This window comes from Pongo pygmaeus, chromosome 9 (assembly GCF_028885625.2).
Source record: "Pongo pygmaeus isolate AG05252 chromosome 9, NHGRI_mPonPyg2-v2.0_pri, whole genome shotgun sequence".
In the NCBI taxonomy this organism is placed as follows: domain Eukaryota; kingdom Metazoa; phylum Chordata; class Mammalia; order Primates; family Hominidae; genus Pongo; species Pongo pygmaeus.
In genome coordinates, this window is record NC_072382.2 from 130,012,360 (window position 1) to 130,084,448 (window position 72,089).

Here is a 72,089-nt window from a genome sequence, read left to right on the forward strand (position 1 = left end):
TGATGGGAATGCCTCAGTTTTATAATGTACTTTCCTTAAAGAGTTCAAAGGTCCTTACCAATAAAAGCCATTGGGGGCCAGGCACAGTGGCTCACGCCTGTAATCTCAGCACTTTGGGAGGACAAGGCAGGTGGATCACCTGAGGTCAGGAGTTCGAGACCAGCCTGACCAATATGGTGAAACCCCGTCTCTACTAAAAATACAAAAAAAAAAAAAAAAAAAAGTTAGCTGAGCGTGGTGGCGTGTGCCTGTAGTCCCAGCTATTCAGGAGGCTGAGACAGGAGAATTGCTTGAAGCCAGGAGGCGGAGGTTGCAGTGAGCCAAGATAGTGCCACTGCACACCTGCCTGGGCAACAGAGCAAGACTCCATCTCAGAAATAAATAAATAAATAAATAAATAAATGTCGTTGGGGAAAGTGTATACCACATCTTTTCTCATGTCCAGGCATCGTGGGTGACATGGCATGGCAGACTTCTATGACATCAATGTAAAAATGACTGGAATATGGTATCCTACACTTGATGAGTGATGAAATGTTAACAACTCTAACAGCTCATATATACTTAGTGTTTATTATATGTCAGGCACTTTATGTTATCTAATTTTCACAAAGTTCTATGATCTATTGTTATATTGAACTCATTTTACAGATAAGGACACTGGGGACACTTAAATTTTAAATAACCTACCAGAGGTTGTATAGTGAAGACCGTACCAGAGATTCACACTTAGGCCTAATCCTGAAACCTCTGTGCTCTTAACCACTTTGCAATATGAAGTCCTTTGTTCCTTACATTTTATTAGGATATGTTCAAGAGATATTGCAAACAATCAGAAAGTTGGAAGAGCAGAATGGCAGGTCCTTACATTGCTCAGTGTCAATATTAACATTCACTAGGCCAATAGACATTGCTGAGCATTTACTAAGTGCCAACTAGGGGTTCAGGATATGGATATAAGTGTTCAGAAAATAATATGACAAAGCTTAAACAAGGAATGCCCTATTATTTAGTCATTAAGAGAACAGAAGTAGATAGACAGGCAAGTTGCTAGGAAAACTCAGCTAAACCATACTAATTTTGCTTGAAACTGGAAGACAAAATTTGGTGAAGAATTGGTCTCTATGTGAAATACGCTAATCTGTGCCAAGAATCTGGTCTCTATCACGTAGTTACAAATGAGCCCACTGAAGAGAAACTCATGATGGACATTGGGGAAATTTCTCAGTGAAGACTTCTGTGTTCTCTGCCTCTTAAAAGTGAGTTGAAGGGAATGAGGATGATGACATTTTGCAGGGTGATTTTTTTGCTCTCTCACTGTCAATACTCATTCTCATATCATTCTCTTTTAAATTAAGTAGATAAAATTTAGGCCATTTTGCTGCACACTTGAATGCATGCAGTGAGCCGAGACTCCATCAAAATGAAATCAGCCAAACACAGCAACAACAGTGCATGAGAGTGGAAGGTTGGGATGGATCGATATGCTTAGGAAAGCCTAGGAGACCTGCCTGAGCCACTCCCATTTCTGCAACACCTCCTGAATCACTGGAGGACTTGGGACATTCAGTGAGATCAAAACCTGCCTTTTAGCCTTTGAGCAATGTCATGCTCACAGGCTTGAAAAGTAGACATAGATCTCCCTGCCAACAGCTGACAAGGGACTCAATCTTCCTCACAGCTGCTGTTGATCCATTGCATACAGTTTATGACAACATCTAGGGGCAGGGTGAGGCTTTCCAATACATCTCCCATTGTCCAGAGCTGCTCCTGAAATCCCGTGCATGCAGAGCTGGGACTCATCTCACCATATTGTCTACTCATGAAATTATTAACAACAACCTCCTGTGGTTGGTGTTTGGCAGGGAGATCTTGTTTCACACGTGGCTGGCATATATTCGGCCAACAAACCCACAGTTCACCCCACAAATAGACAAGTGATCTCAATTATCCACTGGCTGAAAGTACAATATGTCTCAGAGCCTCCTCTCTAGCCCATGGTTGGTTGATCCATGGACAAGGGTCTTGTTAAAAAAGAAAAAACATAGGTGTCAAGTCTTGGCAAGATTCCAAACTAAGGTCATCAATGGCAAGGTTTTCTGTGAGAATACAGCTCTAACCAGTGCAAGATAGTTCAATAAGCTTGTGAAAACGTTATGTTAGGTTTGGAAGATTGACGAACGGAAGGCCCCAGTGTTCGTTATGGCATTGGTCTCTCAAACTCTCTATTTCTTTTTCAACGTCTCATTAAAGTCTCTATTCAGGGACCACCTTGAATATGCAATGAAGAAACAAGCAGAAAGTGTTTATATTTTTTCCAGATATGTTAGAGACCACTAGACACAGCAGGTAAAGGACTTGTTTTTCAACTGTTTTCAAATCTGTGGTCTCATTTCGCCTTGCTCCTAACAGCACCAAGAGGGACTGCTACAGTTCTGTATTTTATCTCACAAGATGAATCAAACATCTCAGGCACGCGTCACCATTATTGTGGGGTTTTGAAAAGTGACACATTACTTTCCTAATTCAATTCATATGAAAACTTGCAGAGATAAAGTTTACCTAGTAGTCATATTAAATGAATGGAAAGCAGATAGTCCTGCGTACAAAATAGCATGCTGCCGCTGGTAAGAGTCAGCGGAAAGTTCTGACCCTCACTCACCACACACCTATCCCCAAGCTCCTCCTAATGTACATATTGCCAAATCCCAGCAACTTAATATAGTTAAATTCCCTGTAATAAAATAATTAAGTTCTTTGTAATGTATTTTTCTTTCTTTCTTCTTTAGTGCAAGTACCTAACCACCATTCTTTACACAATATAGTTAGGACAACCTGGGATAAACCTTGAAGGCCCCACTGAATTAAGCAAATGTAAAGCAAATTGATGCTCAATGTCCTGGAAGAACAATGCACAAAGGCCTTCCACCTAGTTAGTTTGTATATTACCTTGGATGCAGTCAGAAGACAGAAATCATATAGCAATTTGCACTGCGAATTTTAGCAAAGTATTAACTGTTAGTAGAAGATTAGCCACTAAGAAAGGAAGAAGGAAAATTCTGAAGAATATTCTAAGGCTGAGGTAGAGCCCCCCTCCCCAGGAAGCAACAAACTAGGAAGGAAAATCCCATCTCCGAAGCTGGGTTTCAGAGCCTGTTGTTGAGGGTGTGGCCAAAGCCTGCTGGATGGGGGGAAAGTTTGCCGGGTTGTTCCAGACCAGAGGTGATGCCAGTTGCCAGGCCAACTGTAGTGGGTAGAAAACAACAAGCAGGAAATAATCTCCTGAGTTGGCAGCTGGCTGGTGCTTGTGGTCAGGGAATCATTGGCCTGGGTCTGGCAGCTTGAACGTGCCCCACACGGCTGGCCATGGAGAAGGCTGACAACAGACACTCCTGCAACACTCTCCAGTGGAAAAGTAGAAACGTTGACACAATCCAGCTCCAGCATCACAAGCTGTCAATGAAGGTGGATTTGACAACTGTTGAGAAACAATAATCTGACAACTGGCATTGTTGGAGTTTTTTGTTTGTTTACTTGCCTGTTGTTTGCTTGTTTTGGGCGAGTTGGAAAATACTACCTGGCCCCTCCATACACACTGCTTAGATCTGGAGGATAAAATGAACTAGTTAGCAAAAAGAGGCTGAGGTTTTCTGGACAGAAAAGCATAGCATCATTTCTCATAATTACAGCCTAGGCAGACTGGTCACAACAGACCAGGTCACACCTGAGGGGCTGTGGCCAAAGCCCAGGGGCAGGCAGGACATTGAAGTTTGGGGATTAAATTTACATCAATAAAGGTGGGTGTTGAGTCTTTGTACCAGGCCGGGTCTAGACGTCTATGTCTTTGAGGGAGCTTTCAAGTTTCTTTGGTGTGGCTGATACTAGAAACGTTTCTAGTCCTTGCCTCAACATCAATAAATCCATCTTGAAAAATAAAGGCTGAGCATGGTGACTGTGAACTACAGAGAGCTATAACCCTGAGCACAAGTTTGAGCCCCACGAATGCCCTGCGATATATGTGAGTCAGTAAGTGCACCCTGGGGAAGGTGCCGTATCTTCAATGCATACACTAGGCATTGAGTGTAGAGGACGGAGCTGGCTTGACCGTTCTGTCTACAGCTGCCACTAGAAGCAGGTACCTACCCTCATCCCAACAGGCATGAACCCCGACTCCAGCCTTAGGGAAGAGTAAGCCTCTCGGGTTATTGAGACAGGAGAAGGCTTAAGAGAGAAGTAGTGGGATTTTTTAAATAAATACAACATATTTTTAATAAGAAATAAATTTACAGAGAGAAAAATTAAAGTATTTCAAAAGAACATATTATAATAGGTCTTAACTCTACCCCTTCTCCAACCCACCCAGGTTCACTCTCAAGAAACTATTGTATTATTAGAGTTTTGGTAGTGCTTCCAAAGATATGGTATGCATTATAACTACGCACACACACACACATATATATATTCTATATATAATCTATATATTATATACATATATATAATCTTATTCTGTTTCCACACAAACAGCATTCTACACACTGTTCTGTGCTTTGAGCTTTGAATTTTTTTTTAACTTTTCGAGTTATACTTTTACCGACAATGTATAAGCCATAGTTGCCTGTCTCCTCACACCTTATTAAATTTTGCTAGTCTAATAGATGAAAGATTGAATCCCTAGGTTTGAATTTTTACTTAATTTATTCAAAGTAACACTTCGTATTTTTGGTTAGGTTGAATATCCATTTATATTTTTTTTCTACTGTGACTTGTCTATTTAAATTACCTCCCATTTTCCCATTATGTTGCTTCTTGACTAAGAGATGCTATTCTTCTCTGAGTTTGGAGATCAAAATGTGTTTCTCTCATTTTTTCACTTGATTGGTAGGTTTATTTACTTATTTGTTTTGGTGATTTTTGTCATGCAGTGATTTTTAAAATGTATTTAAATGTATTAGTCTTTTTAGTTTTAATTCCCTAAAAAGGCCTTTGGAACCACAATATTACAATGTATTTCCATGGTTCATCTAATAATTTAGTATCTTACATTTAAATATTTAATACAGTTTTGGGTATAATTCATGAGGTAATATTCTAACTTTATTTTTCCCATACGAATACACAAGTCTTTTTATATAGTTGTACAAAAAAATTTCTCTTCCAGGCCGGGTGCAGTGGCTCACACTTGTAATCCCAGCACTTTGGGAGGCCGAGGTGGGCAGATCACCTGAGGTCAGGAGTTCGAGATCAGCCTGGTCAATATGTTGAAACGCCATCTCTACCAAAAATACAAAACTTAGCCAGGCATGGTGGTGGGTGCCTGTAATCCCAGCTACTGGGGAGGCTGAGGCAGGAGAATCACTTGAACCCCGGAGTCAGAGGTTGCAGTGAGCCAAGATCACATCACTGCACTCCAGCCTGGGTGACAGAGCGAGGCTATGTCTAGAAAGAAAAAAAAAAATCTCTTCCAAATCAAGTTTAATGATACTTCTCTCAATGTTGACAGTCCTGAAAAAAATTGTGCTTTTTAAACCTTTGTTTAGTTTTTAAAATATGCTAGACTTCATTTTGAACTTTTTCCTGAAACTAATTATTTGAACTTTTTCATGGACTCCTAATTACGTGTATGTTGAATCTGCTTTCTCTGCCTTCTCTAGATGTCATTTTTTATCATTCATACTAAGATTATGTTAGTTTCATTTTACTGTATTTACATCTACGATTCCTGTCTTCTGCCTTATTGGAAGCGACTTTTCTCCCCTGTGTGCCTTGTTTTTTCACGCTAATTTCTGTGATGTTTACATTTTTTAAATGTTTGTATTTTTAAAAAATTTTTAATACTCAAACTTCACTTCTTTCTAGTGTGTAGTCACCTGACTTTTGTGCATTACTTTGTATTCTTATTTTATAGATTCAATTGCTTCATTACAGTATTCATTTTTTAAAAAAAATTCATGAGAAATATTTGAAGATGATTTTGATCTATAGCCACGTATTTCTGTTGAACATTATAAATTCACCAGTTGCTCCATATTTTCTTTGTTTTATAATGGTATTTTATATATGTTGCGCTGGTTCTTCTTAATTATTCATCCCTGAATTAAATAAGCTTTTGCCAAAACAGTTATTTTGGGGAAAGTTTTATGGTAATAAGTCAGGATTACTTACGTACCAGGAAGAATTTGTGTCTTGACCATGGCATTGTGAGTGAGTTTTAATCCGTACTTCTCCCCAGCCAGTAAAATGTCCAGGCATAGGGCTGATTACAATGAGAGACTTCTCATTTACCTCTGTCCTGAAGATGATGCCAACTTCAACATTTTCAAATGAAAAGCCTCCTGGTGGTTTCTTGAGGAATTGATTGGAAATAAATAAAATAAATATAGTTGTAGCATGTCTTGTGTGAATGTATAAGTCAGACTATGACTGATTCACAGGGTTTTGAAACAGGAATTTTATGCTAAAATTGGCTAAAATATTCGTAACCAGCACAGTCACATTATCTCTGTAGACTATGAAATACAAATGTTATACCAGAACATTTAAGTGTTTCTTCTTTCCCTTACAGCATCCTAATTCACATAGCATTCTATCTTACAATAGGAATAGTCAAGTCTCAATTATCTAAGATATTCTTTAAAAAAAAAGTGTGCTATTTTCCTCTTGGAATATATTCTTCCATTAACAGTCAATAAACCCATAGATTAATGGAGAGACAAGAGAGATGCTGACAAAAATAATGAAAGGTAGGCCCTTTATATTTTTAATTCACAAGCAAATATTTTCCATAATAGCCAAAATCCATATCAAATAACTTTGATATCTAGGATTATTTTGTTTCTGGATGATACTAAACTAGACTTTGATCTGTATCATCCTTAATCACTACCATCACTATATCTGTCATCACTTTCTCTCTTATCCTTAAATCACTTAATTACTCTATTTCCACTAGTTTTTAATTAATAGATGAGAACCTCTAAAGTCATTATGATTGTATCTCAAATACACTACATATTGTATAAATATATCTTGTATTAGTCTGTTCTCACACTGTTATAAAGAAATACCTGAGACTGGGTAATTTATATGGAAAAGAGGTTTAATTGGCTCACACTTCTTCAGGCTGTACAGGAAGCATAGCAGCTTCTGCTTCTGGGGAGGCCTCAAGAAACTTAAGAAACTTACAATCATGGCAGAAGGCAAAGCTGGAGCAGGTGACTTACATGGCTGGAGGAGGAGCAAGAGAGGGAGGAAGGAGGTGCTACACACTTTTAAACAATCAGATCTCGTGAGCACTTACTATCATGAAAGGAGCACCAAGAGGATGGTGCTAACCCATTCATGAGAAACCACCCCCCTGATCCAATCACCTCCCTCCCACCAGGCCCTACCTTAACACTGGGTATTACAATTCAATGTGATATTTGGGCAGATACACAGATCCAAACCATATCACATGTATGTATTTAATTGGGCTTTCAGAAGAGAGTGGTGACACCTAAAGTAATGACCTCTGCAAAAGAAGATAGAGTAAATTTTGAGATTGATCTTTTTGGTGGACTAGGGGGGAAGGAAGGGCAGAAAGGATTATAGGGTAGTTCTCATTAAGCAACAGAATAACATGCAAGCAAAACAAGTCTTTACACTTAGAACCAATTTAAATTATCCAATTCTTCACCCACACACATTAAGCTAGCTGATCTCAGGATTGAAAATAAAACAAAACTTTCTGTAACTCATAATATGTAACCCATAAAGCTCCCAGAAAACAGATTCTAGTGTCTTAAGGCATACTTCTCCAATACAATCATTTGGACACCATCACATTTATGAAATCAAACTCAGAGGAATGGGGGTGCTAGGGTTTAGATATGGTTTGCTTGGCCCCACCAGGTCTCATGTTGAAATCTGATCCCCAGTGTTGGAGGTAGGGCCCAATTGGAGGTGTTTGTTCTTGGGGATGAATCAGTCATGAATGGATTGATCCTATCTGTGCAGTAATGAGTGAGTTCTCACTCTTATTTCCTGAAAGAGTTTGCTCAAGAGCTGGTTGTTAAGAAGAGCCTGGCACATTCTCCCCCTTTTGATTTTTCTCTTGCCATATAATCTGAACATGCCAGCCTCCCCTTGCCCTTCTGCCATGAGTGGAAGCAGCCTGAGTCCCTCACAAGAAGCAGATGCTGGCACCATGCTTCTTGTGCAACCTGCAGAACTATGAGCTAAATAAACCTCTTTTCTTTTTGAATTAACAAGCCTGAGATATTCCTTTATAGAAACACAAATAAACAAATACAGGAGGTACAAACATAAAGGGTTAGCATGAAGGAGTTATTCTGTGGTGATAGAAGAATTCTGTATTTTGATTGTGATAATGATTATATGAATCTGTATATCGGACAAATTGCATAGAACTACATACATACACACATGCATGAATACATGTAAAAGTACTGAAAACTAAATAAGATCTATAGTCCAGTTAACAACAATGTACCAATGTCAATTTCTTTGTTTGATGTTGTCCTACCATTATAATATGATGTCATGCTTGGGGGAAGCTGGGTGAATGGTGCAGGGGTTCCTACGTACTCTTTTGCACAACACTCTGAGTCTATAATTACTTTGAAAGTTTTTTTTTAAGCTAAGGAAAAGTTTCTTTCATTCAATAATCAACATCAACATTAACTTTCAACTGTTGACCTACATTACCACAGGGGTGAGCAGCTTGGGAGAAGAGGGCTCCTCAGTCTTGGTGCCAACGTGTTGTTTCTTGGCACCCCTACTGTTAATCTTAAGCAGACCTCCAGACCTACTCCAAATAAGCACACCAGTTGTGTAAAGCCAAGTATCCTGTTCAAGATCTTTTCTAGTCTTCATCCTTCCCTAGTTAGATTGCTACTTGAAACACTTTGGAAGCCACCATTAGATTGAGGGCTACTATTGGTAGTTCACAGACCCAGACGGAAGAAGACACAGAGGTCAGCTGGAGAATTATAAGGTCTTCTTAATCTTATCCAGTGTTTTTCAAGGATAGCAAATAAAATTCTGTCACTAACTTGGTTTTATTTATGTGACAAATATTTAGTCAGTGCCTTCCCTGAAAGTCCTGAAACTTGTGAAAATTATTCCTGGTTGCCCAGTGCCTACAGGATAAATTCCAAATCACTGAGTCGCTCACATAAACTCTTTCACAATATTTGCCCAACCTGCCTCTCTAGACCTATTTTTTTTTCTTACTCCTTTCACCATCATTCTTCTTCAGGTTACCCTTACCCCAGAGGATATGATGCATTCTATATTCATCCATGTACATTTACTTGCAGTTTCACAAATATTGCACCACCCATTGTTCCTGCTAATCACTAAGTTTAGAATGTTTCCTCTGCCATTCCTGGAATATCCCTTGTCCCAACACACACACACACACACACACACACACACACACACACTCAAGCACAGAAAACACATACAAATCTTTTAGGGCCCACTTCAAAAGTGTTTGCTTTGACATATTCCCTAACTAAGCCCTGTGATTTAGAATGGCCACTTCTTTTCAGCTCCTTGCATTAGGAGGTGGAGACAGTTTTCCCCATTCTTGATTCTGGAATGGTCCAGTTAATTGTTCTCACCAGTTGAATGCAGTAGAGGTGGCACTGTGTGACTGTCCAGTCTCACTCAAGAGGCCTTGCAGTTTTTGTTCTCACTCTCTTGGAAAGCTGCTGCCCCCATATTAAAAACCTGGGTCAATATGCTGGAAAAGCCACATGGAGGAGGGCCAAGACACTCAGCTGCAAATTCCATGTTACTGCCAAGTATGTGAAGGAAACTTTCTTGGATCCTCTGGCTGCAGCCAAAACACCATGAGTAATCCCAAGAGATGACAACAGAAGAGCTGTGTGGCTGAGCCCAGATCCCAGAGCAAAATCATGAACAATACCTTTTGTTTGAAGGTTCTTTTTTGGAATGATTTGTTACACAGTACTAGACAATTGATACAGCCTCGCCCCAACTCCAACCTCAAATAACTAGTCATTCTGAATTCTGAAAGACCACAGCACTCTATGTCTACTTCTATTATAGATTCATATTCGACCATAATTATTTATTTCAACATTTCTCTGCACTACCAGACTTTGGGTTCCCTGCAACTAAAAATATTGCTTGGACCTCACGCTGTACCTGAATACCTGGTAAGCACTAAAGTAATAATTGGTAAAACAATGAAAAGCTAAAGGACTGGCCTTACTCAGGTTGATCCTGTCTGAGTGTGTTCATCAAACTACAGGCAGAAGGAACTTTCACTTCGTACACTGGAAAGAATAGTGAAACTCATGCCTCAGTGGTGTGGCTCACCTGAGGTTAAGTTTAGCAGCAGTAGTAGACTGGAACTTTTTAGAATGCTAAGATTCAATAGCCTCAGATGAACAGTATTTTACTAGCTCTGCCAATCTAAAAGCCTAGGGAACTCTTTGCTTGCAAATAAAAGAATATAATTCCAAGCAAAATCCTGTAAGACTTGGCTTTGAGTCAAAATTATAAAAATAAAAACATTTGTTTTTTACAATTCCTCTCTAGAGTTTTGTTCAGCATTATCCAGATGAAGTTGAATTACTCACTATAACCTATAGTTATTTGCATATAACTGGTGACATGGCTGAAAAAAGGAGGATCTTATCAATTATCTTCAGATAATAATTTCTCCAGTTTAGAACCATATTTTGCATATATTTTAGCTGGACGAGTCCAACTATTGAATCATTAAGTAATCCATTTCTAAGCATGGATATTAAGTTACTTTTTTACATTTAGTTAAGGTTGCATTATTGCATTTAGTACTATTTTCATCTTATGTGTTACTGTTAATAGTATGTTATCTTTAATCACTAGATGAAGTTGGAAGGCAAAAAATGATTGAGTAAGGGGCTTGGAAGAAGAAATTTTCAATTCTTGTTTTGCTTTGTCAGTGACTTGCTCTTTGTCCCTTTTCATCTTAAATATTTGTCCCTAGTTTCTTTACTGGCAATGCCTTTTAATGAAAAAAGAAATGTTTTAATTAACCACAATAGTATTTGTTTATGTTAACTTAAAAATTACAGCATTTGCAAATTCTTAACTACAACCAAAATCAACAGCTAGCCTAATTTTAAAAAAGACTTTAGAATGCCTTGATATCTATTGGAACATTACATATTTGTGATCCATTTTACTTTCTACTGTTGAACAGCAGATCCTTCTGGTTCAAGAAAGGCTACAAATCCTTATTAAGTTGTTGTAGTATTGGCAAAATACAAACCAAACTCTATATTAGTGAGCCTGTATTTATTTGTAAGAAAATTTAATCCATATGATTTTGAGTCATTGTCACTTACAGTAATACAAGCAAATCATGCTGCGTAAGTGCTACTTGATTTCCAAGATGCCTTTTGAACCATCTTTTGAGGTAGTCTTTTTTATTTAGGACAAGAAGGTTTACTTTTACTGGTTGAAAAAAGACTCAAGTTTGAGTAAAAATATGGGCATTCATCACAGCAGAGGATGAAAAACAGACTTCTTCAGACAAGTAACAGCGTAAGTGTTGAGGAGTGTTCTAGACAGATAGACTGACTCAGCTGTGACGTGTACACTTTCTGGGCAAAGATTAACCCTCCTGCCAGCATAAGCCAACAGTAATAAGCAAGTCAACTTTTCTTTTCCACATTGTCCAATGTAGATAACTGGTGACTGAATTAAAAATGCAAATCAAATTATTGTAAAGTGAATGTTTGTTGATTTTGTAACATTTATGTAGGTGGGAGAGCCAGGGTTTGAATCAGTCTTGTGTTGTCTGTTGAACTGGGTGCTGAATGGAATCCACCTAAACTGGCTGGTCCTCAAACTTCATACCAGAGCAATGAATCACCTTCAAAGCTAACTCAGGGAGCATATTGGCTCCAAAGACCATTAACCCTGGGAACTCCCCAACTGAAAGGTGGGACTGGAGAGATTTAGAACTGCTGGCTTGGAGCTGTGAGTCATGGTTGAATGCCAACAACCTGGCATAAATCACAGAAGCACTTGAATTTCACATTCATTACTTACAACAGTGTGGAAATTGCTCAACATTTATGGCAGACATGCATTCCACAGATATAAAAATAAAAGTTCATTAGAAAACTTGATATTAAATTTAGACACTGAGAATTAAATTCCAGGAGAGCCAATCTTTATCAAATCATAAATAAGAAATAGAGTGGTTCCACTGTTTAACTTTTCTTTTTCATAATCTATATGGCCAAAAATCTTAATCAAAAGACATGACATTTAGAGACAAAAAAACATAGATTTAAGATCCTACTCTGCTGATCACTAGTTAATTGATGTTGGGAAATCACAAAACTCTCTATTGCAGCTTTAGTTTTTTCAGCCTAATGTGCATCATAGGGTTAACATCAAGATCCAATGAGGTACTATGTCTAGCAACCTTTTAGAGACATTAATTTAGAGTCATTCATTTATCCTTTGGATTATATGTGCAAAATTGAGAAAAAGGCATAAGCACAAAATTTCATGTGACTAAAACTCAGGAATCTCTGAATATTTTTAACTTCTGTAGGAAAATGTTGTAAGATCTATAACACTGTATTTCAATCTGTTTCTAGGCATTAAGAACTTATTTACCTCATAACCCAAATTAATGCTCCCCAATAAAAAATGAGTAACATCAGGGTATAAAATGCCAGCTGCAAGAGTATTCACAACCATATACAATGAAGAGTCACACTTCCAAGAAGAAAGCCGATGTCCCACTTCAGCATCAAATCTAAGACACTGCATTTCACTTTCTCTGTACAATATCATAATGTTTGTTAATCTCTTGATTTTATTTCAAAAATGAAACTATATTTAGAGAGGAAACAAATTCTACCAGTTGCTGTTGGAAGCAAAAGATCTTTTTCATTCTTGGATGCTTTATATTTGGACAGAGAAAGGTACATATTTGAACCATATGTGAATTCAAGTCTAATGTATTAGTTTGATTGTGCCAGAGTTCCTAGAGGGCTCCAGAAACCAAAGGATGTGGCTGGTCACCCTAATTTTGGAGACTTGAATGCCTTTGTTCATAGTAAGAATCCAGAACAGAACATAGCAACTTCTGTTCCTCATGATTTTGTATACTCCATCCATAATCATCTGTCCTCGTTCCAGACGCTAGTTTGGTTTACCCTATGGTAGCAAAATCAGTCAGTTTTCATTTTTTCGGGGGGAGAGGAGACTACTGGCAGGAGGCGGAGGAAGGCAGAGTAGAATGATAAAATTCTGTGTGAAACATGGCTGCTCAGCCCAGTACTAGCAATAGCAATCATTTTGCTATCTTTCTTCCATGTCTATTAAGTGAGAGTTTGGCCTGGTTGATTTCTAAGATCTTTTCTATGTCCGACAGTGAGTAATCTTATCAAGTTCTTGAATTAGGCCACCACAAATGACTACAATCATTTGGCTCATATAAAGATGAATTAATGCAAAAAAATGCTTGCATAAATGAAGGTATGCCACAAAAGAAATATAAATGGAGGTAAAGAGAGCTATACCATTTTAATGCAATCATGATTTTGACTTCAGTACACTCTGGAATATACCAGTCAAATTACAACATCTTCTCCCTAAGGCAGACATTTCAGTAGTGGACATAAGAGAACTAGTGTATCAGTCAGGATCCTCCATAGAAAAAGAACGAAGAGAATATGTAAATCCACCTTTGTTTGATTGATTGAGTAGTTGCCTCATCCCACAGTTGTGAGGACTGTCAAGTCTGAAACCCATATCTCAGGCTCACAGTGTAGAAACTCAGGTAGGATTTGATGCTACAGATTTGATGCTATGGCCTTGAGACAGAATTCCTCCTCCAGGATAGCCCTTAGGCTGTCCTTCAACAGATGAATGGTTCAGCTTACTGTGCTGTTCAGCTTTCAATTGATTGGATGACATTCATTCACATTATCATGGGTAATACCTTTTACTTAAAGACAACTGCATCAGCAAAATACCTTCACAGTAACACCCAGACTAGTGTTTGATTAAATAACCTGCTTTTTAGCTGAGTTAACTCAGAAGACTAACCATAACAACTAGTGTTGAGTTAAAGAATATTCTCTTTTCAATAAAACATTAGGGATTCCGCCAAATAGAGTTAATGCTCTGAAATTTGTCAGAGTTTGTAACAGATTTTACATTTCTGCCAGTCCATGTCAATATTTTCTTCATGCATCTAGTTGTCAGTTTATTTAGTTAAAGATGCCCAAACCACTTGGTGATTGAGTACATGACTTTGTTGCCAATGGCATTATGTATAGGAATATTTTAATAGGAACTTGTTCACAAGTCTACATTTATGCACATTTTTGAATGTTAAAATATTTACAGAATTTTTTAAATCAATGGGCATAACCATGTAGAATCTTAGAACTGCATGGGCCTTCAAGATTATGTCGCTCTACTTTTCACTCAATGCCACAATATCTTCTTCCTTAATGTTGAAATTTTTGGAATATTCCCAATGATGGGTAGATTATTACTTCAAATATCAGTGGATTCTCAGTTCTAAATAGCTCATTACTGGAAAGCTCTTTCACAAGATGGCCTGTGTCTATCAACCTGATAGTTCCATCCATTGACCATCTCTCTGCTCTGTAAAGACATGTATGATAATCTATCATTTCTATAAATCCAATCCTAGTTTCACATATGATCTCTAAAACATTTGTAAACAGCTCTCTGCTTTCTTCACCATGCCTCAGGTGGCACTATAAATTACTTTCACTATCTCCCTAATCCCCACTATACTCTAAAAATAAAAAAAATGGAGTATTAATTCACCAGATGTTTATTGAGTTGAATCTATATGTAAGTTGCTAGATGAAGTTTTGGCATTGTGCCATTTATCTAAAAAACTCAGACAAAGGCATTTTTAGTTAATGTAATAAAGCCTTAAAATGAATTTAAGGCCAAGATATAGGTATCCATACTTTCAGAATAACTAAATCTTGGTTATTCCTTCACAACTAAAAAGGCAAAAGCCATGTTAATAAATGGATAATACGTTTTTATGCAAACTAGATATGCATCATTGGAAGGAAATTAATAGCAATGTTGGTGAACTATGTTTGAGTTTAGGAATTTAGTAGGAAATCAGATAACTTGTGAAGTTAACCATTTTCTTTTCCTTTTCTTCTTCATCAATCCAAACAGAATCAGAATCCGTCCTTCTTTTTCCTAACTGGAATTTGAGAGACATGAGAAGGGACCTAAACACGCAGCCTTCAGTATCTGGTGGAAAGAGATAAGGTGTCTCAAGGAACGTTGGGTAAGGATGGGGTGTCAGGGACATCTGAACGAAGAAAGTTTAAAGGAGAGGCCTGTGGAAAAGCACAAGTGTGTCCAAAATTGGTGGGTTCTTGGTATCGCTGACTTCAAGAATGAAGCCATGGACCCTTGCCGTGAGTGTTACAGTTCTGAAAGATGGTGTGTCCGGAGTTTGTTCCTTCTGAAGTTCAGACGTGTTCAGAGTTTCTTCCTTCTGGTGGGTTCCTGGTCTCGCTGGCTTCAGGAGTGAAGCTGCAGACCTTCGCGGTGAGTGTTACAGTTTGTAAAAGCAGTGGGGACCCAAAGAGTGAGCAGCAACAAGATTTATCACAAAGAGTGAAAGAACAAACAGTGGGTTGCCTGCAGGCTAGGGCAGCCTGCTTTTATTGCCTTATCTGACTCCACCCACATCCTGCTGATTGGCCCATTTTACAGAGAGCTTATTGGTCCATTTTACAGAGAGCTGATTGGCCCATTTTGACAGGGAACTGATTGGTTCATTTACAATCCCTGAGCTAGACACAGAGTGCTGATTGGTGCATTTACAATCCTCCAGCTAGACATAAAAGTTCTCCAAGTCCCCACCAGATTAGCTAGACACAGAGCACTGATTGGTGTGTTTACAAACCTTTAGCTAGATACAGAGTGTTGATTGGTGCATTTACAAACCTTGAGCTAGACACAGTGCTGATTTGTGCATTTACAAACCTTGAGCTAGACACAGAGTGCTGATTGGTGTGTTTACAAACCTTGAGCTAGACAGAGAAGGCTGATTGGTGGATTTACAATCCTTTAGCTAGATATAAAAGTTCTCCAAGTCCCCACCAGATTGGCTAGATACAGAGTGCTGATTGGTACATCCACAAACCTGGAGCTAGACACAGAGTGCTGATTGGTGCATATACAATCCTCCAGCTAGACAAAAAAGTTCTCCATGTTCCCACCCAACTCAGGAACCTAGCTGGCTTCGCCTAGTGGATCCCTCGCCAGGGCCACGGATGGAGCTGCCTGGCAGTCCCCTGCCGTGCACCTGCACTTCTCAGCCCTTGGGCGATGGATGGGACCAGGAGCCGAGGAGGAGTGGGCGGCACCTGTCGGGGAGGCTCAGGCCGCGCTGGAGCACACCACAGGGGGACTCGGGCATGGCAGGCTGCAGGTCCCGAGCCCTGCCCCACGGGGAGGCAGCTGAGGCCTGGCGAGAATTCAAGCACCACATGGGCAGGCCAGCAGTGCTGGGGGGACTCGGCACCACCTCTGCAGCTGCTGCCCTGGGTGCTAAGCCCCTCATTGCCCAGGGCTGGCGGCGCCAGCCATTGGCTCTGAGCAGAACCTGCCGAGCCCACACCCACCTGGAACTCGCCCTGGCCTACAAGTGCCATGTGCAGCCCAGGATCCCACCCACGCCTCTCCCTCCACACCTCCCCACAAGAAGAGGGAGCAGCTCCAGCCTCGGCCAGCCCAGAGAGGGGCTCCCACAGTACAGCGGCGGGCTGAAGGGCTCCTCGAGCGTGGCCAGAGCGGACGCCCAGGCCGAGGAGGCGCTGAGAGCGAGTGCGGGCCGCCAGCATGTTGTCACCTCTCACAAGGACTAAAGAGAAGAGTGCTTACAGTCTTCTGGAACACCTTCCCTTCCCCGTAATTGCTTAAATATCTCAGTAATATTTTATAATTACTGAAGATATTTCCACAAATGGAAACATTTCCTTAGACGTGTTTGTTCAACCTAAATCAATATGGTGGTTAAAACCTGTATATGAATGTTTAGGGCAGCTTTATCCATAATGGCCAAGTACTAGAGCAAACCAGATGTCCTTCAACAGATGAATGGTTCAGCCAACTGTGCTGCATCCACAGCACGAAACACTCACTACCCAGTAATTAAAAAAAAAAAAAAATACCAAACTACCGATACATGCAAAAATTTGTATCCAAGGAATTAGGCTGAATAAAAGAAAAAAAAAAAGCCAGCCCTGAAGGCCTACATACTATTTGATTTCATTTATACAACATTCTTTAGGTGACATAATTAGAGAAATGGATAATGGATTGGTGATTTTTAAAGACTGAGGGAGGTGGTAGGAAACTGTGGCTACGAAAGAGCAATACAGGACCTTTGTGATGACAGAACTCTTCTATCTCTTGACCGTATCAATGTCAATATCCTGGTGTAATATTATACAATGGTTTTGCAAGATGTTACCATTGAGGAAGACTAGGTAAAGTTTACATGGGATCTTTCTCTATTATGTCTTACTGCTGCATGTGAATCTATAATTATCTCAAAATCAAAAGTTTAAATAATCATATGGGCATATTTAGGTCTGCATCTGCATTATCTATTCTGCTCTTTTTCTGTTGATCTATGTCTGTCTCTCCACCAATTCTACACTGTCTTGATTACTGCAGCCTTAGTAAGCCTTTGTATCAAGTGGAGTGCCTCTTCCCACTTTATTCTTTACTTTCTAGATTGCTTTCACATTTCTAGGCTATATGTGTTTTCATACTAATTTTCAAATACGCTTGTGTATGTCTACAAAATGTCTTGCTGAAATTTAGATAGGAATTATATTATACCTATAGATCAATTTGGGGGGAATTGAGAATTGTATTATTTTAAGTCTTTTCAATTAATAAAGACAGTATTCCCATTTAGCTCTTCTTTAAGTTTCATCATAGCATTTATAATTTTCAGCATAAAGAGATTGTACATATTCTGTTAAGTTTATAGCTAAGTATTTCATTTTCTTTAGAGTTATTTTGTAAAAGATTGTGTTTTGAACTGTGTGTCTAATTTTGACTTTCAGGTATTTGTTGTTAGTACACAGAAATGTGACTAATTTTTGTGTGTTGATCTTGTATTCTGAAAACTTGAGGACTTTTTGGGAGGCAGATTCCTTGAAATTTTCTATGTAAATAATTATGTCATCTGAAAATAGGGACAGTTTTATTTCTTACTTTACAAACTTCCAACCTTTTTGTTTGTTTGTTTCGTTTGCCTTATTGTAATGGCTGAAACTTTTAGTACTATGTTGATTAAGATTAGTGGATAGATATCCTTGCCTCGTTCCTAATCTTAGGGAGAAAATTTGGTGAGAAAGTCATCTACACTTAGGTGTGATGTTAGATAAAGGGTTTTCATAGATGCTCATTAGTAAGTTGAAGAAGTTCCCTTCTATTCCTATTTTTCTGAGTTATTTTTTTCAATCATGAATGGATGTTGAATTTTGTCAAATGCTTTGCTCTATATTGATTTATATGATCATGTGATTTTTCTTAACATGTTGATATGGCGAATTATACTGATTGATTTTGAATGTTAGATCGGCCCCACATAGTTGGAACAAAGCCTGCTTAGTCATGGTGTATAATTCATTTTATATATTGCTGTAGTTGATTTGCGAATATTTTGTGGAGGATTTTTGTTATTAGGAATAATTGCCTATAGTTTTATTTTTTTAAATTTGTATTTTCTTTTCAGTTTTTGATATCAGAGTAATTCTAGTCTCAAAAAATGAGATGAAAAATATTACCTAAAATTGGTGTCAATCCTTCTTAAAAGTTGGTAGCACTCTCCTGTGAAACCACCTGGACCTGGACATTTCTTCTTCGGGACATCTTAATTACAAATTGAATTTCCTTAATGGTTATAGAAATATTCAGATTGGCAAACTCATCTTGGCTGAGTTTGGGTGGCTGGTGGTTTTCAAGGAATTGGTCTGTTTTTCCTGTGTTATTGAATTCATGAGCATTCAAAGGGTTAAAACATATGAATAGTCTGCTGTGGTATAGTCAGCCTCCAAGATGAGCCTCAATGATTCTTGCCTCTTGCTATTCACACTCTTGTGTAGTCACCTTGCACATTATACTGGAGTTGGCCTGTGTGAAATATAGACTATGTCAGAAATGGCAATTATGTCTCTTCCAACACTGGGTTATAAAAGACATTGCAGCTTCTGGTATAGTCTCTGTCTCTGACTATGGCTCTGAGGAAATCCAGCTGCCACACTGTGTGTAGCTCTATGGAGAAGCCATGTGGTGGAGACATCAGCTCTGTGAGTGCACCATCTTGGATATGGATTCTCCAGTCCAGTCAAGGTTTCAGATGCCTGCAGCTCTGGCCAACATCTTGCCCACAATTTCATGAGGGACCACGATCCAGGTCATTCAGCTAAGCTCCTCTTAAATTCCTGTCTCTCACAAATTCTAAGATAATAAATGTTACTTTAAATTGCTCAGTTTTGGAGAAATTTATTAGGCAACAACAGATAACTAATAAGATTGCCATTAATATAATTTTAGGACCATTGAACCAGAATGATTTTCCTTTTTCTTCAGTTTTAATTATTTGATCTTTCTTTTATTCATTCACTTATTCATTCCTTCAGTAAATAAATATTGAATAGACCTCTACTATAAGCCATACGTTATATTGGGTCTGAGAATACAAGAATGTTAAACAGAATATTAAATAGAATTTTCCTTTTCTATCAGCTCCAAATTAAGGGGCAATAGATAATTGCCCCTTTCTCCTAAAGACAATATCTTGGAATTACAACACATACCTTCTAGGGCTTAATAAAAAATAGTAGGATTAGTCCTGTGCCCCTCAAGCCAGGTAGCTTCTGGAGAAGCAACCAGCTTCTACAAAGCAAGGCCAGAAATCTAAAAGGAATTCATAAATGAGAGTTGTTAGAGTAGGAAGAGCGTGAGAGAAACACTCTGGCCTTTCTCCTCTCCTTCCCATTGGGGGGATTTTTCAACAGGGTCTCCACAGAGATGGAGTTGAAGTGCCTCTAGAAGATTGGCAACTTATTCACCAGCCTAATGAAGCAGAGCTGCAGAATCACTTATGCTTAAATCAGTACTGCTGCTGAGCTGAGAAATTTCACCCAGGTATGACAAGCATGCACTAGGGTTTAAAGGTTATAGGCTAGAATGGAAACCAATAACTGCTTCTTTTATGGTGCATTCCTAAGGCAGGAGACTGTCTGGAGTAGCTACCATTGTAAAGGAGAGAGTGCAGCAGTAGCCAGCACAGCTTCTATGCACCTGTCTCCAAACCTTCATCCCTTTCCCTTCCTTCTCCCTGGGAAGTCGGAAGCAGCAGAGAGAGGAAGTAAAGGAATCATGGAAAATTAAACACTCCCTCCCTACACACACACACACACACACACACACACACACAAACGATCCCTGAACAATGAGTTAAATCTGAATTTGGATAGAGCAGATAAATAGTATTGCATATGAGATTTGAGGTTTCAATGGATTTAGCAATCCCAGAATGTGACCACAAATCTATGAAATATGCTTGAGCTGTGATGAGAAGTGGGAAAGGAAGATACAAAAGAACATGTCTGAAAATAGTTAATAGAGAAGAATAATTTCTTTTACTGCCAGAATTCAGGTCTTCAATGAACAAGTTTATCAACAATGAATTACAAGTAGAGCCCCTGTCTTCCTGGTGTCTGGAACCCTTTCATGTTGGTCTTTCAGTCCCTGGAATTCACAATAAGGAGAAAATGACTTATAAGATATTTTCTTAGCTGTTGCCTTGATCTAGGAATATACCAGAATACAGAGAGGGAACAATATCCAAAATGGTGTGAAACGAAAATAATTTTGGTGAGGGGGTGAAAGGGCCAAGAAAAAAAAACAAGAAGGAAAGGGAAATTGAAAACCAGAAAACAAGCCTCTGCTGAGTGTCATAGGAACCAACTGCCCCTGTCTCTTCCTTAATCCACTTCTGCCAAATGAATAGAATTCTCTCCCTATCTCAGCAGCTCATGTGCGCCTTGAGTTTATATCCGTATATCTGTAATGGTGGGCACAGTGCAGGGTGAGAAGAGGAAGAGTAGAAGAGATTATTTAAAAAGAAAGTTTTACAACCAGGAAGTATTGGAAGAGGCAAATCTTGGCAACTCTGGATGTCTTTCCTAAAACCCCAGAGAGAACTGACTCTAAATAAGCTAAATTTTTATCTAGATAAAAAGTCTTTTCCCTCCTGGAGTCCCAACAGTCCTTTGCATCATAAATGAAGCCAGAAAAAAAAAGTTATGTTGAATAGAACTTGGTAAATTTATCAGTTGCCACGTTACAATGATGTGACATCCCACCTCTAGCAATAAGAAAAGCTGTAGCCTTGGACCTATGAACACAGAAGTGTTATAATAATTGTTCAGCCACACCCTATTCGCCTAAGAAAAATAACTTGCCTCTATGAATTACTCACTAGCAGGGAGTATCTCAGCACTGAATGAATTTCGCTATATTTTCACTAGTCTTCAAAAAAATCTCTTCATCACAAGACACTGAAATGGACAGGACTGTTCAAGAAGTGGAATTTAGGCTGGGAACAGTGGCTCACACCTGTAATCCCAGCACTTTGGGAGGCCAAGGCAGGAGGATCATTTGAGTCCAGGAATAAGAGACCAGCCCAGGAGACATGGTAAGGCCCCATCCCTACAAAAAATGCAAACGTTAGCCAGCATGGTGGTGCAAGCCTATAGTCCCAGCTACTCGGGAGGCTGAGGTGGGAGGATAATTTGAGCCCAGGAGGTTAAGGCTACAGATAGCTATATAATTGCACTCCAGCCTCAGCGACAGAATTAGACCTTGCCTAAAAAATAAAAAGGTGGAATTTAGAAAGTCAGCATATATTTCCTCTGCTTTTAAAAACTCTCTGCAAAGATATCTTGCATAATTATGCCCACTTCCCACCTTTGTGGATCAAGAGCCACCTTATGTTTGCAAAAACTTAAATTTTACAGAACATTTTAGAAGAGGTCTGATTAGTTGTTTCTGGAACAAGATGGACTTGGTATACCAAAGACACACAGAGAGTAAAGAAGCTTGGGTCTAAGTGAGGGCTGGTCCTTTTATCTATGTGTAACTTTTTTTTTTTTTTTTTTTTTAGACAGAGTCCCACTCTGTAGGCCAGGCTGGAGTGCAGTGGCATGAACTCAGCTCACTGCAACCTCCACCTCCCGGGCTCAAGCAGTTCTCCTGCCTCAGCCTCCCGAGTAGCTGGGATTACAGGTGTGTGCCACCACACCAGGCTAATTTGTGTGTGTGTGTGTGTGTGTGTTTAGTAGAGATGGGGTTTCACCATGTTGGCCAGGCCGGCCTTGAACTCCTGACCTCAGGCAATCCGCCCGCCTCAGCCTCCCAAAGTGCTGGGATTACAGGTGTGAGCCACCACACCTGGCCCTTATGTGTAACTTTTAACAAGTCATTTAACCCCTCTGACCTTCAATGTATTCATCTGTAAAGTGCAGAAAATAAAGTCTTCCCTATATATTATAAATGACTTAGGAAGATTAACCATTTAATATGTGTATTAAAATTATCATCACTGACCATGCTGTGTTGGTTTCCTATTTCTGATTTCCTACTAACTGTACCAGATTAATCATAAAATTCCACTTTCCTCATGCAATCAAAGAATGCTGATTTTGGGCAGGACAGTATTATTCTGTATCCAAAACATGCCACAGCATAGCCTCAGTCTACCATTTCCACCTTCAATCTCATTTCCCAGCACTCCACAACATGTGTGCTGTGGACTCAAGCTGAACTATCCTACAAAATATCTTTGCCTCCATGTCTTTGTTTACCCCAGAGATAAATAAAGTATACATTCTGCCCTCGCATGTTTGGGTTTTCTCCACACCCTTGAATGTCTCCCTTGGAATTCACAAGGTAGTGTCCAGGCTTTTGGCTTGAGATGTAACATTATTCATCTTTTTCCTCTCTCCTGTATTGTCTCCTTGAGGAAAGAGATAATGTATTCTGATTGGTTGTTTTCTGTTTTGAGTTTTTACTTTTTGTATTTTTCACAACATAAAGAACAATATTTCACACATAGCAGATGCTCAATAAATGCCTTTTAAACAATGAATGATTTCAATTTCATATAAATGTAAGACTTGTTCTCTGGAGTCCACCTTTCAGAAGAGTGGGTAGAGACAGAGGTCACCTCTTCTTATCTGCCTCGGAAGCTTATTGAAAAAAGAAGTGTGCAGCCCAGAAGAAACAAGGGTGCTGAGAGGCTCTAGGGAGAGCCACCTTGGTCCAAAATGAAGAATGCAGAGGTTTATCCTTCAGCCTTGAGTAATAAATCCCTCAAACCTTGAATTATTTTTCACTATAAACAAGAAGGCATTCTCTGAGTACTTAAAAATTCTTTAGATAGCAGCAGGTCATGGGAAGCCACGCAAAGTCTGCTCAGTGCAGGAATCTGATTCTGGGTGTCCCCCTGGGAAACCAATCTCCTGAGCTCAAGGAGATCCTCATCTCTGAATTTTTTCAAATAGCCACAAAGGAGACCTAAGTCGGAAGACTTAACCTCTTCTATGCTCAAGTAAGCCCTTAGCTGCAACTGGAATTCAGAGTATTTCCACTTCAGAATATAACACACATTTCAGAGGAAATGGGGGATTGACTTCGCCTGGAAAGATAAGGCATCAAGGGGATCTCAAAGGAGAAAGCAGTTTTTAGCCTCTCCACACAGTGCATTACTAGGGCAATCACCAAATATCTAACACCTGCACTGTGGCTTCAGCAGGGAGCCCTGGCTTCTGCTTGGTTACCCCTGCTGAATTCCCCTCAGCACAAATGAGAACTGGCTGTGATTTCTTTCTCTTTTTTTAATTTTAAGTTATTGGGTGCATGTTCAGGATGTGCAGGTTTGTTACATAGGTAAATGCGTGCCATGGTGATTTGCTGCACCTGTCACCCCATCAACTAGGTATTAAGCCCAGCATGCATAAGCTGTATTTCCTGATGCTTTTCCCCCTCCCTCTGACAGACCCCAGTGTGTGTTGTTCCCTTCCTGTGTCTATGTGTTCACATTGTTCAGCTCCCACTCATACATGAGAACAAGTGATGTTTGGTTTTCTGCTCCTGTGTTAGTTTGCTGAGGATAATGGCTTCCAGCTCCATCCATGTCCTGCAAAGGACATGATCTCATTCCTTTTTATGACTACATAGTATTCCATGGTGTATATGTACCATGTACCACATTTTCTTTTTCTTTTATTTTTTATTATTTTTTTTTTAAGAGACGGAGTCTCGCTCTATTGCCAGGCTGGAGTGCAGTGGCGCAATCTTGGCTCATTGCAACCTCTGTCTCCCGGGTTCAAGTGATTCTCCTGCCTCAGACTCCAGAATAGCTGGGATTACAGGTGCACACCACCACACCCAGCTAATTTTTCGTATTTTTAGTAGAGACCGGGTTTCACCATGTTGGCCTGGATCTCCTGACCTCGTGATCCACCCACCTCGGCCTCCCAAAGTGCTGGGATTACAGGCGTGAGCCACTGGGCCTGGCCACCACATTTTCTTTATCCAATCTATTATCGATGGGCATTTGGGTTGATTCCATAGTTTTGCTGTTGTGAATAATGTTGCAATATAACATACATGTGCATGTATCTTTATAACAGAATGATTTATATTTTGGGGGGTATATACCCAGTAACGGAATTGCAGGGTCAAATGGTATTTCTGGTTCAAGGTCTTTCAGGAATCACCACACTGTCTTCCACAATGGTTAAACTAATTTACATTCTCACAAATAGACTTAAGATTACACTACAAGGCTACAGTGACCAAAACAGCATGGTACTGATAGAAAAACAGACACATAGACCAATGGAACAGAGTAGAGAACTCAGAAGTAAGACCGCACATCTACAACCATCTAATCTTTGACAAACCTGACAAAAACAAGCAATGGGGAAATAATTCCTTATTTAATAAATGGTGCTGGGAGAACTGGCTAGCCATGTGCAGAAAATTGGAACTGGACTCCTTCTTTATACCATTTACAAAAATTAAATTAAAATGGATTAAAGTCTTAAATTTACAACCCAAAACTATAAAAGTCCTAGAACAAAATCTAGTAATACTATTCAGGAAATAGGCACAGAAAATGATTTCATGGCAAATACATCAAAAGCAATTGCAACAAAAGCAAAAATTAACAAATGGGATCTAATTAAAGAGTTTCTGCACAGCAGAAGAAACTATCATCAGAGCAGACAGACAACCTACAAAATGGGAGAAAACTTTTGCAGTCTATCCATCTGACAAAGGTCTAATATCCAGAATCTATAAGGAAATTAAACATGTTTATGAGAAAAAAAAAACATTAAAAAGTGGGCAAAGGATGTGAACAGACACTTCTCAATAGAAGACATTTATGCAGTCAACAAACATATGCAAAAAAATTCAATATCACTGATCATTAGAGAAATGCAAATCAAAACCAAAGTAAGATGCCATCTCATGCCAGTCAGAATGGCAATTATTAAAAAGTCAGGACTTTTTTACAAGCCAAGACATCACTTGTCATTGGTTATAGGTCTCTCACAGCTGCCACTAGATATGGCTATTCTCAGAGCCAGTCCTCACTTCAGATTTCTTATCATTCCTGCCTGTTTTCTACCTTGGCTCCACGTGTAAGGGATTGCTTACCACAGGAACATATATTTTCCCCTTCCTCTGTATCTGTGTAGAGAAATATGGAACATGTATTTCTAAAGAAGAAAAAAAGATTTTTTTTCAAGTACAAGGCCATTTTAATGCAGATTTAGAAAAGTAAAAGTGAAACTTACTCGTGAACATTTTGAACCTGCCATTACAGATAAAAAATTAAGTCAAGAATCATAACTAGCTGGTAAAGTAAACATTTACACGATTGACACATTATTAAAAAATCAAGCAGCAGCTAGGTGCAGTGGCTCGCACCTGTAATCCCAGCATTTTGGGAGGCCAAGGCAGGTTGATCAACTGAGGTCAGGAGTTCTAGACCAGCCTGGCCAACATGGTGAAACCCCATCTCTACTAAAAATACAGAATTAGTCGAGTGTAGTGGTGCATGCCTGTAATCCCAGCTGCTTGGGAGGCTGAGGCAGGAGAATCACCTGAACCTGGGAGGCAGAGGTTACAGTGAGCCAAGATCATGCCACTGCACTCCAGCCTGGGTGACAGAGCAAGATTCCATCTCAAAAAAAAAAAAAAAAAAATCAAGCATAGTAGAAGCAATCAACACAAAAATAAATTAACAACAGCTAAAACTCCACACAGTAAAATTGTTGAAAGTGAAACATTGAGCAAATAATCACCTTATGATTAAACAGACAAAAAATAAACTTGATAGAAATCATTTTAGATAGACTGAAAATAAGTAAAATTATACACAGTAAATATTGATGACAATATTTGTTAAAATATCAAAATATTCTCAGAAATTTAGATCTAACATTTTTAGACATGAAATTTGGACTTTGTAGGAGTTATGGCCACAAAAGATAGTTTACAATTGCATATGGGTAAAAATTGATTTAAATTCAAAGGAGACATTTTTTATAAAATTTACACTAAAAGGGATTTGCCCAGATGAAAACAAGTTTAGTAAAATAATTTTTTTAAAAAAAATTGAGGTGATTTAACTCTGGATACCAAATTGATGAAGGAATTAAATAACCTTAATGTCATTTTCTCCAGAAATTTTTTTTCAGTTAAAAAATTATCAGCACTAGTATATGTAAATATAGTGTTAAAATATATTCAGTCTAAGAACAGGCAGATGTTAATAACTGAGGTGCAAGAAGGGCCAGATGCACTTCCCATGTGGAGTGAGCACAGACCCAACTTCTTATATAAAACCAGGAGTCGAAACATCCTTCGTAGACTCTATACTACCTCCCCTGACGCTTCTTCTATGTCCCCCCTCAATGTTTGTCACCTCAGCCTCTGCTGGGGTGATTCCACTATCATGGATCCTCTCTCCAGAGAATATCCTTAAATGCCAAGCTTGCATTCTGGTAGATTGGTCTTAAATTCTGACACACACACTCTCGCATTCAGCCTCACACATAAAGGTGTGGAGGTTGAAGTGGGTAACAAAGTAGTCTTCTGAGATGCAGTGAAGATCATTTATTTCTGGTTATGGAGTCTCATTTGAGTCTTGCAACCCTACAACTGCAGTAGGCTCCAGCACAGAGAGTGATAAGACAGCCATCCACCCATCTCCCTCTATGAAGAGGAGAAACTGAGACTGGGGAAAGCCGGGTGACTCATGGGGACTGGCATGACAAGTTGAGGGGGCGAGGGTAATGGAAACATTCATTGTCCTTTGCTAGTACTTCTATGGAAAAACAAATTATCACAGTTAGTTACTCTTAGTCAGCCCTGCATGCAATTTAAAGGCAAGAAATATTTTTCTTTCCTGCCTTTCCATCCCACTTCTCAGAGCTCGCTGACACTTCTGGCCTTAAGTTAGCACATTGCCCTGGCTTCAGCATCCTGCCCAGGCCGGCGCTTTCCAGCCAGGCACCACATACTGGCTAACCCTCACCACCATCCTGTTTCTCAGAACTATTTCTCACCTAATTCCCATAGGGCTGCTAAAAGCACCTGACTTTCTGATTTATAAATCACTAATAGGTGTATATGTGTTACAAAATTTCAGTGTGCTACCTCTCCAAATGTATTTGCATTTCAACAGAAGACTCCTAAGAATACATGTCTACTTCAATTTTAAATTAATTTTAATTATTTAACAAAAAGTTATTGTGCTGGTATTAATGGCATGCTAATTATATTTGTAGGAGATATGAGGCAGGGAGTAATTGCTAAATTTGGATGTTAGACTGTAAGAAAATAATTCTGGCAAAAGAAAAATATGTGTGTACATGTGTATGTATGTACATACATCTATGTGTATGTGTGTACATATGTGTATGTGTGTGTACATATATATGCATATATGTGTATATATATATGCATAAGTATGTATACAGAGAGAGAGAGACAGTCATGCCTCATATCATACCAACTAGGCAACCAACAAACAAAATATTCCATTTCAGATGGATTACAGATTACAGATCTAAATGTTAAGAGTAAAACAATAAACATTCTAGAGGAGCACCTTTGTAACTTCAGAATAGCCATTTTTAAACAGGACACAAAGGCATCAAACATAAAGGTAAAAATCATAAATTAAACTATAGAAAAATTAAGAAATTCTGTTTCTCAAAAGAAACAACCGAGTGAAAATGTAATCCATAGAGCAGGAGAACGTATTTACAATAAATATACTTTAAAAGGAGTTATACCTAAAATAGATGAAGTACTAAAACAAATTGATAAGACAAAGGCAAATACCCAATTGAAAAAATGCTCAAGAGACTTGAGTAGATACTTCACAAAAGATAACATCAAGATTGCCAATAATCATGTGAAAAAAATCATTCAACTGGATTAATCATTAGTAATTACTAATTAAAACCACAATGTGATACCACAACACACAAGCTACAATAACTACGATGAAAAATTCTAAATGTGGCAAAGAGGTGGAGCGACTGGAAGACTAATACACCGTGAGTGGGAGGTTTAGTTGAGTCAGCCACATTGGAAAACAGTGTAGCAGTATCTACTGAAACTAAATATGTAAGTGAACTATTGCTTAGTAATATCACTTTTAGTTATATACCCAAGAGAAGTGCAAACGTATATTCACCAAAATACATTTACTAGAACTTTCATAGCAGCATTATTCATAGTAGCCAAAGTTGGAAATTACCAAAATGCTCACCATCAGTAGAACGGATAAGCATGGTGTATTTTACACCATGGAATACTACACAACGATGAGAATTAATGATCTATAAATCTATGTACCAAGATGCATAACTGTCAAAAACATAATATTAAACAAAGAAAGCCAGTATATATTTGTGATTCTATATACATCCCAAAAGAGCAAAACAAATGTGTTAGAAGCCATAGTAGAGGTTTCTCACGGGGAGATGGGTAATGTCTGGAAAGGAATACAAAGAAGGGCTCTGGGGTGGTGCAAATAGTCTGTTCTTTTAGCTGGGTGCTGGATGCACAGGTGTAGCTGGTAAAAAATTAGCAAATATATTCCTGGAATATGCCCATTTATTTTTATGCATATTATAGTGCATTAAAAATGTTTACAAATATTAAAGTAAATTTAGGCAGAAAAATATAGTAAGTCCTTAGCTGCATGCAAAAACTAATTGCAGACTGGAGAGATGTTGGCTTGAGAATAACACATGGAAAAAGGCCTGAGGTTTTAATTAACTACAATCTCAACCCAAGTCAAGAGTAGAGTGTGGATGCTAAAATTACTTAAAAAAAAAAAAAAAAAAAAAAAAGGTTCACTAGTATAAGAATTAAGTGTATTCAGAATGTAAAATGTTCTCAGGGACTGTACAATACAGCCCTTTCATTTTACATGTGAGAGAATCAGAGCCCACAGAGGACTTGGCTCAATAAAATTTAGATTTTAAGAAAAAGAGTTAGAGCTGAACATCATGCTTTCTGACTTCCTCACCCAGAGCACATTCCTTGAGATCTGTGCTTCCCAAGCCTTCCTGAGCATAAGAATCAACTTTGGAACCCTTAAAAAAAACCTGAATTGGCTGGGCACAGTGGCTCATGCCCATAATCCCAGCACTTTGGGAGGCCGAGGCGGGTGGATCACCTGAGATCAGGAGTTCGAGACCAGCCTGGCCAACATGGCGAAACCCCCATCTCTCCTAAAAATACAAAAATTAGCCGGGCGTGGTGGTGCACACCTGTAATCCCAGCTACACGGGAGGCTGAGACAAGAGAAACGCTTGAACCCGGGAGGCAGAGGTTACAGTGAGTTGAGATCAAGCCACTGCACTCCAGCCTGGGCAACAGAGTGAGACTCTGTCTCAAAAAAAAAAAAAAAAAAAAAAACAACCCTGAATCTCTAGGTCATTCTGTACAACAAACTGAGGACACGCTGCTCTGGTCTGTTCCAGACCACTGTACCAGAATTGGAAATGCAATGCTTTCGCTCTACTCATCCTTTCATTCACTGTGATTGATTAGTCAGAGTAGTTTCCACTTCTTGAAAGACAGTTTTTTGGCAATGGTCAAAAAAGGGAAAAACACACCGAACCCCAATTTCTGGTCAGTGCATATCCTCTGAATATGTAATGTTGCAGAATCATATTTCAAGTGAAAAGAAAAACCACACTAGTTTTACAAAATGAAAGAAACCTCCTCGTCAGCCAGAAAATAGCTAAAATACATAAGCAATAAATTTGACTCTTAGGGACCATGGTGTTCAAAACAACCCACACACTGTATAGGACAAAAACAAAATTCATTGGCACAGGGCGCAGTGGTAAAGAGAGGAGGCTGAGCCCACAGTTTACACAAAGCTGTGTCACTCAAGTGCTGGTCTGCCGGCCCATGGCCTGGCTCCTGCCATCCCAGTCACAGGGCAGAATGGGCAATGATGGAAAGAATGGTTCTGCCCTTCTGAGGATGGGAAAGGGGTCCCAGGGGAAAGCAGGGAAGTGAAAGTACAGAGAGGCAGAGGAAAAACATCTTACACAAGAAGAGTTTGCAAATGGAAATTACAAAGTACATAAAGAAAAAGACTCAGAAGAGATTGCCTACAAAATAAAACATTTCAGACAAAAATTCACTCCTGACAGTATTGAAAATACTGACATTAAAATCTTCAAGATCCTTAAAAACTGGAGGTGAAAATCATGAAATAAAAATGGTGTTATGGAACAACAGACATAGATACAGAACACAGGTGGATAATAAAACCAACCAATCCCAAATCATAAAGTGAAAAATACAGTCATTAAAATATAAACTTGATAGAGGGAACAAAGTCTAAATTGGACATGGGTGAAGATATAATTAGCACAGTAAAAGAATGAAGTATTTAGTAAGTGGCACTGGGAGAGCTATCTATCCATATACACAATATGTATTTTGCATATATTATATGTAATATATAGTATGCATAAATGATTTTTTATTTCATATTATTAATAAAATAAATTAAAATATAAATGTTAAAAAAACTTTATTAGGAGAAAATATAGGTGCACATATTTAAGATTTCAGAGTAGGGAAAGCTTTATTAAAGCAGACACAAAAAGACAAAATCATAAAGAAAAACTCTGATAAACCCGACCAATTTAGACTTAAAATTTATGCATAAATAATGGTATATAAAACAAAATTAAAGGCCACTGAGAGGAAATATGTTCAGCACATATAAGTCTACACTCAGAATATGAAAATAAATATATTCAATACAAAAATATCAAAGAACGTAATAGAAAAATGGGCTAAGTATCTTCATGTGTCATTCATGGAAAATGACAAACTGAAATGGAAAACTGCATATGTTAAATGCAAGTGAAAACATGCTCACCTATAAAAATGATCAGGAACATTTTTAAGAAGTAAGACACACTTTAAAATCCACCAGACAGGCAAAAATATCAATGTTTAGCCAAGAATGAGAGCAAATCGGAACTCTCATTTAATACTGATGAGAGTATGCTAATAGAACCATCACAAAGAGCAGTGGCATCACCCCAAAACGTTTATACTCTGTAACCCAGCCATCCAAGGTGAGAATGCTTCCCTGTGTGTGTGTTTGGCCTAGAGAAAATCTATGAACTCTTACAGAGTAAAGATAACTATATACAAGGATGTCCCATACAACAATGTTGTAGCAAAAAGGGGAAATAATGCAAAAGTCAAGTGGTAGTGAATAAAGATACATAGTTAGATACATGGATAAATTGTGATATGTTCATATAATAAAATATGCTACAGTTAAAAAGAATAACCTACTATGTATCGTCATGAATCTGCTTTGAAAATATAATATTGAATGAAAAAGCAAGTTAGAAAACTTTACATGTACTGTATTTAATTTAAATAATGCAAATGAATGATATAGCTTTGCAAATATGTATAAACTATATATTTTTTATATATGTGCATATGTTATAGTTAAAGGGTACATATATAGAACTGGATGCACATCAAATACTTCTTAATCGCTAGCTCTGGAAGGGAAGGGAATGCAAATTAGGAAGGACATCACAGGGGTCTCAATTTTACCTATTACGTTCTTTGCCTTCAAAAAAGTGTAAAGAAAACTGGAAAAATATTAACAGTTGTTCCATTTTGATAATGGATAAGTGAGCATTTATTAATTAACTTTTTTTTCTTTTATTAAGGGAAAATACCTAAATTCAGGAGCTTAGTGAGGGCTACAGGGTTTCCAAACCTAGAGAATTTAAAAAGGATCTTAAAGAAATAGCATATAGATGGGTGTGGTGGCTCATGCTTGTAATCCCAGCCATTTGGGAGGCCAAGGCAGCTGGATCACCTGAGGTCAGGAGTTCGAGACCAGCCTGGCCAACATGGTGAAACCCCATCTCTACTAAAAATACAAAAATGCTGGGTGTGGTGGCAGGCGGCTGTAATCCCAGCTACTTGGGAGGCCAAACCCAGGAGGCGGAGGTTGCAGTGACCTGAGATCGTGCCACTGCACTCCAGGCCTGGGGGACAAGAGCGAGAATCTGTCTCAAAAAACAACAACAACAAAAAAGAAGAAGTAGCATATTTATAAGCAGAACAGCTACCATGGTAAGGGCACCCAACCACATCATAGTTGGAAGAAGTGAGAGAACAAGGAGAAGGAAGAAAGGAGGCCACCAACACAAATTCTCTCAGATACTAGAACAGCTGTCACTGACTTGCATTCTTTTGCTCCAAGGTCTCTAATGAAAATCCATATATGGACGTTAGAAGATTAGCTTCAAATTAAGAAAGAATTCTCTAGCAATTACAATTTTGAAAAATTACTTGGCAATCTCAGGAGGCAGTAAGATGCTATCACTGAAGTTAGTCAAATCTAGTGTGGATACAACCTGGTATGAACACAGTTCTTGGAGCTGAGTAATGCTTGCCATAGTTTGAGGTTTGGCTGTGGGGAGAATGGCAGGCATGATAACACAATTGACTCCAATAACAAGGCATTTTGCAGAGCATTTCAAAAACTCCCTTACTTAATTCTTAAAATCACACTAGAGGTTGGTAGTACTTCATTATTCTCATTTTACAAATGAAGGTGAATATCACATGCGTGGTAGAGATCTGAATTCAGATTGTTCTGACTCTAAGGCCTGAACATGTCATTAAGTTCCTTATGACCACTAGAATGTCAAGATTTATGAAATCAAAGAACTAGATTTCTAGTTGTGAAATTTAAGGTTCACCAAGGTTAGATGTCTTGAAGATGTTTGGGCCAATTCAGAGTCCCTGAAGGCAAACCACTTAAAAGTAAACTTCACAGGGTACTATTTGGTCTCATAAAGTCTAGTTTTAATGCTATGAATGTTAATGACTCTACAACATAATATGAAGTTGAAAAATAAATAAATAAATAAATAAAACCTGACACAATGATAGAGGGATTTGTACAAAAGAAGAAATAAGTACAAAGCCCAGGTCTTGAGACATTCGGTGTCTGTGGGTGTGGGTGTTTCACCATTCAATGATCCAATGACCCTACACAGTCCACATTTTCAATGTACCCCTTACTCTACTCCTGTCATATGCTCAATCCTTATCACTTGAAAAATCTGTGAAATATTCTATATTCTCATAGCCTCAACCAAACCCTTCCCACACAGCTACCTGCCTGGCATTCATTTTATCTATATCTGAATAAGAGAGAGGTAGATGAGTCAAATATTCCAGAATTGTAACCTATAGTGTGAAAGAAGTGTAGGTGTTTGCAACACCAAGTTTCGCTTACTCCCCCAGGCGGGGGGACCCTCTGGGGATGACATGGAATTTGTCCACTTAGCCTCCGTGTCTATGTTGGTTAAGAAGGGCACTTCCCCAAGAATATTGTGTCCAGGTAGAGGAAACAAATTACAAGAAAATTAAGCCCAGACCAAAAAGTACCTGTCATTGAACCCTTGTGGCTATGCAGATTCCTCAAAGAGAACCTGAAGGACTCAGTGAGTTCTGGTTCAGAATTTGGGGTCAAGGGTCAGACCCACAACTAAATGTGTTTTGTGCAGTAAGAGATAAAATGGTGGGAAGGGGTGATGTGGGTGCTGCCGTGTCTCAACCACATCCAGTGAAAAGCTCATCACTAGTGTTCTGGGACAGCCTGAAGGAGGACAAATGGGAGCAAACACAACCTCTGCAGCTCTGCAGGCAAGAAGCTCCCTTAGCACTGCTTCTCTTGCCTTCCTTCCTTTTATCTCTCTCACCTCCACCGTGATTAGGATGCTGAGCATGTCAGAGGTCATTCAAATGACTTTGCTAATGAAGACTTAATTTCCCCCAAATATGTGCATGGAAATATAATCAGGGTAGGTATTGGAACCCAAAGTTTTGGTCTCCAAGGAGTATATCTCCAGACAGCCACGAAAAGAAGCCAGTTGGTCAGAGCCCAGAGAGGTAGCTGTGCAGAATGTTCAGGGCACTCTGGACCTTTGGGCTTCTCTGTCCGGGACAACACTGCTGCCTTCATGGTCGAAATGGCTCTTCAGCAGGGATTTCTACTAAGCCCAGAGAGCAATCAGGGCTGGGTACTGAGGAGATTTTATGCATCTGAGCAAGAGCGACTGAGAGAGAAAAGCGTTCTTGGCAGGAGCTTAAATTTCTGATTCTGGAAAAGGATTCTACTCAAATTTCTCAAAATTACAGAATTATAAGTACAAAGTCCAGGCTGGGCATGGTGGCTTATTCCTGTAATCCCAGCACTTTAGGAGGCTGAGGCGTGTGGATCACCTAAGGTGAGGAGTTCGAGACCAGCCTGGCCAACAAGGTGAAACCCCATCTCTACTAAAAATACAAAAATTAGCCAGGCATGGTGGTGCACACCTATAGTCCCACCTACTTGGGAGGCTGAGGCAGGAAAATTGCTTGAACCCAGGAAGTGGAGGTTGCAGTGAGCTGAGCTCGCACCACTGCACTCCAGCCTGGGCAACAGAGTAAGGCTCTGTCTCAAAAAATAAAAAAATAAAGTAAAATAAAAGTACAAAGCCCTATGTCATTATTCATTCCAGAGAAAACTTCCCTGTGCAAAAAAAAAAAAAAAAAGTACAAATTCCTATGTAATTTTTTGTTACAACCCATCTATGAATTGAGGGCTCTGGTAAGCTCCATCTGAAATCAGCATCATGATATTTGCATACATAAGGAGAGTTCTGAGACCGGGTGCATGCTTGTGGTTAAAGTCCCATTAGAATATCTCCTGTATAGAATACATTGTACACACAGGCGGTAAACTCAGACAGCGATGGGAGAATATCAAGGCTAGGAGCCACATGCGAAGACACTTGCAGGCATGCGTCTGGAGGAAGTAAACCTCTGAGCTTCAATTTTCTCGTCTGTAACAACGAAAGAGTTGTACTTACTCTAACCGTCCTAGAAAGGTGATTAATTGTGGCAATCAAATATGGTAATTGCATTGTTCTCCCTAGACTGCTACAACTAAATATCATAGACTGGGTGGCTTAGACAAAGACATTTACCCATATTTCACAGTTCTGGAGGCTGAAAGTCCAAATCAAGCTGCCAGTGACATGGTTTCTGGTGAGGGCTCTCTTCCTAGATTGCAGACGACCATTGTCTTGCTGCAGCCTCACATGGCAGAGAGATAGCGCTCCTTCTAGACTCTCCCTCTTCTTATAAGGGTGCTAATCCCATCACGGGACTCCTCTTGGGACCTTACCTGAACTGAATTCATGTCTGAAGGGCCTAACCCCCCAATACCATCATGATGGGAATTAGGGCTTCGACATATGAATTCGAGGGGGTCACATTCAGTTCATATCAGTAATAAAATGAAAGTTTTATAAGTTATTTAGAACTCTGTAAATCCACTTGGTATCATCACCACCATTACTAATGTAAGCTTCATATAATATGTTAGAGCCTGATACAATATCCTGTCATTTTTTTTCCTTAAGGATGATGGCATTTTAAGGAAACTTACAAACATGCTCTAATCCCTGTCCCCATCCCTACTTTCCACATGAGGAAACAGATAAAGCTAGGTATAAATTCTACCTTCATATTTTAATAAGTATTATCCTAGAACAAGTTATTTCACCTCTCTAAGGCTTCGTTTCATTTGTAAAAAAGAGACAATGCTGATAACACCTACATTGTCAGAGCTGTGATGAAGTTTAAATCACACAATGTATGTTACATGCATACATTAGTCCATATTAACACAGAGTAATAGCCTGATATTGTTAGTGTTAAATGTCATTGAATGTTAAATGCTTCTGTTATGTTTTGTTATTATTAATGTTATTGTTAATCACAGAGTTGGACTACATACCAAGTCTCCTGACATCTGGTGTTCTTCAGAAAAAGAAGGCGTTCTAATCTAGCAAAGCCAATTAAGGCTAAGAACAATTTTTTTCTTAATGACAAATCTTACTAGGTCTTTTCCAGCTGTGTTTTTTCCATCTAAACAGTAAAGTTGAGTGCAGGGGAAAGCCAGTTTCTGGAAGTACCCACTAGAAGGGCAGTAAGTAGAATAGGACTCAGGTTACAAAGCTCAGTAGGTTTTAGTTGGGCCTTGTTGCTAAGATACCTGTATTTTCCCAAAACCAAAGGCAATATAAAGTCTGGTTTGAAGCCATAGAGAAAACTTCCCTGTGCAAAAAATATCACTGGATCCTCTCTTCTGCAGATAGCTCACTGTCGAGGGGAGTATTTTCTCACATGGTATTTACTTTCTCTCTGTACTAAGTCTATTTGTTAGTATTTAGAATTGCTACTTTACTTTTCTAAAATGAGAACAACAACCACCAAAAAATCAAAGTATGAGTGCCCAGTCAGAACTGGTAGGGTTACTACCGAGTGTTCAATGACCAAGTTCTTTGCCAGAGGGAGACTGAATGTTTGCCTCATTCCCAGGCTTCCTCGGCCTAAGTAGAAAAAGTTAATGGATTAGCCCTGATGAATGACTGAGGCTCTCAGCAGGCATGGGCTCCAAGCCAGAAATCAGCCCTATGTACAGACGGCGGCCATGTCTGGGGTTGCTGGACGTGGCTGATAACAGGACCGGAAACCCATCAGAAACACCCACCCCCTTACCTCTGGGCCTCATCAAAATTACCTGCCAAAGAGACTCTGCTCCAGACCAGCACCTTGTCAGCCTGTTTTGTAATAGAAAACAGCTGTCCCTGTTGAGAGGCAGAGGTGGAAAGAGTGAAAAGAATGGAGAAAATGCACCATTCATAGCTTTTCTGGTTGTGCAGAACTGAAAGTTGCAATCACAGGGCATGTAAAAATGGGAAATTCTAGGGACCCTGTGGGAATGATAGTATCCTCCTCTGAAGGGGCTGATAGGAAATCACAGCTACTGAATTTAAATTAAAGACGACTGTTGATCCTTAATAATGGATTTTGAGTAGAAGCTGAACACTGCTTAGCAACATCCCAGGGACAGCAGAGGCAAAGTGGCAGAGAGTTTTGATCAGGCAATTCAGGTAGGGAGTAGAATCCTCATTGCTGCTTCTTCCTATTTGTTGCTGTAATTTAGTGCCTAGAACAATGGCTATTGCGTGGCATTGTGCTCCACAAATACTTGTTGAATGAATGATTAATAAAATTTATGACCTGCATTTTCTAAGGCTGAGCAGTATGAATTTTTTGGTTCATGTGATCACAATTTGACTCAATGGTTCTGTCACTTACTAGCTCTGCTGTCTTAGGAAAGTTCAATATATCTAAATCTTAGTTTATTTTTCTATAAAATTGGGCTTGAACAGTTACCTTATATTGAGAGGTGACAGCGTGCTGGCAGTCCTCACAGCCCTCGCTCGCTCTCGGCGCCTCCTCTGCCTGGGCGCCCACTTTGGCGGCACTTGAGGGGCCCTTCAGCCCGCCGCTGCACTGTGGGAGCCCCTTCCTGGGCTGGCCAAGGCCGGAGCCGGCTCCCTCAGCTTGCGGGGAGGTGTGGAGGGAGAGGCGCGGGCGGGAACCGGGTCTGCGCGCGGCGCTTGCGGGCCAGCGCGAGTTCCGGGTGGGCGTGGCGTGGGCTCCGCGAACCCTGCACTTGGAGCGGCCGGCCGGCCCCACCGGCCCCGGGCTGTGAGGGGCTTACCACCTGGGCCAGCAGCTGCTGTGCTCAATTTCTCGCCGGGCCTTAGCTGCCTTCCCGCGGGGCAGGGCTGGGGACCTGCAGCCCGCCATGCCTGAGCCTCCCACCCCCTCTGTGGGCTCCTGTGCAGCCCGAGCCTCCCCGACGAGCGCCGGCCCCTGCTCCACGGCGCCCAGTCCCATCGACCACCCAAGGGCTGAGGAGTGCGGGCGCACAGCGCGGGACTGGCAGGCAGCTCCACCTGCAGCCCAGTGCGGGACCCACTGAGTGAAGCCAGCTGGGCTCCTGAATCTGGTGGGGGAGGTGGAGAAACTTTATGTCTAGCTCAGGGGTTGTAAATACACCAATCAGCACCCTGTGTCTAGCTCAGGGTTTGTGAATGCACCAGTCTACACTCTGTCTAGCTACTCTGGTGGGGCCTTGGAGAACCTTTATGTCTAGCTCAGGGATTGTGGATACACCAATCGGCACTCTGTATCTAGCTCAAGGTTTGTGAACACACCAATCAGCACCCTGTGTCTAGCTCAGGGATTGTGGATACACCAATCGGCACTCTGTATCTAGCTACTCTGGTGGGAACTTGGAGAACCTTTGTGTCCACACTCTGTATCTAGCTAATCTAGTGGGGAGGTGGAGAACCTTTGTGTCTAGCTCAGGGATTGTAAACGCACCAATCAGCACCCTGTCAAAACAGACCACTCGGCTCTACCAATCAGCAGGATGTGGGTGGGGCCAGATAAGAGAATGAAAGGCTGCCCGAGCCAGCAGTGACAAATCGCTGGGGTCCCTTTCCACGCTGTGGAAGCTTTGTTCTTTCTCTCTTTGCAATAAATCTTGCTACTGCTCACTCTTTGGGTCCACACTGCTTTTATGAGCTGTAACACTCACCGGGAAGGTCTGCAGCTTCACTCCTGAAGCCAGCGAGACTACAAACCCACCAGAAGGAAGAAACTCCGAACACATCCGAACATCAGAAGGAACAAACTCCAGACGCGCCACCTTAAGAGCTGTAACACTCAGCGCGAGGGTCCGCGGCTTCATTCTTGAAGTCAGTGACACCAAGAACCCACCGATTCTGGACACAATATGACTTTAAAGATCACTAAATTAAATAGAATGTGTTCTTAAATATTTTTCATGGAATGTAAGCTCAGTAAATGATAAAAGTGATCATGAACTGTGGTCATTCCATCCCACAGTAACTATAATGTATATAAATGATACCCAGATTTAACAGGACAGGATAAAAGTAATACCACAAATACTAAGAAATAAATGTTAATATCAGACTGTTACCTTGTTAATAGTGGGGAAGTGTCACATGTTTCAGAGACATCCTAGTTATTTACATCCAGAAGAGGTTTCACCAGGCACATTATATAGAAGAGCTCACCAAGAAACAGTGAGCTGAAGAGACCTTGCATAGCCAGCTATCACCAGAGACAAAGATCATGTGAAAAACTAGAAGCCAGTTGTGAAAGGGGCACCATCAGCATCACTGGTCCTTGCATTTATAAAGAGGCAATTTAGTTTTTAAATTAGATCAGGTTTTCTGACTAATGAAATAATATCTCTGTACAAACATATACATACACACATGCAGGTACCTAATACACACAGAAAAAAAGAGTTAATTCAAGAATAGGAAAGGAATTTAAGATCATTCAAATCAAGATCTTCAAAATTCAAGTATACATATTTCACTCATAACAGAGACAGGAAGCTGTGAATAAGGAACAGTCATAAAACAAGGAAGATGTCTTTGAAATCAAGATTATAATTGCCATCTACATACAGTTGTTGCTCTATGTCTTTCTCTTTCTCTGTCTCTCTCTCTCTCTCTCACTCTGAAACTTCCAAATGTCTTCTATTAACAGGACACTTAATTCCAGGTGATGTATGTATCAAATTAGAATTCTAGCCCTTCTATATAGTCTCAGATTGTCTGTCATCTCTCTCCGAATGTTTCTGAGTCCCCCACCTGCAATTCCCTGTGGCTTTTTCAGTGAGAATATGCCACTCAACTTTTCTAATGGGGTCTTCTGGTGGCCCTGAGTGAAGAGATCACTAAGGAAATACTTTAGTGTTGAGAGACTCGTCCTGGGCCCAAACAAAGCTCACCTTCTGATGTCAGAAGGGGCACTTAGAAGTGAATCAGCACTCTGTCCTATCAGGCTTTCTATTTATGAAGAACAAGAGGTCTTTGCTGTGCACACTCATATTCCTCTGAAGCCCCTTTGATACAATAACTCAGCTGGTTCTGTCTTCCTCTCAGAGCACGGAATCTCTCCTACCAATGGGGGGACTGTGTGGTTTGAAAAAGCTCCTGTAGGTGGTTCTGATTCAGAACACCCCACCCATCCAGCACTGGATTGAGAACTAGGGGTCAAAAGGCACACTGAACGGTAGACGTGAGGCTTCCTATGTCTCTTATTTCACAGACTTTATGGAAAAGCAGGTTTAGAAATGAATGAACCCAGGATGAAAATTTAAGTCTCCATAAAATATTTTTCATCTACAAAGAAACAACTTTTTCCTCTACCAAAGTTATTTCAGATACATGTGTCTTCATTATGGTCATCTGGGTATTTGTAAGGAATACCACATCCCTTGCATTTCAGGTGTGTTGTGAATTAAAGATTACATTATTTTCCTTTTATCCTTATCATCTCCAAACCTCCTATACAACAATTGCAAAAGAAGTAATACTGCAAACTCTCAAGTCTGTTGTGAGGATTAATTTACTTAGGTTACATAAGATATCTAAAACAATAAAAGGTGCTTAATGTATAAAAGCTGTTATCACAGTTAACTTTTCTTTTAGTCTTATGACTACATTGTGTAGTAAATATTGTATAATCTGCATTGCATAGTCATACAAAAATGTCATCTTCACGATACATTTCTAATAACCTGGAAAGCATTCTGTCATTTTCTTAATATTGCCATGATTCTTGGGTTTGGTTAAAAGGGATTAGAAAAGATTCATTCTCCCTGTCTCTACGAAAAATACAAAAAAATTAGCCGGGCCTGGTGGCGGGCGCCTGTAGTCCCAGCTACTCGGGAGGCCGAGGCAGGAGAATGGCGTGAACCCGAGAGGCGGAGCTTGCAGTGAGCTGAGATTGCACCACTGCCCTCCAGCCTGGGCGACAGAGCAAGACTCAGTCTCAAAAGAAAAAAAAAAAAAAAGAAGAGATTCACTCTGTGTTTGGTCTCTTTTCTCCCGTTTGAATTTATCACAGCCCTTTCCCTATACTGAATCTGATTGCTAGGAAACAGTCCGTTGTGAAATATGTCTCAATGTCACATTTATTTGCAATATATTCAGCTTTACTCCATGCTCTGGCATTGTTCTCTCTAATGAGATCAATGTATTGCCAAACTGAGTCACTGGTTCCTTCCCTTCTTCCAAAGAAAACAACGGCAATTCCAAGGAATTCTTTTCTTTGTTAGTTTTTAGCCTCCTATTTCATTTCTATTATAAATAGCATCAATTATCTGATGTGTAGCTGACAGAGAAGTTTGCCTCCCATGAATCATTTAATTCAGCTGATTCGGCAAAACATTTGACCATGAATGTGCACGTGTGTGTGTGCACAGACTCCAGCGCCTGAGTTTTCCTATGAACTAGATAAAGGCCATTTGTCTCCAGATTAATGATAAACAAGATTAAGAACACAGTTTCTAAGTTTTGTTTCATTTGGGCCTTCTCGAGCTGCATTTAGCAGATACTAAGTTATAATGACCTTTGGAAAGTTCACAAGTTTCCAGGGGTCCAGGATAGTAATTAGCTCTTAACTGTAAAAACAAGTGCTGCTGAAGAACATAAGGTCATAGGAAAATCAGGAATCAGGACTTTGCACAGAAAAAAAAAGTGAATAAAATAATGTTTATTCATTTATGAATCACTCATTCATGATTTTCTTTTTGTAATATCATCAAAAGAAATAAAATGCCTTATGTTTAAATTTTCACTATGCTTGTATTTCAGCCTCATCAAGAGATACTACTCCTGATCTTTTCATTTTACTTTCCTCGGGTCTGCCTAAACTCAGTGTCTCTCCTAGAAAACCAGCCAACTCATGAAAAACTGTTTGTAAGAAAATGTTCTCAACACAAAGAAATAATAAAGGTTTGAGATGATAAATATGCTAATTACCCTGATCTGATCACTATACATGATATGTACGAAAATATCACTATGTACCTTGTAAAATTATTATACGTCAATTTAAAAAAGGGAAAATGTGTTGGGCTTAATTATAATAAGAAAATTTAAAAAGATTGATGAGAATTCAAATGTTTTCACTGATGTGAATATTAGTTAACAGGAAAAAAAGAACTCATAAAAACTGTTCCATACTTGTTTTACCCCAAAGAGTTAATCCATGCTGTTATAGATACTACCCTGTGAGACACACAAATGCTTTTACAACTCATTGATTTCAAATCAAAGGGCAAAATATACATTAGTAATGATGATATGCAAAACGCTCCTCAATGTGAACGTCAGTATTTACGTTTTAATGTCAGTTACAAAGATCCCTGGGCAGGCGCGGTGGCTCACACCTGTAATCCCAGTACTTTGGAAGGCCGAGGCTGGTGGATCACGAGGTCAGGAGATCGAGACCATCCTGGCTAACACAGTGAAACGCCGTCTCTACTAAAAATACAAAAATTAGCCGGGCATGGTGGTGCCTGCCTGTAATTCCAGCTACTGGGAGGCTAAGGCAGGAGAATTGCCTGAACCCAGGAGGCGGAGGTTGCAGTGAGCCGAGATCGTGCCACTGCATTCCAGCCTGGGCGACAGAGCGAGACTCCGTCTCAAAAAAAAAAAAAAAAAAAAAAAATCCCTAAGCAGAGATTTGGGATGCTTTATATTCATGAATCTTTAATTCAGGAGTTCAAGATACCACAAACTGGCCGAGTGTGGTGGCTCATGCCGGTAATCCCAGCACTTTGGAAGGCCAATGCAGGTGGATCACTTGAGCCCTGGAGTTAGCCTGGGCAACATGGGGAAATCCCCCGTCTCTACAAAAAACTACAAAAGTTAGCCAGGCGTGATGGCATACGCCTGTAGTCCCAGCTACTCAGGAGGCTGGGAGGACGGCTTGAGTCCAGAAGGTGGAGGTTATAGCAAGCCGTGAACATGCCACTGCGCTCCAGCACGTGCAACAGAGCAAGACCCTCTCCTCTTCCTGTCTCACACACACATACACAAAAAAGAAATCACAGAACTACATTACTGCATATTTGTTTGTGTACAATTTACTTTTAATGTAACAACTTCTAGTTTCCCAATAAAGAGAAATCCTACACTGAAAAAATAAATCCAGTAACTCACAATTCTGTGTTTTGGCTGGCCAAGCATGTTTATCATTTTAAAATAAAATACAGTGTTGCAAAAACAGTTGTAGTATCTTGGCAATTGTGTTTCAGTACTGTAATGCATGGGTATCAGAAGAGATTGGGCAGATTTCAGCACATTGTTACATTTTATTATAGTTCATTACATTTAAGAAAAAATTAGCTGAAAATGCCATTTTTCTTGTTATCAGCATGGAAAAGCCTCAGTATAATAAGTACCATGAATTGATTTATTGAGCACTTACCATGTGCCAGTCAATTGACACTGTTGTCACGTAGTCTTTTAACATGCCTGTGGTGTAGACAGATTATTTTTATTTACATTTATAGATGAAAGTGAGTTTTGGAGAGGTAAGGTAACTAACTGTACTCAAGTTAAAAAGGAAGAAAAAAGGTAGTAAGTATAGTAAGTAGAGGTTCTGAGAATGAAACCCAGCTGCATATGACTCCTTAGACTATGATAACTTCTCTGCTATTGTCATTTGCATGAGCTGGCTAAAAATAAACAAAAGGAGCAAAACTAAAACAAAGAGATCTCATGCACACAAGATGTGCACATAGACTCCTATATTTGAGGAATCATTATACACTAAAAGGCCATATGTTTCCAGGTATTTTTCCTGAAGAGTTGATGGAAATGTATCCTTTGAAGGGTATAATGTGCCACCAATCTTTACCATTCTCCTCCCTCCCATTGCTCTAGTGTCTTGTGTTTTGAGGTGAGTATCCTGAACCAGACTTCTGAGTAGCTAAGTCTATAGGTAAAACACACATTCATATCATGGACCCTAAGGAGGCTGTGTGCCAATGTATCCATTCTTTTACATGCTAGATCAAAGGCTGTAAACATCATTCCTAAAGACAAATATGATCATCTTAGCAATGCTGATGTGTACGAATGTGGATGAAGATCAAATTTGCTTAGGGTTGTCTTTCTTTAGCTATTTCTCTTTTAAAACCTATGCTTGGAGTTTTAAGAGTTCGAAGCAAAAGTTAAACAATTTTATACCGGCTCTCATCCAAGATAAGACCAGTAGCATCACCAACACAATCAAAATGGTCCCCAGCAATGTTCCATTTGAGAATTCTTTTACCACAAACTTTTAACCCTCATGTATTTCAGAGGAAAACATTTTGTTTATGCTTATTTCAGCAGACGTTCCTGAGTAAAACTGATGGGCTCTTTAAGTTGTTTCACAAGGTTTGATTTTAAATCAAGATGCTATAAGTTAAGAAGGCTTTTAAAAATTCAAATTTCTAAAGATGTCAAATTTTACTGGGTATGTTTAAACTCAAAGGAAATGTTCTAAATAATATTTCAACTTGCAAAAGATGTTCAACTAAAAACCTGATGGAAAATAGCCAAGCATGGACAGCTTTACAGCAGAGGGGAGATGAGGCAGGGCTTGTCAGGACTAAATGAGCTACGAAAATCATTCAAATGTGGGTTCCAATAATGGCTGCACAATTGCCTTCTGTAAGACCTCTGCTCATCATTGACTCAGAGATCAACTTTTAAGAATGTATAGAAGATTAAATTGAGATAAGATATGTAAAATGCCTGGCACATCGATCACATGGATGTATAAATTAAATGTACTACTATGACCAACTAGAGTTCTAGACCGATAGAAAGTGTGATACTAAAACACACAAATTGGAGGGTAGCACATAAGAGTTCAGCTGCTGCTTTTGACAGTTTTTAGCATGCTGCTCCAGAGGTCATCCTTGCAGCAGACTCATGACACATAAAAACCAACAATTCCAATTGGGAGAAAATTGACCCCACTCTCACCCCTCCAACAGAAGGGTGATGGTTGTATCCTGGAAGGTATCTGTTCACAGATGGAGAAATTTCTCTTAAAGTCTAGCTCATTTTTATCACATTGGATCCTAGAATGGAAATGGATATTCTTGTGGATAAGAACATTGATGCTAGGTCCGCACTGCCAAAATTCAAATCATGGCTCCCTTCCTCAGATCCAGCTATATAATTTATAGGGCCCAATTCCAAATGAAAATGCAGGGTCTCTTGTCCAAAAATCAGGGGTAAAGTGTCATTATGAGAAAAAAATTAAAATTGTAAATTATTAGCACAAATGTTACCATTCATCTTTACATTGTGCATACCAGTTTAAATGCAAATCTAAGACCATTCAACTTGTGTGCAGAATTACTTAAATTACACAATTTGTCTTCCACAATTCAGATATTCATATGTGTTTTGTTTCTTTCCAGAACAGTGGAAACTGCACTTAACTAACTCAACTGTACTTCTCGATATGTGCACATTCTACCAATACTCTCTATCTTTGGCTTACTGATAAGTAAGGAAGGACCAAAAGAAAAAGGAATTATGGCTCACCCCATCTTTCCCTTTCCTTATATGTCATCATTACAAGCATAAGTAGTTGGCTAATACAGGGAAGTAACATGAGTAAGCAGGGACGTGATAAAGTGCCTTGGCATTCATGTCTCTTAGAGATATGCCACTGCCTTCTGTGTCCAGTGCAAGTTCTGGTTTGAATAGAAAGTGTGGCCTCGTAGGGCTGCAGTGCCCATGCTTAGTCATAGATATGACATGCTTACTTTGTACTTGCTCTGAGTCTCTCTGCACTCTCATGCATTGGGGATCCACTGGAGTTCTGTGTTCAAGGAACATCATCAACATTACATGTGGATGGAGCAATAAAAAACAGCGGACATCCACATTGCCCATACTTCCTCTGCTCACACACACATTCTTGTCACATTGAGCTTCAATTATAAAACACAAATTCAAAGATAAAATTATTATGACTTCCAGGACAGTAACAGCGGAGCATTAGACCAAACATGCAACCCTTCTGAGAATGGGGCCCTGTGTGATTGGACAGGCTAAACACTCATAAAGTCGGGAGCCGTAATTGTGGGAGCTCAGGTATATTTCTAAACCTCTCTGTATCTCAGTTCCTTCTTCTGCAAATTAGGAAAATGATCTTACCTATCCTATCTTATAAATTTGTTGTGAAAACAAGTTTACTAATGTGTAAAGTGCTTGAAATAGTGCCTGGCATATAGCACAATATAATTAATAGCTATTATTGTTATTGCATGAGCATCATCATAAAGAATTTTTTTTAGTGGGGTAGGATCTTAAATTATGTCCTTAAAATGGTATTCAAGAATAATCCTTGAATTTTATATATCTATACCACCCTTGTCTCAAATTATCACAAGGTTTAAAAATTACGTTATAGTACAGTTTCTCTACATTAGCATGATTTACATTTCTGGCCAGATAATTAGTTCATTGTTGTGGGGTGTTATCTTGTAGATTATAAAATATTTGGCAGCAAGCCTGACCTATATCCATGAAAAGATAGTCGTACTCTCTCCCCAGTTATGACAATCAAAAATGTCTTTGGACATTGCCAAACTCCAGGGGGCAAAATCCTCCTTTCCAATCCCACTCTCCCATTGAGAACCACTGCTTTGTCATTATACAGTATCCATCTGTCCAAGAGTATTTAAGCTGTCTTGCCAAACAGGTACATCAAGGGCCAAATACCACCACCACCTGCAAGCAGCACTCTCAAACTCTAACATAGCAGAACCCCAAAATGACATTATCCTTAGGTTAACCACAGTCCTATAGCAATCTGCCTTTTCTTCTCACTTACTGAGCAGGGAGGTTCAAGCTGTTTTAAAAAAAAAAAAAAAAAGTGGAAAGGTTCATTCAAGTCTGGGAACTGTCAAATCTCTGATAAGCTGGTCCAAAGAGACAGAAGTGAATTAGCTCTTGCTCCCAGGATGGGAAGCTCTAGGAGGTATTGTCTAGACGATGCTCCAGCCCCACTCCCTCCTCCCCCGCTGCTGAGGACCTTGGCATGCCTCGGCTCAGACAGAGCCCTTATGGAAAGTAACATGAGGATTGTGCTGACTCCAGTGAGTTTGATTTATCAGGACTACTGGCATTTGCAAAAGCAAGTGGTCTGTTTGGATGAGATGTTTCCCAGGCAAAACGAAGAAAAAAATCTGGCCGGATTCTCACTGCTCTTGGAACTTCTGAATGTCATTGATGCTTCTCAGCAGAGTGAAAACAACAGGCATTTTATCTGCAGGAGACTGTAGGTGTCCCAGGCATAAGTGGCCCCCAGTGCGCATCACCTCCTCAAGCACTTTTGAGTCCTTACACCAAGAATGTTAACAAGCCCACACTCTACACTGCTCGACTCTGCTTGTTCTGTAGCCTTGCTCACCACACTCTCCTCCTCAGGCCTCCCTCCATTTCCCCTCCCCCAACTCCAGGTCCACTCCCATCTGTTTTCTGTTAAGAGTTCATTTTCAGAGTGCAGTATGGTGGAATTCCGAGTTCAGACCCCCTCGAGTGATGAGAGTCCTGAGGCTGCTGAAGGTCCCTTCACGCAGTCCCTGCCACCTCCCCCTCCTTTCCCTCCCTATGCCCCATTTGCCCTTATGCAATAACATGCTGGAGCCCACATCTGTTTTCAATTCCATGTTCATTTGAACTGTTCTGGGAAAATGGAGGCTCTCACTAAAGGCTAGGGTCTTAAAGCAACAGCATGAATGCAAACAACTTCATTGGACCAACAAAGAAATACATATATATATATATATATCCTTCCACATGCAAGCTGGAGCTATTTCATGGATGATCTCTGTGTCTACACTGGTTCCTGGATGAGGCAATATATAATTACGGACTCTTAATTCCTTAATTCTTAGTTCCGATGGTCATCTTTTGCCCAATTTCCAATGTGGGAATGTTGCCTGAATTCCATCCACAATCTGAATTAACAGAGTAGATGTTCTCAGACTCCTGTCTTTGGCTTCAGCTTATTGTCTGATCACAACAGTAGATTTTTTTGTTTCCCATTGGAAAAATAATTATGTAGGGGATTTTGTTTTCATTATTTATCTCTCAGTTTATTGTCAAAATAAAAGATGAATAATAGACAGTGGGTGTCTTTTAGCAGAGAAGACTAGTGGTATGCTCAGCCTTCAAGCAGAGCACACAATGATCTTCTACAGAGACGTGCTGGTACATCCTCAGCCAAATATCCTTCTTCTTCTTGAGAGAAGTCTATTTTACCATAATGAGTAAGCCATTACCTATATCTTACAGGTCACTGCTAAGTTGTGGGAAGAATTAATTTAAAAAGCTTCAGAGTCCAGAAGATCCTGGAAAAACAAGCTGTGTTGTTATTAAAAAAAAAAAAAGCCCTAGTGATAGGAAGTTACTGTAATAAAAAGAACTTGTTCTTTCAGGAACTGGGGAACCAAAGGTTGTTTATTTGTCATAATGGAGAATATAATGCTTTTATTTCATCCCTTCTCCAAAAACAGCCTGAATGTTGTTTGCCCCTGAATCCTTTGATGAACACCCAAGTCACAGGTACAAGGAGAAGAGAATTATTCACTCAAGAAGTATTCATGTTAATTTAATATTCATATATTCCATATCAATAATGCAACATTCATTTATTATGTACCTTATATATAACAATATGTAATATCCCACCCTGACAAATATTTGTGGAATAATTATACATTCATATGTCTTACAGGTTATATATATATATATATATATATATATATATATATATATACACACACACACACATTTATTCTCAAATATTGAGACAGTATTTAATAATAACCCTAATATATAATAAACTATATATAGTATGTAGATATTATATGAGTAATGTAAATATATACAAACATGTTGAAATGATGCATATAAAATTAATGTAAAATTATATTCTAGAATGTATAGAATAATCAATATATAATAGATTCATATACACTACTGACATTCATTCAACAGCGATTTAAGGCACTGTAGCTTGGTAGTTTAGAATTTTGGCTCTGGCACCTGGTTTTTCAAGTTCAAATCTTGTTCAAATCCACTTAATCATTGTGTGACCTTGGCAAGTTACTTCACCTAGCTGGGTCGTGATTTCCTCATGTGTGAAATAGATATAATGATATTAGCTACCCAAAAGGGGTCGTAAGAGATTTTAATAAGTTAATCCCTGAAAAATTCTTTAGAAAACTCTAGCATATGGTTAGAGTTTGATCAACATTAACAGTTATGTGCTCCATCTGGGCAATGCTAGACTTATGGTCTAGTGAGGGAGACAAGCACTAAAATGGGGTGAAGAAGGTGAAATAAGTGGTAAAGTAGTAGGTGCCACTCATGGAGGAAGGAGATGAGGAGCTTTCTTTCCATCCCCAGACTCTTTTACAAGAGAGTTCAAGAAAGGATTCCTATTTATTGAGAAGTAGAGTTACCACTGAGTTGACATCAAGAACCAGTATTATTATCAACTGTCTGTATTTTTTATTTGGTTTTACATCAATCTGAGGATGTAATTGGCTTGATTCTCACCCAAAGTTAGCAGGTTTTGAGAGAAGAGGGATTTGGGTATTTAAAGTATCACCCAATAGATTTACTACTTCCACAACAAACCCTACATGTAAAGCTGCTACAAAAAGAATTTTATGTAGTGTCGACTCTAAAGGTTTTAACTTAATTTTAGGTTGGTATTAAATTTGAAGCCTAAATATTTTATTAAGGAGACTCTCCACAACCTTAATTCAGCTTTTGGTTGGAACTTGGATTGGATTCAAGAAAGCCTCTTTCTCTCAAATAAAAAGCTCATAGGTCAGGTTTCTATAAATAAATGTCACTTTATTTTCATTCACTCAGTTTCCCAACTAACTCAGATATAATTTCTGATGTAATTTCACCTATTGATAATCTCAGTCCCCTTCTTAGACCCTGCTCACTTTAACCTACAAATGATCCAGAGGGTAAAGGGTACAAAGGTGTACAGATGAAAAACAAAATATTTTTTTCAGTCCCAGGGCCTGTTTTAGCTTCTGGCATCTTATCCCAGAACTCATATTTACCCAAGACTTAATAAAATAAATCTAGTTCTTCACCATAAAGTCTATAGAACTTTGAAACTCCATATACTTTAAAAGAATCTCTTAACAAAGGACAAAATGTCCTTGAAGAAATTGTAGTTGCTTAATGAGTTCTTCAAAGGAAAAAACTTCCATATGATCTTTTTTTTTAATTAAGAAGAAGCAAAGTTAAAAAAAAAACAAAACCCTCCCAGATAATGAAAGGAAAAAATACTGGGAAACAAGACCATGTTAAATTTGCCCAATGAGGCAGGCTCATAGGGGGAAAAGTAATGTGCTCAGACCTACAGCTATTGATCACGGTAAGTTTGAAGAAAATGAGATCAGACAGGGTTAAAAGATTGTTGACTCAAAGAGCAAAGCAGCAATATGACAAGTGCGTTTTGGAAAACAGACCTGAGTTCAAACCTCAGATCTGTATTTAACTAACTATGTGACCTCGAGTCACTTGCCTAATAAAATGAACTTTATCTTCCCTGTTTGTTCCATGCCACCTGTTTGGCTCCTTGCAACGATTGGCAATTGATCTCATTAATCTCTGTGAACCATACCCAGCACATGAGAGTTATGAAATGCATGCTACCTATCCTCATAGGAAATCCACATGTCACAGCACAATGAGTACGGCATTGGAATTAGGTAGGTGGAGTTTCAGAGACACGCCATGCATTGACCTGCTCTGTAATCTTGGACTCAGTTGCCTCTTTTTAAAGAGGGGCTAATAATACCCACCAGGCATGACAGTAATATGAATTAAATCAAATGACACCAGTCTCTGGCTCATAGTATGTATTCAACAGAGGGTAGATATTTTATCACTTCCATGGAACAGAAGTTCCAGTATTACCTCTAACACTGCTTCATTAGGCCCCACCTCAGTGCCCTCTATGGACAACCAAACATGCTCAAATACTCCAGGACAGAAAACCTCAGTCAGCTGGAAAGATAGGAGAGCTTTATAGAGATGGAAATTTAAGATGATAAAACACTTCACCAGTGGGTGGTAAATATATAGATACCCTATTTCCCAAAATAGCTCTGGGCCTTGGGGTGCCGGGGTAAGCAGGCTACCATCCCACTTCCATAGCTGATAGCAGAGAAATTCCTGCTGGGGACAGAAAAGCTAGAGAAATGTGTTTATCTTCCAGGGAATACTTATAAAATAATCGGTGAGGGAGGTCTTCTAGGGTTACGTCAAATGTATAAACTGTTTATTTTTGCAGCACTGATTGGGAGTGCATGGAGAAGGGCTAATGCACTTGGGTTCAATGTTTACTCCTTCTAAGGGGCTGTACCCAGGGTTCATGAATGTGCAGTCATCCTCTTTCTAAAATAGATATTATTCCCCAGTTTTTCTCCAATGATACCAAGCCATAACACCTCACTCCATTTCCCCGCTTTTTAACCCAGTGGGTACAATTGGAAACCAGCAGTCCACGCCCACAAAAAATTTAGGGGAATACTCACATGTGGGTATCCTAAAAGACTCTCTTGTACTCACTCCCACTAATTGGTTGGAGGAGGGAGTGACTGTTTTCAATCAACTCTGCGTTAACTTGAACTTGTCTCTGCATCAAAACATAATGGGGAGGATATTTTTTCTCAAAAGATTTATCGTAACTAATTAATCATCATGACCATAAAAATCTGTTCATTTTTGTGAGGCATAGAAATTATGTGAAATCTGTCCAATAATGTTAATAAGAGTAACACTGAACGAATGCTGATTAGGCAACAGGCATCCTTCTGAGTACTTTGTTGAGATTAATTTATAAATTATCACAACAGTTATTCTATGTGATTTAATATTATTATCCCTATTTGCAGATAAGGTAACAGAAGTACGGAGAGTTTAACTATCTTGTGCAAGACGCTTAAGAAATGAAAGGAGTAAACTATGAATCTGCAATTTGGAATGCAGGCAAATCAGGTCATGGTCTGCTATTTAAATCCTGCTGTAGAGGACTGCATTTTTACATTGACCATAGAAATGTATTAGACAGAGGAGCATCTAGAAACACTAGAAATCCTGCAAATCCACGACATCTAGCTCTCAGCCCTACGAGGATGGCCCCTCTCTAGGTTTGTTCCTCCCTTGGGTATTGATATGGTTTGGCTGTGTCCCCACCCAAATCTCATCTTGAATTGTAGCTCCCATAATTCCCACTTGTGGAAGGTACCCAGTGGGAATTAACTGAATCATGGGGGCAGTTGTTTACCATGCTGTTCTCATGATAGTAAGTTTCACAAGATCCAATGGTTTTTTTAAAGAGGAGTCTCCCCACACAAGCTCTCTTCTCTTGTCTGCTGCCATGTGTGATGTGACTTTCACCTTCTGCCATGATTGTGAGGCCTCCCCAGCCACTTGGAGCTGTGAGTCCCTTAAACTTCTTTCTTTTGTAAATTGCCCAGTCTTGGGTATGTCTTTATCAGCAACGTGAAAATGAACTAATACAGGTACACTGTCTCAGCCCTACAGGCAGTAGCTTCTCCCTGGAGCTACTATTTCTGTGTTCTTTAGCCTCTCTTTTCCCCGTACTAGTCAATCCTTTGTCACTCCAGTCTCCTGTTAATCCCCTATTTGTATATATTAAACTGTCCCTGTTCAAATCCCTCATGCTTCCTGCCTCCCCAGAGGAATGGCCCCGAAACTTGCTCAGTGCCTCCTGTCCTACTCTTCCCTTTGCGTCTGCTTCAGCTGCTCTTGACTCCTCGCTGTTCCTCTGGTCTTCCATCCGTGTTACCACCTCAAAGCTTTTGTACTTGCTCTTCCCTGGAAAGACTCCACACACATACACACACACACACACACACACACACACACACACCTCTTAGATTTGATAAGTGAATGTATTGAATTCACAGGATACAAAATAAACTGACAAAAATTAGTAGCGTTTCTGCACACCAGAAATGATCAAGCTGAGAAGCAAATCAAGAAGGCAGTATCATTTACAATAGCTACAAAAACAAAACAAAATAAAATAAAATACCTAGGAATATACTTAATTAAGGAAGTGAAAGACCTTTACAAGCAAAACTACAAAACAGTGATGAAAGAAATTGTACATGGCACAAAAAGTAGAAAGCACTCCATGTTCATAAATTATTCAAATGACCAGACTGCTCAAAGCAATCTATAGATTCAATGCAATCCTTATCAAAATACCAGTGTTTTTTTTTTTTACAGAATTAGAGAAAACAATCCTAAAATTCATATGAAACCAAAAAAGAGCCTAAATACCCAATGAAATCCTAAGCAAAAGAACAAAGCTGAAGTTGTCACATTACCTGACATCAAATTGTAATACAGGGCTATCTATGGCACTGGTGTAAAATTGGACACATAAATCAACGAAACCAAACAGAGAAACCAGAAATTAAGCCATATCTCTACAGCCAACTGATCTTTGACAAAGTTGACAAGAACATACAGTGGGGAGAAGATACCCTTCTCAAAAAATAATTCTGGGAAAATTGGAAAATTGGATATCCATATACAGAAGAATAAAACTGGACCCCTACCTCTCACTATATACAATAATCAACTCAAGAAGGATAAAAGACTTAAATGTAAGACCTGAAACTACAATAATACTAAAAGAAAACCTAGAAAAAAAATCTTTTGGATGTTGGTGTAGGCCAGGGGTGTACAATCTTTTGGCTTTCCGGGGTCACACTGGGAGAAGAAGAATTGTCTTGGGCCACACGTAAAATGTAGTAACACTAACAATAGCTGATGAGCTCATAAAAGTCACTAATAAATAATAATGTTTTAAGAAAGTTTAAGAATTTGTGTCGGGTCACATTCAAAGCCGACCTGGGCTGCATGTGGCTCACAGGCTGCAGGTTGAACAAGCTTGGTCTAGGCAAAGAATTCATGACTAGGACTTCAAACACACAAGCAACAGAAACAAAAATAAACAAATAGGACTTAATTAACTAGAAAGTTTCTGCATAGCAAAGTAACAATTAACAAGGTGAATAGGCAGCCTACACAACAAAATAAAATATTTGTAAACTATGCATCTGACCAGGGCCTAATATCCAGAATTTGCAAGGAACTCAAACAACTCAAAAACAAACAAACAAAAACCAGAAACAATTTTATTAAAAAGTGGGCAAAGGACATGAATAGACATTTTTAAAAAGAAGACATACAGATGTCTAACAGATACATGAAAAATGTTCAGCATTGCTAATCATCGGCAAAATGCAAATCAAAACCACAATGAGATATCATCCTAACTCAGAATGATTATTATTAAAGAGACAAAAAATAACAGACTTTGGCAAAGATGCAGAGAAAAGGGAGCATGTATACACTATTGGTGGATATGTAAATTATTTCAACCTCTATGGAAAACACTATGGAAATTTCTCAAACATCTACAAATAGGATTACCCTTCAATCCAGCAATCCCACTACTGGGTATCTACCCAAAGGAAAAGGATTGCTTATATCAAAAAGATACCACCACTAGCATGTTTCTTACCGCACCATTCACAATAGCCAAGATATGGAATCAACCTAAGTGTCCATCAATGGATAATTGGGTAAAGAGAATGTGGTACATATACATAATGGACTACTATTTAGCCATAAAAAAAAAAATGAACCTATGTCTTTTGTGGCAATATGGATGGAACAAGAAGCCATTATCTTAAGTAAAACAACTAGAAACAGAAAGACAAATACTGCATGTTTTCATTTATAAGGGGGAGCTAACTAATGTGTACACATGGACGGAATGTGGAATAATAGATAACGGACACTAGGAAAGTTGGGGGGGTTGGAGAAGGGTGGATGACAAGAAATTAATTAATGGGTACAATGTATGTTAGTTGGGTGACACATACATTAAAAGTTCTGAATTCATCACTTTGCAATAAACCTATGGAACAAAATTACATTTGTACCCGCTTAAATTTATAAAAATAAAAAATGCAATATCAAAAATTCTAAAAATTACGAGGTGGTTTGAACTAAGTAATGAAAATAACATAAGAACATCAAGGTGAATCAATAGAAAGTATCCAATCTGAAGAACCCAGAGAAAAAGAATAGCGGGGGAAGTATCGGAGACCTGTGGGACAATATTAAATTTTTAAAAATATGATTATTTGAAATCTCAGACAATGAGGATACAGAATGGCAAAAAAAATTTTTCAAAGAATTAACAACTGAAGTTTACAAATTTGAAGCAATTCAGAAATTTAAAGAATCAAGAAATTCAGCCACCCAAAGAGGCTAAACATGAAGATGCTCATACCTCAACATATCACACAAAAATTGCTACAAACCAATATTTTGAAAGCAGTCAGAGAAATACAACACATTGCATACAGAGAGAAAATGATGATTCAAATAACTATTAACTTCTCATCAGAAACAAGGAAGGTAAGAAGATAGTGAAAAAAATTATATTGGTAATCGACAGATTAAATTAACCAAACAATTGATAAGATTTAAGAAAACTATACAACAATATATGTTTAACCTTAAGCTTAGATTTTTTTCAGATCATAAGACAATAAAGCTACCAAATTCAAGAAAGGTAGACAACTGTATTCTCATCTTCACTCTTTGTATTTGGGTTATTTAAAAATATTTTAAAGTAATTCATAGGTCAGTATAGAAATCATATGAGAACTGATAACATGTTCCACAATGAATTGTAATAAAAGCAGTGCTAAAGTTCTTAAAATGAAACATATAGTCTTAAGTGTCCATTTTAGGAAGTAAAAAGTATTTCTTAAAATTTTACTTCTACAGTTTAGAAAATCTGAGTAATTCCAAGAAAAATAGAAAGAAGAAAATAATAAACATGAAAGAATACATTAATGAAACATTAAACAAAACAAACCATCAAAAGCAACAGAAAAGACTAGTAGGAAAATGAAATACATAAAATGCTGACAGGTTGGTCAATGCAAATGGAACTTTCGAGTAATTAATCTAAGAGTAAAAATTTGATGTAATTGCAGATGACATAGGCTTTTAAAAATTAAAAGACAATATAAAGAACACTGGCGTGTAATAAATTTGACAACTTAAATGTAATGAAACTTTTACTAAAAAATTATTTTAAAAGTACTCAAGAAAAAATTTAACAGACAAAACAAAATATACTCGTTAGCCATTAGAGAAAATGAATTAATGTAGATTCTACTTTCCACCAAGAAAAAGTAACAGAAGTCATTTTTGCCTAGCCACCTGAAGCAAACAAACAAAAATAAAACAAAATATCAGAAACAATTGAATATCAGGCAACAAAAGATTGTGATCTGTCAGAGGGATCTAGGACAGCAATGAGCTGAAGCCTAAGACCTTCCCACCTTACTCTTTCGAGAGTCTGTCCAGGATTTAATTCAGGAAGAGGCAATCCAGATGAAGACTGAAAAACTCCTGAGTTGAGAAGACAGAACTGAAAATCTGGGATTATCAATATGGCTGGACTTCCCAGGACAGAATACCAGAGAGGAGGGAGCCACACAGAGAGAAAACTAGAGACAAGCAGAAAATTATCCTTGATTATTCAACAGAGCACTCATCAGTATATGTGTATGAGGAAATTACATGACACAGGAGAAAGAGCATCCAAAATGATGAGAAGAAACAGTAGCTCACATTCTCACTGTGTGGTAACACTGCCTGGATTGTTCCGACCAGAGAGAAAAACCTTATAATTTATAGGGCATTAGGTAAAAGTCTCAGAAAGTCTTACCTCAGTAGTGGAACATAACTAGGCCTAGACTAAATAAATGCTTTTCTTTTCCTACCCAACAAATCTCCAAAGCAAGAAATAAAAGGATCAAACTGTTCACAAGTATCTCAAGTCTCAGGATGATCTAGAAAAAAACTAAAGACTCCACCAAAACACACTTAGACCTGATAAACAAATTCATTAAAGTTATAGGATACAAAACCAACATACAAAAATCAGTAGCATTTCCGTTATACCAATAATGAACTATCTGAGAAAGAAACCAGGAACGCAGTGCCGTTTACAGTAGCTGCCAAAAAACAACAAACAAACATAGTAATAAATTTAACCGAAGAGGTGAAAGATCTCTGCAAGGAAAACTACAAAATGCTAATTTAAAAAAAAATGGATAGGACACACACAAATGGAAAGACATTCCATGCTTATGGATCAGAAGAATTAATATTGTTAAAATAACCAAACTAACCAAAGCAATCTATGGATTTAATGTAATCCCTATCAAAATACCAATGTCATTTTTCATGAACCAGAAAAAAATCCTAAAATTTGCAGCAAACCAAAAAAGATTTTCAATGCCCAAAGCAATCCTAAGCAAAAATAACAAAACTGGAGATATCACACTACCTGACTTCAAAATTTATCACAAAACTATAGTAACTTCGCATAGTTTGTATCAACATGATACTGATACAAAAACAGACACATAGACCAATGGAACACAATAGAGAACCCATAAATAAATCCACATATTTGCTTACAGCTAACTAACTTTTGACAAACTCGCCAAGAACATACATTGGGGAAAAAAACCGTCTTCCGTAAATGGTGCCAGGAAAATTGGATATTCATCTGCAGAAGAATGAAACTGGACTGCTATCTCTCACCATATAAAACAATGGACTCAAAGTGGATTAAAGATAAATGTAATATCTGAAATTATAAAACTAGAAGAAAACATAGAGGAAACACTTCAGGACTTTTATCTAGGCAAATATTTTATGGTTAAGACCTCAAAAACATAAGCAACAAAAAAAAATTGGCAGATAAGACTATTTTAAATGACGAAGCTTCTGCACAGAAAAGAAAATAATCAGCAAGTGAATAGACAATGTATTGAGTAGGAGAAAATATTTGCAAATTATTCATCTGACAAGGGACTAAAATAAGTCAATAGTAATAAATAAATAAATAAAATAAATAATCCCATTAAAAAGTGGGCAAAGGTCCTGAATAGACATTTTCCAAAAGAAGACATACAAATGGCCAACAGGTATTTGAAAAAAATGCTCAACATCACTAATCGTCAGGGAAATGCAAATCAAAACCACAAGGAGATATCACCCTAACTCAGTTAGAATGGCTATTGAAAAGACTGAAAAACGACAGATGCTGGTGAGGACTCAGGTAAAAGGGAACAACAAATATGTACAAATATTATGTATCAATTGAAAAATACACTGAATGAGATTAACGCAGATTAAATATCAAGATAAGTAAACCTGAAGACATTATAAATATCCAAGTGATTCACATAAAAGAAAAAATAATAATTTAAAAGATGAAAAAAGCATCGGTGAGCTCTGAAACAGTTTCAAGTAAGCTAACACATGTATCTTAAATTCCTGAATAAGAAAGATAGTGACAGAAAAAAATATTTTAAAAATAATAGTCATAACATTTCAAATTTTGAGGAAAACTACAAATCCACAAATCTAAGAAGCATAATCAATCTCAAGCACAAGGATTATTTAGAAAACTACACCAAGACTTATCATAATCCAATTGATCAATACTAGTGATAAAGAGAAAATCTTAAAAGGAGCCTGAAGCAAAAGGAACATTACATAAAACATAAGGTTGACAGCAGATTTATTGTCTGAAACAATGCAAGCATGGAGACAGTATAGCAACATCCTTTAAGTAGTGAAATAAAATACTCTAAACCTAGAATGTTGTGTCTAGAAAATTATCTTTAAAAATGATACAATGTATTGTATCATTGTAATGTAATGTATCATTACAAGTTAAAATAATGCATCACAAAAAGACCTAAACTATAAGAAATGTTACAAAAAGTCCTTAAGGCAGATGAAAAATGATAGCATATGGATATATGGATAAACCAAAGCAATAGAATACTATTTAATCCTAATTACATAGGTAAATATATTCAATTTTTTATTACTTAAAGATTTTTAAAAGATAATTGGTTGTTTAAACAGACAAATGAAAACATAACATAAAGTCTATAATGCATGTATAATTGAAATGCAAACTATGATAGAAAATAGATTAACGGTTCTCTGGGGCCTCGGTTAGGGTAGAGATTTGAGAAGCCAGAAAGATAAATTACAAAGGGACGAGGGCAAATTTGGGGAGATTACAGACGCTTTCACTATCTTAATCGTGGTCATGGCCTCACAAGTATACACATATATCAAAACTTTTCCAATTTTACATTAAAAATAAAAGTCTACAAGCAAAGTCACTGTGTTAAGGTTTTATAGCAAGTTCAATTTAACTATCCAATAATAAATAGTCTCTATTTTATAAATTGTATCAGGAAATAGAAAAGGAGGGAACTATCCCCAAATCATTTAACAAGGGTAATATTATCTTGAAACCAAACTAGAATAGGGTAGCATGAGAAATGAAAAAGTTTATATTAGGTTTGGGGCAGATTTGGTACTTGGCTGGGAGTCCTCTGCTGAGAGAAAAGGACTACAAGGACATTCAACAGCACCTCCTATACAGTTAGAGTTACAAGGGCCCCTGAAATCCACTGCTGGCTCCAGGGCAGGGACAGACCTCAGCTCCCCAACCTACATATGCCCCAGCTGTTCCACTCTTGAAGTTTACCAAGCAAGCAACTGTTTAGAGACAATTTAATTGTAATGAGCTCTCATAGCTAAGTGGTCTTTTATTAGCCCAAATGGAATCCCGTGCGTCAGGAGGGGTCACCTTCTCCCAATTCCCCTCCAGTCTTTTCCCATTAAAGTGAAATATGGCTTTAATATAGTCACACCTGTGGGAAGTGCTCTCTTAGCCGGCAGCCATGGATGCCCACCCTCCCCTATTTAAAGGTTGCCTCTTATTTCTTTATTCCTCCGGGCTGGGTTTGGCAGCTTTTTGAATGATCAGATTAGTTTTAAAGTCAATAGAAACATAGCATACGAATAGCAAAATCACTGGCACTTAAGTGCTTTGGAGCTGACTTCAGTCATAATTTAAGTATAAAGAGATTGGGGGAAGACAGAACAAATAGCCCTTGAAAACTAGTTTTAGAGTTCTTTATTCAGTACATGTTTGGGGAAATTGCAGGATAGACGACTCCAACAAATCCAGGTTTTAGTGTCTCTTGGGCTCCTGAAGCCTGGGAAAGGCACAGTGGGCCAAAGCTGGCCTCAGTGTGTGTGAGAACTGCAGGGGATGGGGGTTGGGAGGACAGTTTATAAAGAGAACGGTTCAAAGCTCTATTTTGATTCCTAAGTTAAAGTACGCTACCAGGAGGAACACAGAGCTCATTCAAGGCACAAAGCTCAGATTAAAATGTTTCATCAGCTTTCTAACTTCCAGCATGCTCACACTTGGGCACATCTAGCAGCCTGTGTACACCTAGAATTCTGTTGCTTTGGGGCACCAACAATACACTGAAACCAGTCTATGATGATTTTCATTCTCAATCATGTTAGCGAAGGCTCAGAACAGTTAACAACTATGAGAAGGTCACACAGCCCTCAGCCCTTTGACTCCAAAGTCTGTGTGCTATGGGAGTCAGTGGTTGAGAATACATTCCTCTCTTGTTGTATTTTCTTGACTCTCACTTAATTCTAAAGGTGTCTTTCATATTTTCAGCCTCCTCCTTTTTGAAATAAGTCAACAGTGTGGCCTGACAGAGTCACTTAGTAGCTTTCCCCCAGTCATGGGTGATCAAATATTCTTTTGCATATTTGACATATTTATATTCCTCAGGAAGTTGTATCCACTGGCCCATATCTTCAGTCAAATATAAGTTTTATGGTTGCAAAGTTCTAAATCTCTCTTACTCTCACATTTAAATTATCCCAGATCTTTCTGGAGATTCAAGTTCTATAGGAACCAGCAAGTATCTCTAAGCTGTGACTTAAGGAATTTGATTTATTTGACTTCTTCTTCTTTGAATAGCTTGAGTTGTCCTGCTACAGGGAAAGGCCACAGAGTAAACAAGAAAATAAAATAACTAATGAAATCCAAGTATCTAATTCCAACTGCAAGAGAGAGACAGAGACAGAGGAGATCATGTAGAGACTCAAATTATTTTGATTTACTATCTGAAACCTTAGATCAAATTTCTGACTACTTTTATTCACACATTCATTGCATCATTTTTTCCTCAAAATCCGCCTTTACTTTTGATCACAGGCTGCTCTCAGAAACTGTGATATCATTGAGTACTACTGTATTCCTCTTTTTCCTTGAAAGGGTCACTTACTTAATTTGCTCCTTGGACAAAAGCCCCCGTGCCTTATAATCAAGGCCTGGTCTTGCTTAATGCCATGAGAGTGAAAGGGATGTAGGGACAGTTTATTATTTTTCTAATGCTATTCATATGAGCTGCTGCATTCCCACAAAAACAGGGCCGGGCAGGATATGCTTAGATTTTACGAGAAAGGTGTAATAGTCAGGCAATATTTTTCCTATCTGTAACTCAGCTTCTTGAAAATGAGCCACTGTGGCATACCAGCTAGGAGATACTTTAGGTCTAGAATGTGGACATTCCGCTATAATGTTTCCTCACATAAATAGGAAACGGAAGATATTCTAGAGCAAAAGCAAAATTAAGATGATCTGCGCTTACTCCAAAAATGTAGAATTCAAATTACATATGGAAGATCTCCTGAACAGGAGGCAATGAGATGGGAGAGTTCTCTGACCCCTCTCAGGAAGTGCTAGAGGGGTGTGGCTTATCTGTTTGGCCATCACATGCTCAAACCCCTTACAGGAGGGGGACCATTCAGACAGGCAGGCACAGGAGCCCGGATGAGCACTTTTGGGCTCCAGCCCCACAGTAGCGTCTGGGGAGAGTACCTGCAACTCCTGAAACCTCAATGGGCTTGTTACAGTGTTCCTTTTAGCTCTGACATCCACAGACACCTTAAACGTTAACCAGCTCAGTGCCCCCCTCTTGGTACCCGGGTTCTTGTCTGGCAATCAGGAAGAATCAGGTCACACAGACAAATTGAAGGATGGTAAATGTGGGGGATTTTATTGCCAGATGGAGATGGCTCTCAGTGGGATGAAAGGGAATGGAGTGGGAAGATGATCTTCACCTGGAGTTCAGCCAGTCTGCGGCTGATCTTCTCTCCAACTGCCCCCAGCTGAACTCCTCTTGATATTCAGATGCTTCTTCTCTCCTTCTTTGTCTTGCCACTCTTCTGTTCCTCTGCTCTTCTGCTCGTGGAGCCTGGGGTTTGGAGTTTATGTGGGTACAGGATAGGGGGGCGTGGCAGGCCAAAAGGCAACATTTGGGTGCAGAAACAGGAATGCCTGTTCCCATTTAGGGCCGTAGGTTTCCAGGCTTGAGGCTTTGCTGGGGAACTGCCCTCATCTACCCAGTATCTCCCTGCCTTCTGTTTGTATCAGCAACATCAGTAGGATATGGAATTATGTTCCCAGAAGACTTCTGAAAATACATGATATCCATCAGGGCATAAGACTTCACAAGAAGTACATAATAGAAATCATCCCTAGCATTGAGAAGAAAGAAATGAAATTAGCTCCATCCACTGCAGGCCGTGAAGCCATGGGACAACAAGGAGGTAAATGCAACAGCTCATGTTCCTTCAGAGTAGCAGGTTTTAGCAGGAAAGAGCATAGCCAGGGATCAAAGAAACTCATTAGAAAAGATAACAAGAAACCTTCCTGTTTAATACTGCTGTACCTTTTCCACTTATTGCTGAGATTTCCTCTTCTGAAAAAAAAAAATCACAGTGATTCGGACATTGTCCGGCTTAAGTAAAGCTTAAGACAACTCTGCTTCAAATTCTTCTTTCATCCACCCCCATTTATTTCTGATTGACATGACACTTCCAGCCTGAAGAAGCTGACAATCATTGGATAAGAGGTAGCGCAAGAGGTTCACCTGAGAGGAAATAAACAGGAGCTCAATGGGGAAAAAACAGTAATACCACATTTCAGTGGCAGGAATGAGTAAAGTGCTTTTATTTGCATCTCCCTTTATCCCTTCAGGCAGCCACTACAGTTTGACTCCTTTGATTCTCAACCCAAAAGATCAAATCCTGATCTAAATGAATCCTTTTTGTTAGAATGTCTTCCCTTTCCCATTTGTGTGAAATGCCTAAATCCTGACCTAAATCCAAACCAAAACTGTCTCCTGTCTGCTGTGCTATGCCTCTTATTCTCCATCTCTCACTTCCATTGTCCAGAAATATGAGTCCGTCACCGTCTTCTCTCTGTGCATCCTCTGATCTGCTGGACTCTAATCTCTCACTCCTGACTTTTGCACAGTAGAAATAACAGACTATGCCGGCCACGTGAATACAATCATCCTTTTCTATCTCTGTGTATGCAGAGTAGTGGGGGCAGAGGTGGTGAAGAGAAACAGGACATAGGGAGGGGGGCTGGGCTAGAGGAAGGAAGGCTAATGACAGAGAAAAAGGGAAGAAGGGGTAAATGAACTCTCTTCAGACAGAATGAATACATTCTAAGCCCCAAGATTTGGATTTTCAGAAATGGCTTATAAACCCACCCAACTGAGCTTCAACACTTCTTAGAAACAGATTTGGTATACTAAGCTTGAGCTTACTATTACAGTATTTTATGCATGAAAGTGCCAAGTCAGAGAAAACGTGAGTAGAGAATGGGGAAGGAGAGAGACGGAAAAGAAGCCGTTGCACAAGTTTTAACTGATGAGAAGCACATTGTCAGGTTCTGCCCTGGCGAATCCCACTCCGGCTATGTCTGTGGGGATGGTAGATGGAGAACACAGAACAAGGTGGGCAGAGGAACACCCTTGGTGTGTCCAGAAATGGGCTCAATTGCTGCAGGAAAGCCGGGGCCGTCTGTTCTTTTTCAGTTTGTGGAAAATATCACCTCAGTCCAAAAGGAGGCTCCATATATGGCCACTTTTAATAGCTGCACATAAAGACATGGTACCTGTTCACAGACTGAATATTGTTGATGACTTTTGTTCATTTAAAAATATAGGTTTATGTTGAGAATATTTCAATTCAAATACAATTATATTACAGATAATTTATATACAAGAAACTATTGTTAACTATTGTCTCCCTACTGTACTATAGAGCATTAGAACATATTGCTTCTGACTAACTGTATTTTTGCACTCATTAACCGACTTCTCTTCATTCCCCCTCTATAACCTTCCCAGCCTCTGGTAACCGCCATTCTACTCAGCACCTCCATGAGATCCATTTTTGTCAGCTTCCACATGAAAGAGAACATGCAGTATGTGTCTTTCTGTGCCTGGCTTTTTTCTCTAACACAATGACCTCCAGGTCTATCCACATTGCAACAAAGATGAATGTCTGGTGTGATGGGTTTCCCAATTACCCTGATTTGATCATCACACAATTTATACATGTATCAAAATACCATCTATCCCCCAAAATATGTATAACTGTTATATTTTAAACAATAAAATTTTTAAGAGCAAATAGATGAAGAATAGATTTAACTTTATCTTAAAAAATGGTACAAATACACACAAAAAATAAGCCACCAATAATCCAATTTCAAATATGAATATAGATGCAACACATACAAATGTTAATGTGTGCATGTGTAGGCAGGTAGATAGATAGATAGATAGATGAATAATAGGAAAATAGATACAAGAATATCATATATGCAGGAAGATTGTCTTCCCCTTTGCCTTCTATCCAAGATTAAAAATGTATTGTATATTTTTTATTTATGTTTATAGATTTTTTAATTTAAATTATAAACCAACCAAAATTTCCTTTATGTATAGCATTTAATATCAAAACCTAAGGATATATTTTTCTAAATTTATTTCCAATATCTCCAACATTATTTAACATATTTCCCAGTGATTTTGAGACACATTTATCACATATTAATTTCTCATGTACCTTCAGATTTCTTTTTAGACTCTATTCGCTAACACTAATTTATTTGCCTCTTCCAGTGCCAAAATGTTTGCTTTACAGCTTGTACTGACCCACATTTACACTCTCATCTGACCTTTAGAATTAATTTGCATGATTAGTGCCAATATCTATTCCCCAGGGTGAAAAGTAATTGCCTTCTTGTTATAATTGCTATACAAGTTTGGAAAAAAACCAGAAAAAAATAGCGATTGAAGCATCAACATGTATAAGGATGTTTAATCTCAGAGGCAGTATCAAAGCAGAGACTCATAGATCATCACAACCCCAATGTATTTATACCTATAGCAAAATGCACATTTTTTTGGCATTGAAGCTGGATGAATTCACATTAAAAACATAAGTCTGCCATTGAATATGAAACATACTTGATTTCTCTGATGCTCAGTTTTTTCCTCTGTAAAATCGGAAAGATAATACCTTTCAGGATTGGTGTTTAAATGTGCCATGTATCTAGCATAGAAGATGCTCAACAGAAGTTAACTCCTTTATCCCTTCTAATCGTCAATTCTCAGTCACTTGTCCAACTGTGTTTATTCAATTATGTAACTTAGCATTATTATGAGAAGATTGCAGTTGATTTTATAGTGTTGAAATTGATAAAACAGGAATAGGAATGTGGAAAGAAGGTCACACGCAAAGCACAACCTTGCTTTAAGGAGCTTACAGTCAAGTGGGTGAACAAAAATACTTCTTGCATGTTTTAAATAAAATAATTAACAATGATTTTATGGAATTTCTATATATGTTTTTAGAATTACACGTTAATAATACTTCTCCTTCTTTTAGATAATTTTAGTGGGGAAAAAAGAACAATAGGGTTTCCTCTAAAAGGACCTTCACATGAGCCTCCATAGTTACAGTCAAGAGAAAGTCAATGAACAGATTTGTAGTTTCTCATACTTGGAACATAAATTATTGAACAGAAGATGAGAAAAATGAAAATAAAAGTGTATTAGTTAGCTCTTGCTGTTATATAGTTCCATGATAAGCCATCTCACAACTCCCTTCAAATAAAGTAGTTTCTATATGGATCTGTAATCCAGCAGCTAAAGCCACATACATTCCAAATTCATAGTTCTGAGTTTCAAGACAAACCTGGATACTTCTATCTCTCGACAATGGCCTCAGTGGCCAAGGCACTGACTATATTTGCCTTGCCCCCAAAATGCATCTTTGCTGTACCTTCACATGGGTGGAACTGTCTTCCTCATGAGATAAAGCAAATAAGAGGCATTTGGGGGAGACCTGAAGACTCAGAAATCTCAATATTATTTCCACCTTGGGTTTATTTTTCTGTCTTTGAGGCATAGAATTTACATTCATCTAGCCTGCAAGTCTTCAAATTACTATATTCTCAATAAATTTATATTGTAGTTGACAGGCAGAAAGAGCCTCTTTCAGAAGGTCATATTTTCTTTCTTTTATGCATTCAGATATCCCAGAAGCCCACAATTCTGCAAAATGTAGCCAGCACTCTCCAATACAGTTTTACTTTTTACTAAATAACCAACACTACAGCCTTGGAAAGCAAAGTTTAAATGCCAAGAAACAATAGTTCACAGTTTAACTAGTTGTTTTGATTCTATATAACAAGAATTGTATACTTTCCAGACTAGGATACAAGGTTTCCTATTGCTTTCAATCCTACCTCTTTGACTAGATCCATTTCACACTTCTCTGTTAATTATAATGCCCCACTCCTGGCACAAAATTCTGAAACTGTTATTCTTCTTTTGGTTGCACATGTTGAAAAAGCCAACTAATGGTGGCTTATACACAAAACTAATTTGTTATTCATGTAAGTATATTTCCAAAGATAATACTGGCTTTAAGTGTAGCTCGATTCAGCAGCTAATGAGGACCTGACTTTTTTTTGCCTTCAGCATTATTGGCTTTATCCTAAGACTGGCTTTTCTGGAGGTCTTATAATGACTGCCAATAGGTGCTGGGGCTGCATTTTTTTTGTTGCTTGGCTCTGCATAATAGTGAGCCTTTGCCAGTCATTACCAGCAAATATCCAGAGATTCACTTTCTTTAAACAACTTAAATTACATCTCCACCTTGTTACCTGCTCTTGTGTACAGGGAATAGATTGTATTGCTTGGCTTATCCCAGGTCATAGGGTACGTCTGTGGATCTGGAGGTATGGTCGAATTACCCAGAACCAAATGGATTTCTAAACAGTGACTGGGAGCTCTGGTAATGGGAAAGTAAGGAATGGTTGCTAAGGAGGCATCCAACAAATTTCCACTACATTTAAATAGTGCCTTTCTCCTTATTGGATAAAGATCATGTGCATTTAGTTCATTATTTTTTTTCCTTAGCAACTAAAACAATGCAATTCATTTCTAGTCTGGGAATGAATATCACCCAAACAGTGTTGTTAATTGGATATGCTGCACATTAAACACAGACATAGAAGGTAAAACTAAAGTCAGTTTACAAACACAGATAATTTGTAACAGTCTTTACTTCATATTTCAGGATTTTTACACTTGGGATACTCTTCTCAGAGATATCTAAATATCTCACTCCTCCTCTTCATCTTTTTCCCTAAAGGTCTCCTCTTCAATGAGGCCTTACCTAAACATAAGTCTCTTTCCCCTGCAACATTTCCTATCATTCTTCCCCTTATCAGCTTTATTGAGATATATTTTATATATCACATGTTCACCCATTTAAAATGTAAAATTCAGTAGACTTTCAGCATAATCACCAATAGGTGCAAACTTCACCACAGTCCGTTTTTGAACATTTCATCCTCTCAAAAACAAACTCTGTAGCCTCTAAATGCTGTCCTTTATCTGCCTCAGCCCTAAACAACCACAAATCTACCTTCTGTATCTATATGTCTTTCTGGGCTTTCATGAGAATGAGATCATACAGAACATGGTCTTTTGTGACTGGCATTTTTCACTTAGCAGAATTTATTCAAGGTTCATCCATGATGTGGCATATATCAGTACATATATGCTCCTTGAGTTACAATGGAGGTGTGTCCTGATGATCCCCTTGTAAATTGGAAATATCATGAAGTCAAAATGCATTTAATATACCTAACCACCAAATATCATCACTTAGCATAGCCTACATTAAATGTGTTTAGAAAACTTAAATTAGCCTCCAGTTGGGCAAAATCATCTGGCAACACAGCACACTATAGAGTATCATTTGTTTGCTCTCATGAGCACGTACCTGACCAGAAGCTTTGACTCACTGCTGCTGCCCAGCATGGGGAGAAAATATTGTACAGCACATTCACTAGCTTGGGAAAAGATCAAAAATCGAAATTCAAAGTACAGTTTCTACTGTTTGTGTATCATTCATTTTTTCATTATTTTAAAGTCAAAAAATTGAAAAGCTGTAAGTCAAATCATTGTTAAGTTGAGGACTGTCCGTATTTCATTCCTTGTAATGGTTGAATCATATTTTATTATATGGATATACCATATTTTGTTTACTCATGTGTCTGTTGATGGATGTTTCTGTCATCTCCACCTTTTAGCTATTGTGAATATTGCTGCTATAAACGTTTGTGTGCAAGTCTGTATGTGGAGGGGGGGGACACATATTTTCATTTTTCTTGGATATATTAGTAAGAGTTAAATTACTGGGGCATATGGTAGCTGTAAGTTTAACCATTTGAGAAACTGCCAGACTGTTTTCCAAAGTGGCTGCACTATGTTATATTCCCATTAGTAGTGTACGGAGATATTGATTTTTTTATATCCTCACCAACACTTGTTATCTAACGTTTTTATTCTAGCCGTCTTAATGGAGATGTAAAGTGGTAACTCCTTGATTTACCATGGTTATTATTTACATTTCCCTGATGACTAATGATGTTGAGCATCTTTGCATGTACTTGTGAGCCATTTATATATCTTTCTTGGAGGAATGTCTATTTGGATCTTTTACCTATTTTTAATTGCGTTATTTGTCTTTTTATTATTGAGTTGTAAGAGCTTTCTATATGTTCTAGACACAAGTCCCTTATCAGATATATGATTTGTAACTATCTTCTCCCATTCTGTGGGTTGTCTTTACACTTTCTTGTTGGTGTCTTTTGAAGTACAAATTTTTAGTTTTGATCAAGTCTCATTTATCTAATTTTTATTTTGTTGCTCATGTTTTTGGTGGCATCTTATACATTCTTTGCAAATCCAAAGTCGTGAAAATTTACCCTTATATTTTCTTATAAACATTTTATAGTTTTCTGCTTTTACATTTAGGTCTTTGATCCATTTAATTTTTATGTATGGTGTAAATTATGATCCAACTTCATTCTTTCGCATGTAGCTATCTAATTTTCCCAGAACCACTTGTGAAAAGACTATCCTTTCAGCTTTGAATGGTCTTGGCATTCTTGTTTAAAATCAGTTAACCATGGATGTATGTGTTTATTTCTGAACTTTTGATTCTATTTCATTACGTATATGTCTATCCTGGGGATAGTATCATACTGTTTTGATGATTGTTATATTTTATTTAATCTTGAAATCAGAAAATGAGGGTGCTTCTATTTTGTTCTTCTTTTACAGAATTGTTTTGGCTTTTCTGCATTCTATATAGATTTCAGGATCACTTTTTCTATTTCTAAGAAGAAATAATCTGTGATTTTGATAGAAATTGTATTGAAGCTGTAGATCAGCTGGGGTGTATTATTAACTTAAGAATGCTAAGTCTCCCAATCTATAAACATGGTATGCTTTGTCATTGGCTTATATCTTCTTTCATCTCTTTCAGTAATGTTTTGTACATTTCAGAATATAAGTTTTATGCTAACTTTGTTAAATATTTTTAATGTATTTTATTCTTTTGATACTACTGTGAATTAAATTGTTTATTTTATTTTATTTACTGTTCATGGCAAGTATGTATCAATGCAATTTTTTTGTATATTGGCCTTGTAATTCTGTTCATTTGTTGAACTCATTTATTCATTTTAATAGTTCTTGGTAGATTCCTTAGAATTTTCTCTACACAGGATCATACATACATTCAGTTAATTGAAACAGTTTTACTTTTTCCTTTCAAATTTAAATGCATTTTATTTCATTATTTACCTAATTTCCCTGGCAAGAGCCTTCAGTATAATGTTGAATGTAAGTGCTGAGAGCAAACATCCTTGTCTAATTCCTGATATTAGAGGTAAATTGTTCAGTCTTCCAATGTTAGATATGATATTAGCTGCGGGTTTCTCGTAGATAGCCTTTATCAGATTGAGTCCCTCTATTCTTAGTTTATTTATTGTTTTTATTAGGAAAGAGTTTTGAATTTTGTCCACTTTTTTTATCTATTAAAATGATTATGTGATTTTAAAATATTGATAATATGTATCACATTAATTATTTTCAGCTGTTAAGACTAAATCCCAGTTGGTCACGTGTGTAATTCTTTTTATATGACACTGGATTCAGTTTGTGAGTATTTTGTTGAGGTTGTGTGACTCTATATTCATGAGTCATTGTTCTGTAGTTTTCTTATGATATCTTTGGTTTTGATTAATAGAATGAGTTGGGAAGTGTTCTCTCTGATAAATTTTGAAAGCAGAATTGGTATGAATTCTATTTTTTAATTTTGGGTAGAATTTAGTAATCAATATATCTGGGTCAGGGCTTTATGTTGTGGATAGTTTTGTTTTGTTTTTAATACTTTAATCTCTTCATTTATTATGGGTTTATTCAGATTGTGATTTCTCCACGAGTCAATTTTGGTGGTTCATAACTTCCAAGGAATGTGTCCATTTTATCTAATTCAGGGTCCCCAACCCTGGACCACACAGCAGGAGATGAGTGGAGGGTAAGAGAGCATTACCGCCTGAGCTCCTCTCCTGTCAGATCAGTGGTGGCATCAGATTCTCACAGGAGTGGATCCCTAATGTGAATGGCACATTGGAGGGATCTAGGTTGCATACTTCTTATGAGAATCTAACTAACGCCTGATGGTCTGAGGTGGAACAGTTTCATCCCAAAACCATACCCGACCCCCTATCTGTGGAAAAACTGTCTTCCATGAAACCGGTCTCTGATGCCAAAAAGGTTGGGAACTGCTAATCTAATTTATTTAATATGTGGGTGTACAAGAATTCTTAGTATTTCTTCATAATTCTTTTTGTGTTTCTAAGCTTAATAGTTTGTCTCCATTCATTGCTAGTTCTAGTAATTTGTGTCTTCTCTCTCTCTGTCTCTCTTCTTGGTCAATCTAGCTAATGTTTTGTTAATTTTATTGAGCTTTTCAAAAACCATTCCTTGGTGCCACTAAGTTTCTCTATTGTTCTCCTGTTCTCTTTTTCATTAATTTCTGCTGTAATCTTTATTATTTTCATCTTTCTGTTTGCTTTCTGATTAGTGTGCTCTTCTACGTTTAGTGTATTAATATGAAAGTTTAGATTATTGAGGTCTTTCTTCTTTCTTAATGAAGTTTTCAAAATAATTGAAGAACACTTGTAACTTAGTTGAAAGAGAACACCAAGTACTCAGCAAATGAATTTTTAGAGAATAATACTCAAACAAATGTAGTACCTCATCATGAGACTTGCATACACCAGAGATAAAGAGAAGTTCTAACATCTTACAGAAA

At 38.4% G+C, this 72,089-nt stretch overlaps 1 long non-coding RNA gene across 1 annotated transcript; it reads left to right on the plus strand.

Moving 5' to 3' along the window:
- The first annotated feature begins 10,010 nt into the window (after positions 1-10,010).
- On the plus strand, positions 10,011-42,475 carry LOC129007091 (uncharacterized). The gene is made up of 4 exons (XR_008492235.2): positions 10,011-10,187; positions 12,884-12,965; positions 15,223-15,337; positions 42,312-42,475. It is a non-coding gene; the product is annotated as an uncharacterized LOC129007091 (long non-coding RNA).
- The last annotated feature ends 29,614 nt before the right edge of the window (positions 42,476-72,089 follow it).